Source organism: Phaseolus vulgaris, chromosome 1 (genome assembly GCF_000499845.2).
Source record: "Phaseolus vulgaris cultivar G19833 chromosome 1, P. vulgaris v2.0, whole genome shotgun sequence".
NCBI lineage: Eukaryota > Viridiplantae > Streptophyta > Magnoliopsida > Fabales > Fabaceae > Phaseolus > Phaseolus vulgaris.
The window spans coordinates 35,279,504-35,351,592 of record NC_023759.2 but is presented as its reverse complement, the minus strand read 5'-3'; the positions used below and the strand labels follow the sequence as shown (position 1 = coordinate 35,351,592).

Sequence of the window (72,089 nt, the reverse complement as noted above, 5' to 3'; positions counted from 1 at the left end):
TTTAATATTAAAAATTGAATAAAAGAGGTTATATATATTTATTATATATTTAATAAGATTTATTAAAACTAAATTCATCAATTAATATAAAAATGAGAAGGAACATTTTAATAACTTTAGTGTCACTATTAATGTTACATATGAATAAATACAAATATATGATTATATCATCTTTCAGTAACCATCTATTTTCTTTACATAAAAAAGAGTCAATGAGAATAAATAAATAAACACTCTTATTTCCATCTTCATCTTTGTGCTTTCTCTTGTGGGTCTTCTTTATCCCTCTAGATTAATGGCTTCTACACCTTCATATTCAAAAAGCCTGAGGACAAAACAGAAACATGTAAATAACTTTAATAAAACATTTATTTCTTTTTAGTTTTAAAGACTTAAAAAGATTATCTTTGAAGATATAAAAGAATTAATAAATGGTTAATGTTTATAAAACAATCATTTTAGTGCTCTTGATAATAATAAAAAAAACATTTAAGTCTTTAATAAAAAGAAAAAAAAAAGTATTTAAGGGGAAATAGTGAAGAAATAAGCAACAGACGTCATATGAATATCTGAAATGCACAAAAAAAATTGTGGTTAGGTTTACAATTGTAGTGTCTTTTGAAAAAGAAATTAAGAAACTTACTCATTTGAGAGTGGAAGAAACAAAGTGAGTGGGGGGATTCGAGAAGAGAGCGCGTTGGACGTAGAGTCACTTATCTTAATTCAACCAAGGGACCAATTTTCATGCACTTATGACGAGAACTATAAACCAATATGAAAACTATATACAAAATCCTATATATAAAATCGCAATGCATGTAAAGAAGATGGAACAATTGGAACAAAACCAGAAAAAGTAAAAAAAAAATGAGGATGAGAGTAGGTACGTCTCTACAGAAAAGAAAAGAGAAATAGAAAAGAAAAAAAGTAAGACTACATGTCTCTAATAGAAAAGGGGATGTGAGATAAGGGAGTGAGGTTTCACATACATTAATATTATATATGATCAGGTTAAGGGCCATTAAGAGAGAGAAGTGAGAAGTTTTGTATAGAGAGGAAAGTGGAATGTTTTTTATAGAGAGAGAATTGAGAAATTGTTAAAAAAAGTTACTTTTAGTTTTCATATTATAGAATTAAAAAAATGAGAGTGGATACTAGAAAAAGACACTACTCCAAAAAAGTCCTTTAACGACAGTTAGAAAGGCTCATATAAAGACGGTTCTTGAATCGTCATTATTGCATGTATCGTTATAAATCAATTGTTTATAACGACAGTTCTAGAACCGTCTTACGAAACCCATCGTTATATACTGCTCAACAATGTATATAACGATGATTCTTAGGACAACCATGGTTAAAAAAAAAAAATTACAAGATTATCTCATCTCCTTCTTATCGATGATTTTATAAAAATCGTCTTTATTTGGGGTCACTTTTTCGAGATTTTGTACTAGTGAGAAAATGACAAGAATGTTCAAAATAAAAATAAAATAAAAAAAACTTCTTATTATATATTTTTAAAATAATAAAATGAAATATTAATATAAAGATATTTATATAAAAAAGAATGATTACAATTGAAAAAAATCTTTTTTATATATAAATATAGATACGAAGAAATTTTTTTTTATATATAAATATAGATACAATCGAAGAAATTTTTTTTGTATATAAATATAGATAGAATGTATAAAAAATAGTTTGATTCAGCCAACCATTCCTATAAAATATCACAATTTTATAACTAAACGGGGTTCGAAATTTGGATTCGTTTTTGCTATCCATAAACTATTAAATCTTCCTTCACCTACTCAATCACGTTGATTAAAAAAAAAAATCATGATTACGGTCAAATAAATGAAGTTAAAATTTTAGCCGCTAAAAACAAACAAATATATTGTTCCATTATAAAATCACACAAAATTGGAGAAAAACTATTCCCATCTTGGTTCCAAGCACAAATTGTTTTGAACAACAACAGTGGTATTGTTCTCCAGAGAGCATAGATGGGATCCGAAACACAGTCTCAACTTCATGTGGTAGACTTCACTGATGAAGCCATGAAGCCTGGCACCGATGCATGGCTCTCAGCCTGCATTCTTGTCAGGACTGCACTTGAAGACAATGGTTGTTTTCTTGCACGCTATCATGGAATTGGCAAAGATCTTTGTGATTCTGTTGTATCTGCAATGGGAGACTTGTTTAGTCTCCCAGTGGAAACAAAAGCACAAAAAACCAGTGACAAACCTTTCCATAGCTACTTAGGACAAGTCTCGTGGCTTCCCTTGTATGAATCTTTGGGCATTGATAATCCTCTGACCTTACAAGGGTGCCAAAAATTCACCCACATAATGGGGTTGCAGGGGAATCATCGTTTCTGGTAGGTACCCTTTTTCCTTTACACACATATTTAATGAAAAACCAAGGGTCCAAATCACTATACATTCTCTGTGCTTCATGCTGAGTTTTTCCTATTAAAAAGTGACACTTGATTAAAAGGGTAAACATTATTTGCTATTTTTTCTTCGAAAAGTTATTTCACATACACCAAACTTTAAGTGTGTTTGAAGCAACAAAAATACAATAAGAAATTACTTTCCCAATTACCACAAAACAGTCCTCTGAACTTGAGATAATTTTTAATTCAAAAACTTTAAGATAGTTGTTTCTACTTTGAACACTTTTTCATGCTAAATAACTGTTCTTTGTGTTTATACTTGCCTCTTAATAAAAGAGTAGGTAGCATCTTGGTACAAATAAATTAACAAATAAGAGAGAATATGATTTTTTGAACCAGATACTATTTTCCTCAAACTTTGTTTATGATATGATTGTACAAAATTGTTCACGGTAGAAGTTTCCTTTGTCCAATTTGTCCAAATATATAGTGAAAGCGTCAATGAGTATGCTAAATTGTTGGGAGAATTAGACCATATGGCAAAGAGAATGGTGTTTGAGAGCTATGGTGTGGACATGGAAGGACGCGAGTGCATGATTGAATCAAGCGATTATCTGCTTCGATGCATGAAATATAGAACAGCTGAGACGGATGAAAATGATTTGGGATTGCAATCTCACACAGACTTGACCATCGTATCCATAGTTCATCAGCTGAATAATCTGAATGGCTTGGAAATCAAACTGAAGGATGGAGAATGGATTGGGGTTGATGCCTCTTCCTCCTTGTTTGTGGTTATGGCCGGTGACGCACTCAATGTGAGTACACACATATACATAAACCCTAATTATGTATACCTATCACAGTACCTTTGTTTTGCATGATTAATATTATATTTTGTTTTGCATGATTAATTAATTGACTTTGGTTCATTATATTTTCATGGTAGGTGTGGAGTAATGGTAGAATCCGACCATGTGAACACAGAGTTATCATGAATGCAACGAAAACCAGATACTCTATGGGACTATTTTCTTTTAGTGGTGAGATTTTGCAGATACCAGATGAGCTAGTGAGTGAGGAACATCCCTTGCGTTATAAATCAATATTTGACCATTATGAATACCTTCGTTACCATGAGAAAGAGAACAACAAAGACTCTTATTCTCGAATCGAAGCCTATTGTGGAATCTCATCCCTATCCTAATATCATCGAAGATGATGAAAGTGTTTCTGCTTTTGTGTATGAATAAGTTGGATTGCATGCATTGGTTGTTGCCTTTACGTGTGTTCGTTATGACAGTACTTTTTTTTTGTTAATAACTTTTTAAACCACTATTGTAATTGATGCATTAATATCTTAATCTTCATGTTTCATGAATAATATTAGGCTTACGGCACGTGCACGAAGAGAACGTATTGATAAATGTAATTCTTGTTTCTGGTTAAAATGTGAGTATTATTATTGTTAGAAAATAGTTCTCAACTCATTGTGTAAAGTCTATCATACAAACGAAAAATGATAATAAAGAAAACTGCAAATGTTAGACAATAGAAAGTAAAACAAGAACAAGAAATAATCACACACAAATTTAACATGATTCCATTGAAGTGTTAATGAATTTTAATCTACGTTCATGTGAGAATTCACTAATTTTATATATTACAACTTCATATATTTTTTTCTCTTTTGCAAACTCTCACTCCAAATACTACTCTAACATTACAACTTTCAGTTAGCTTCTACTAAAAGTACAAAAAGCAAATCCATTTACAACCGACACAAGTGAAATGTGTCTAGAGTAAGGAGGAAGACATGTGAACAATGCTTCTCATAACAAAACAGACTAGTCATCAAATAGTTCCACTACGAAGCTCAGTAGACGCTAAGAGACTACACGGTCTACTGAGACTATCTTCTACATATTAACACTAGACCGTCTGACACTGATCAGATGACTTAGAAACCTTTGATCAAGATTTTTCACTGAGTATATTCTTCACAAATATTCACCTTCGCTCATTTGGGAAAAAGTTGTTATTTTCCATTAAGCCCATTAAAAGCTTAATCTACAATAGTTGGATAAAATCCAAGAAATGAAAGAACTTATTATCTGGAAAATCTTCATAATTATATTAGAGGGATTATGATCGGTTGAGACTTTCATCACCTTCATAAACCCTCGTGCAATCTCCTCTCTTACAAATGCAGTTTAACATCAATATGCTTAGTTCTTTCACGATGAAGTCAGTTCTTAGACAATTGCATTGCACAGGTACTGTCACAATAGATTGTGACAATCTAGTCTTGCACCTTCAACTCCTTGGCAAGACCCTTAAGCCATAAAGCTTCATTCATAAAAAATTTCATGATAGTACATTTATCTTTTGTGGTTGACAAAGTCACTATCTTCTATAGACTAGAATTCCAACTGATAGCAATACTATAAGTAGTTAAACCATAGTTTATGAGAGATTGTCTAGTGTCCAAACACCCATCATAGCTTGAGTCAACAAAACCTTCTATGGCATCTCTGGCAGATTTTATGACTTTGCCATACACCAAGAATCTTCCAGGTAATCCCTTAAAATAATGAAGAATCCACTAAAAAACTTTTCAATGTGCTCTCCCAGGATTGAACATGAACTTGCTAACAATGTTCACAACATAGGTTATATTAGAGAACACCCAAACAATAGCATACATAACAAAACCAAAAATGTTAGCATATGGAAAATCAATGTTGTTCCTTTACCGTCTTAAGAGATTATTCATCACTCAACTTGTGGTGAGATGTAAGAGCTTTGGATATAGATTTTAAGTTTGTCATACCATATAGCGATTTGTTTAACTTGCAAACATAATCATTCTTGTCTCCTACCTCAAATCCTTATGGTTGTTTTATGTAGATGGTTTCCTCTAAGTCTTCATATAGGAACACAATCTTGACGTCCATATGTTCCAACTCAAGATTAAACTCAACAATTGTGACTAACAACATCCTAATGGATCTGTATTTTACTGTAGGAGAAAACAAATCATTTAATCAACTCTTTCTCTTTGAGTAAAACATCTAGCCACAAATTTTGCCTTAAATTTTTTTTACTAGTTTCTGGATTAACATCTTCACATTTGAAAATCCATTTGTAGCTAACCAACCTAGAACCCATGGGTCTATGAACAAGAGTCCATATATTGTTTAGATGGAGTGACATCATCTCCTCGTTCATGATGTTCTTGCCAGTTGACCTGCTCGTCAGTTGACTCCGACCACAAGCCCTAGCTCCGTATATCTCTTGCTGCTCTAGAATGTAACTCCGCTGAAACAAAGAGGGTCGTACCTATTGATTGCACTCCGATGATCAAGTCAGTACAGGGCTTATAAGAAACAAGAAGTAGTAAGTTTCAGTCTTAGAAACAACGTACCTTAACCTGGAATCTCAAGTCCCTTTTATAGTTTACCTCTTGTAACAACTTTCTATTACGAGAATATAATCTCAACTGAAAGCATACCCTACAGGAAAATATTCTACTTAAGGGCACACCCTCATGGTGTTGCAACAACACGAAATCTTTCCTTCATGGAGTGCATAAAATAATAACAGAATAACCACCAGGGTACCAAGTCATGTACCAGCATCAGGGGTCCAATATGCTCATGTAGCCACCCTCAGTGTGGCGCTACGCTATCTTTTGAATGCATGCAACCTAACCTCTATGTGCCCTAACACACATGGGCTTATGTTTAACAGAAAATGTTTACTTAAACTAGACCCCTGCGCACTAAGTACACCCCTAGGTCCAAAACTACCCCTCACTAGCCCTTTAGACCTTATGCACGAAGGGTTATACAAGAAAGGGACTACAAATACATCTGGGGCCTAATCACATGGCCCACCAACTTGGCCCACGAGCCAAGTTGATCTGCCTATGGCAAGTGTTGAGGTCCGACCACCGAGCGCTAAGCTCTGAGCGCTCTGGTTCAGTACACATGACATATAACCATTGAGTATTCTCCTTAGTTGCTAGCGCATATGATACACTAGATAGTTCATCATCTAACACCTCACTAGCAACCATTACGAAGTATGCAATGAGTTTTGTATATCCATACCTCTTTAGAGCTCTTATTATTCTCCTTATTCTATCTCTAGCAATCATGTAATCATCATATTTTCTATCTTCATCAGAAGTTTCTTATTTGTCATTTATCATATCATCTAACGCATTATATTGTAAAAAAACAAACACTTCCTTGCCAGACTCCACCTCAATATAAGCCTTCTAACCATCATAGCTACACCTAAGCTCACATTCTGAAAATCTTGGCTTTAAGCCATCTCTGTTTCATTGAAGACGAGATCCCTATTGATGATGCATTTTTAATTCTGGTTCAAAACACCATAGACAATATACTTTAACACCTCCTAGATAGCCCAAAAATAAGTACTTGACAACATGTGCATCCAATTTTCCTTGCTTAATGTGAAAATAGATAACACAACCAAAGGTTTTCAAGTGATTGAGGTTGGGGGAATGCCCTAACTAGATTTCCTCGTGAGTCTTCATCTCCAGCGTTGTTAAGGGAAATCTATTGATCATGTAAGCAATAACGGCAACAACTTTAGGCCAAAAAACCTTCGGAACTCTAGCACTTAGCAACACGAATCTCACTCTTTTCAGAATGGTCCTATTGAATCTCTCAACTAGGTCATTCTATTGAGAAGTTTTTGCTATTATCCGATGCCTTGCAATGTCATTCTCCTTGTAGAAGATGTGGAATAAATAGGAACAAAATTCAAGACCATTATCGGTTTTATATTGCTTGACCGTCTTACTAATTTGGTTCTCCACTAGACTCTTCCAGCTCTTGAAATTATCAAAGGTCTCGTCCTTGGCCTTTTGAGGATAGATCCATAAATTTCTCAAGTAATCGTCTACTATAGCTAAAAGTATTTAGCACCATAGTGTAATGGAGTTGTAGATGGTCCCCATATGTCATTATGAACATAATCAAGCATTCCCTTCATCCTCTATTGTCCTATGTTAGATCGAATTCTACAGGTTTTTCCTTGAACAGAGTGCTCACAAAATCTCACTTGCTCAATTTTTTCACTGCCAAACAAACATTGCTTTTTCAACTCAGCTATATCTTTTCTGCTTACATGACATAATCTATTATGCCATATATCAATCTTGGATAAGATGGTCTACTCAACAGTAGACACCGATTCAAACATTACAACACCTTCCAAGCCATACAGATCATTCTTCCTCACACACTTCATCACTATCATGGATCCCCTCAACATCTTTAACACTTTTTTGTCACATTTAAACACATATCCCTTCTTCTCAAACTCACCAAGGGATATTAAGTTGCACTTCAAGCTAGGTACAAACTTAACTTCCTCAAGCACTCTCTCAATTCCATCATGCATAAAACCAAATGGTTCTAATTTCAGTTATCTTATAGGACTTGTTGTCACCAAGGAAAATTGAACAACCTTCAAGTTTTGTAAACAGTTGGAACCACAGATAGTTAGGTGTCATTTGGAATAAACATCTAGAGTCCATTATACACACACAATTATCAGCACTACTTGACACCATAAGGACCTCTGATTATTCATAGTCATCTTCTCCTAGCGTAGCTTCACCAGACGCACACAACCCATCAAACCGTTTTCCAAAAGCAGACAATCTGTCAAGGTTGGTACACTTCTTTTTCCTCTCTAACAACACTTTTTGGTGTGTTCTTCCTTCTTACAATGTTAACATCTTATAAAAGATGTATTTTCACCGACTTCGACTTTGAGCTTCTTCTAGCTCCTATGTTATCATTGGCACACGGTATACCCCTTGCTACAAGGCCATCAAAGCACCAAACTCCTTAACTTCAAACTTCTCATTCAACTGCTTAATGCTCAAATAAACCTAAACCTCCTTAAGAGAGAGTCTTTCTTCCATATAACAAGGATTCCTTGAAGTGGGCCTTTGTATTAGGAAATGAATACAACAACAACAACGTTTGATCTCCATCATCCATATACATCAATGTTCTTTAGATCAAGGATCAAATTCATTCAAATGTTCACTAATTCCCTTTTCACTACTCATCTTATATGAATACAATGCATGCTTTAGATACATGCAGTTCACCAAGGACTTAGTCACGTACAAGCTCTCAAGCTTCATCCACAGTCTTGTTGTAGTCTTCTTCTTCGAGACTTGCCTCAATACCTTATCACCAAGGTTTAAAATGATTGCATTATGAGCCTTCTCTAATAGAATTTTCTTGTCCTTCTCAGTCATGGGTGTACCATGCTTGGATTCACCTTCTAGTTCTTCGATGAGGCCTAATTGAACAAAAAGAGCATGCATCTTCAAATGCCACAATCTGAAGTAATTCAGACCAGCAAATTTCTCTACCTCATACTTCATTGAAGTCATAATGATTGATTTCACGTTCATCGCACCTGTTTGTTAGGAAATATCTCTTAATTAACATAGAGAGACTGCCACACAAATGAAAAATGATAATAGAGAAAATCGCAAATGCTAGACGAAGAAAGGTAAAATAGAGGAACAAGAAAGAATCACAGACAAAAACTTAATGTGGTTTAGTTGAAGTATTAATGAACTTCAACCCACATCCATGGAAGAATTTACTAATTTTAGATATTAAAAATTCACACAATTTCTCTCTTTGAAAACTATACTCATAATAGAACTCTAACATTACAACTCTCAATTATTCTACTAAAGGTACACAATCATATTTATAAAGCAAACACTACAAGAAATTGTCCATTTACATACTGATTATTACATACGGATCTGAATCTGTATGTAAAGTGAGCATTACATACGGATATTTACATACGGATTTAATTCAGTATATAAATAGACATTACATACGGATTTTTTCGTATGTAAGAATAAAAGTGATTACATACAGATTTTTCCGTATATAAGAATAAAAGTGATTACATACGGATTTTTTCGTATGTAAGCCAAAAGTGATTGCATACGAATATTTACATATGAATTTAATTCAGTATGTAAATAGACGTTACATACGAATTTTTCTATATGTAAGCCAAAAGTGATTACATACGAATTTAATCAGTATGTAATTTTGGCGCCATGAAGCGGGAATAATTACATACGGATTGTATCCGAATATATAGTATTACATACAAAATATTTTTAATAATTGTAATATTAATAATAATAATAATAATAATAATAATAATAATAAGTATAATAAAAATCATAATATGATAATAAAACTTGTCTAGTGTAGTGGTTAAAGTTTTTTTAGTCACTTAAGGGGCTTGTTTTGAGTCCGTCCGTAACATTAATAATAATTATGATAACATATTACATACGGATTTTTGCCCGTAAATAATCCATGTTTTGAGGACTAGTCACAACTATACTAATATCCAATCTTTTAATATATATATATATATATATATATATATATATAAATTTAGTATCATAATTTTGTCCTAAAAATAATTTAGTAGATTAAGAAATTTTATTCTCAACATCGATATAATACTTTTGAATGTAAAGGGATGGAATTGGCTTGGAACAAAATAAATTATTTAATTTTGTTTTAATTCTTGTCAATTTGACCAATTGGCACGCTAACTCTTCTTCAAGCAAGACAAAGCAAAGTGTTGAGTGTATTTTCAACATAGAGCCTCTTGACAAACTAGTAGATCCATTGATTCAGTATTTGATATAGATGAATGAGTGTCTTGATTTTCACAAGAATACTCTGGTTCAATGAAAACAATAGATTTGGTGTGAAACAGTTTTGTTAAAAAATAAATATCAAGATTTTATAATAAGATATGTGGTAGCAGTAGGTGGTAAACTGTACAAATGAAGACAATCACATAATTGGGACCACAAAATGAAACAAATTGTTAATTCATTATATTTTAACATATTTCTGACATAATAAAATAAAATATATCAATTGATCGACCAATAATTATAGCAGTACTTTTTTACAGAATAAAATAAAAAGATAAAATATTCTGCCAACTTGTGGGGGACCTAATTCCTTTTATAATAATTCATGAATAATTATATATAGAAGTATATTTGTATAACTACTATGCATGGCCTTATCAGGACAAAGAAAAATAGAGACAGCTTTTTTATAATTAATCTGATCCTGAAAACAAATAAAACTATATAGTTAATAATGTCCAATATTTAATTTGAAAATTCGTCTCTACTCTCCTCTTTTTTTAATTTGAATTTTGTGTTTGGATTATTATATTTTGGTTAAGATAATTAAAATAAATACATTGTGTACCGACTAGTCATCGGGCGTCGTTGATCATTGGTACTATTGGTGTCACGTAAGTAGGGTCCCATGAGCGGCGTGGGCCAATATCTCGCGAATCACGTGCGCCAAGGAACCAAAGAGTGGTCAGACATCGGTCACCCGGATGTACCGACGTGCCACTAGACAGTATGGAGAGGTCGTACATCGGGACCCGAACAGTAGAGCTAGGCCACGAGAGGTGGATCCCAGACCACACACCAGTTATCAGAGAAGGAGAAGTCCAGGTCACAAGAGTCCATGCGTGTAGAGTGGATGACGCGTTCAGGCGTAACACAAGTATAGAGCCACTGGAAAGGTATGATCTGTGAAGGTCGCATTCCAGGGACGAGCTGCATGCATGGCACGTGAACAGCAAGGGCATTCCCAAAGGCGGGTGACCCCAGAGATCAGGTGCACGAGAAGGCACCCAGGTGGTCACCCCGTCAGAGGTTGCACTCCAGTTAGGGAACCCACGCGTTAGATTATCATAAGAGTAGGATAACAACAGTGTTGGGCCCGTCCCATCAGAAATGCCCATTTTGGGTAAAGAGGAAATCCTAGTTTCAGTCTATAAAAAGGAAGGTAACAAACTGAGCAAGGTACGCTATTCATTTGCACCGCTTAACACACACAATGACAGTTATACAGTTTGGTGTTTCCTAGCCCTAAACTGACTTGAGCGTCGGAGTGCAAACAGCCTCTAGAACGTCCTTTATCTTTGTGTTTTCAGGCATTCATAACATAAGAGACACGTGCAAACGCAGAGATTTTAAACGTGAGAATGACGTAGGCACACGAAAGCGCTCTAGGTCAACCCGTAGGAACACATTTTTTAAAGAAACCTTGAGAGGTGTTGTACCCAAGTTAGTTAGTGAGTCTCTTACGGCCAAAAATGAATAAAGTAATTAAAAACAGATAAAATAAACTACGGCCATATATAATATAATGTAAAATAAAATATACTAATTAAATTGTAAAAATGATAAATATAAATATATTGTTTTTATTATTATTATTCAATTATTTTACATAATATTTGTTTTTACTTTCGTGTGTGTGGACTATTTTGATGTAAATGTTATTGAGTAATATAAGTGATATATTTTATTTAGAAAAATTAAATTATAAGTTAATTTATTAAATGAGTAAATATAAAAATTAAATTTATTAATTTAATAAAATTTAGTAAAATTGGTAATAACGATATGATAGAAAGTTACGATTAAAATAGTTAAACAAATATTCTTTTAAAAATAGGTTATAAAATATTATTATAGTGTACGTAAGAGGTATGGCTTTAGGGTAAATTGAGTTCTACGGTACACTCACTTTCTTATTATATATATATCATTATGAATTGTTCAACTACCACGCATATTTACATGAACACTGAACTTTCTACTTTTCATCATTCTATTATAATTAATTATTATTAATTAATTACGTAATTTTTGGCATATACCTTTACACGTTATTTTCTTCCAACTTATATAGTGTCCTTAGCACGGTTGCACTACTGCTGCTGAAGCTAACATAAAAGAAAAAACAATGGGTTTTTTCATTGAATGATTTGATGTGAATTGAAACAAATAATTTTAACAAAACGTGAAAGAGACGAGAGTGGTCCTTATAAACTGTGTGGAAGATGGATAATCACCTAAAATTGGGACCAGAAAATGAAACAAATTGTTCTAAATTATTTTTTTAACATTCTTTTTCCAAAATGAAACAAAATATATCAATTCATTCATCAATAACCATAGCTATACTTAACTAACATTTAATATTAATTTATATTCATATAAATTAAGTCCACTGCAAGTAGATACCTAAGTTTTTCAGTTTCTAATCAAGATAAGTTATTAAGAAGTAGACTTTAAAATTTGTTCAACCTTACAAAATCGACTTATAAAGTCAGGTTTGTACCTACTTATATACTATGAAATATTATTATTTATAATCAATATGAGATTTTCAATGTGTGGAATTATATATTTATGGATAGTCTAATAGTGGCCCGCGAGTGGATGTTACCTGACAAGCTCAACAAACTCTCGTTATAATAGACTCTAAATAGTTTTGATATCGTATTAAAAACTTGACTTGAAGACTAATTCAACCTTATAAAATTAGCTTATAAGATGAGATTTGCATCCACTCATATAATATGAAATGTCATTATCTATAGTTTATGTGAGATCTCCAACACAAGTATGATATTAATGTAAGGACACGATTGTCCAATTTTTTTAGAGTATTTAGAAAATGATTTTTTTTTAAATTAAAATTTACTTATGAAAAATAAAAAATATAAATATTCATTTTATTTTTTTCTTTCTATATTTTTCATAAAAATTTGATAGAAAATTTTATCTAAATATAATCTCATCATGTAAGAGAGGACATGATTTTTTTTCATTACGTGGAGAAAAATAGAAAAAAATTTAAAGTGTTGTAGTTAATCGGATCCAGAAACAATTAAATTCATAACTGATAATAGATACGAAGTAGAATTATTTTTATGAAGCTATAAATATTTTTCAGTAAAGGTTCTTCTAGTTTTATATTTAAATATGTTCTCAGTATCCAATATTTAATTTGAAAAAAATATCTCTACGGTCACGTGTTGTTTTTAAATCATGTGTTTGGAAGATTATGATTTGGTTAAAATAATTAAAAGAAGAATATATTGTTAAAGAAAAATTGTGATGTGTTGTATCCCATGTTCTTAAGTCTCTTTGCAGTTCTATTCCAATAAAAAGGACAATTTTTTTAAGAAAAATAATTAAAAGAATATCAGAGAGTATGTGGACCATACAGTGAGAAAATTCTTTATATCTATTTAAAATTGAGAGAAATAAATTAGATTTATATTTTTTTTTCATAGTAACATGTGCGGTCGAATTAAAAAATTAAAAATCGTACAATTATTAGAGAAAACAATTCTTTTTTAAAATTCAAATGACTTCATCTTGAATACTCATCATTATATGATTTAATAGTCATTCAAAATTTTATGATAACCAATTCACCATATGTGGTGTCGTTACTCAACTATTTCTACATTCAATCCATAAAGTTAAGTTTGAAGATTGGAAAATTAACATTTATAAATGTTATAACTGAAAATGGATTTAGAGAGTTTGGAGATGAAAAAGAAAAAATATCTTTGAGTTTTGTATTGTTTTTTTTTTATCAGCAATGAATAAATAAAATTAAAGGGGATACTTCAGGGGTATCCCAACCCATATACAGTAATCACAAGTGGACTTCCTATATCATCCACAAAAGAAACTCTCCTTTATGGTTGGAGCAGAACAACCTTAAAGTGAGAAAAACATACCCAAAAATATAACCAACAGGTTACCTCAAAGCAACATTCGACCTTACCGAAACACCCAGAACCGAGGCCACCTACATTCACCTCGCCACACGAGTTACCCATGCACGGAATAACTCGCCATTTGTATTGTTGATTGATCACATAGAGAGGTCATCTCTAAAAAAAATTCAATGCTCGAATCAATAAGGATATATCACTACAAGAAAAATCATGAAATAGAAACTAATTTTAGAGATAAAAAATAATTAGTTATTATAATTAAGGACTAAATTAGAAATCATTTTAGAGACTAACAAAAAATTTTATTTCTAAATTGGTATTTAATTAGCAACCAAGGTTTTAACTACCAATTATTTAAATTCTAAATTTGGTAGTAAAATCTTGGTTGCTAATTAGATACCAATTTAGAAACCATTTAACAATAATATAAACTAATCTAGAAACCAAACAAAAATTTAGTCTCTAGAATGCTTTCTAATTTAGTCAATATAGCAACTAATTATATTTGATCTCTAAAATTGGTTTCAATTTCATGATTATCTGGTAGTGTATGATATTTTATGAGTATGAGAGAGCATGAAGATTTTAGTCTATTTTGTGGGAGTTATCACCTTTATAGGTTTTCTTGAATTACAAAGGACGTTAAATGAATTTTATATATTAGTAACATATAACCGAATTATGATTATATGTGGTAAATATTATATTAAATGAATAATTATTAATTTGTATGTATCTAGTTGTAATTATGGGTATGTACAAGTTCCCACCTTGAAATCCGAGAAGATTTGTAATTCGATTAATTTGAAGGATGAACGACTTCGGTTTGGACCCGTTTGGATTCAATGTAGGTCAACCCTTGATTTTGATTTTGAATAATGTCGGTTGATAATTTTGATCTAACAATTTAAACTATTCTGGTGATCGTTTGAACTCGGACAATAATACTTGATCATTTGGTTTAAGCTTGAGAGAACTATTTGATGATCGTTTGACCTTGGCTGAGTACTATTGATCTGATGATTGTTTAGTCTTAGAGGGCTCTCTGATTGTTTGGTCTAAATTTACAAATCTCGATGATCGTTTAATCTCGGTTAAGCAATATTGATCCAATGACCGTTTGATCTCGGCTAAGCAATGTTGATTTGATGCCTTATTGATCTCAAAAAGTGATGACCATTTACTTCAAATTTGAAAAAAAAAATTGATGTTTGTTTGAACTCAAATAATAATACTTGATCGTTTGGTTCAAGTTTGATAAATTTTCCCAATATTCGCCTAAACTCGGATAATAGTACTTGACCGTTCGATTCAAGTTTTAAAAAATTACGATGTTTGTTTAAACTCAGACAATCGTATTTGACCGTTTAGTTCAAATTTAAGAAAAAATTCAAATGTTCGTTTAAACTAAGACAATAATCATCTTGCAGGAAATCAAGCTGCTTCAGATGCTAGTTATATATGGTTGCCAGAGATTAAAAAAACATAATAGTTAATTGGCAATCAGTGAAAAGGTATTAGTGAAGTCTAACCCTTCTAGCTATGTATATCCTTTGGCTATAAGACAAGCTTCATATCTATTTGTTCTTAGCATTGTACAACCACCTACAGCCTATGACAATCTTTTTTTTAGGTAGAGAAGTAACATTCCAAGTGTTGTTCTTTTTAAGGGCCTTGAGTTTTTCATATCCATAGTATTTCTCCAATTATGATGTTTAGACGTAATTTCATAGGTTGTTGGTTCAACAGCAACATCAATAGACAAAATGACATGTTTAGAAGGAGAAGAAAGTTTAGCGAGATATAAAAGATTCAATGGGATATCTAATCTTGGTATCAAGTTTGGCAGAAAGAGATATTTGATAGTTTTCCAAATAAGTAGGAAGAGGTCTATTTCTAATTGATCTTCGAAGAGATGTGTGGTTTTCACGTGGCTCATCGTCTAAGGATTCGTTTATCACTAACTCATTGTTACTAGTTTCATTATTACAATGTATTTCTTCAAAAATGACATTATTAGTACCATCATGATGATTAATAGGCACATCTAAAGGAAAATATAAGTGTTTGGCTCCATAATCAATAATCCATATTGCAATTTTATCAGTCTTAAAAGAGTTGATTGTGAAAAAAAGACTTACCTTTTGTACTACAAGAAGTAATTAACCGAATTTGATTAATTTGAGAAGTTTCATTCTCACTATTAGTGTGTTGAATTTTTATACTGCTGCTGAGACATATGAATGTCTTGATCCGAGGAGAATTATTCTGGATATTATCAGACTTTGACATCTTGTTTTGAATCAAAAGTATTGATAAAATTACTCTTTCCACCATAGTATTTATGTCCAAGAGGAAAGTCATTCTTATTGTAGTAGCCGTATACAATGTGGCCATTTTTCTGCAAAAAGTCCAAGCCTTCTTGTCAGATGAATTCTTGAAATTCTTACTTTCAAAATTTGGTGGAAAGTCATGTTTTCTATAACAGATTGTCTTAACGTGACTAGATTTTCCATAGTGTGCAAAATACAACGGCTGCATCATTAATCTTAGTTTACAAACTAGTAAGAAATATGTTGATTTGTTGCTCCCATTGTGCAACATAAGAAAAAAATATTTAGTTATAAGAGGTATGGTATCCAAAAGAAGAACATGTGACCTAAGTTGTTATATTGATCATTTAGCCCTCTCAAAAATTGCATGGCATGATCTTCACCTTTCCATTATGCAATTAAAGAAACAACTCCATAGAAACATCTTGGAACAACCCTACAAATGGGGTCTTAGTTTACAAACCAATAAGAAGTATGTTGATTTGTTGCTCCCCTAGTGTAACATAAGAAAACAAAAATAGTTATAGGAGGTATGAGATCCAAAAGAAGAACATGTGACCTAAAGTTGTTATATTGATCATTTAGTCCTCTCTTGGAAATTGCATGGCATGATCTTCACTTTTCCTCTTTGAAATTACATAGGCTCTTTATAAGTTTATCTATTTTTTTTTTGATCAGCAAAGAATTAAATAAATTAAAATGGGATACTTTAGGGGTATCCCAACCCATTTACAGGTAATGTATATAGATACATAGGATGATATCTAACTATGTGACACCTCTTCCCTACCTAACAAAAGATACCATCCATGGAACATGAATCTACTAATACCAACAAAAAAACAAGGATCATATTCTTAATTATTGAAGCATGTACTTCTTTTAGAGCAAAGACCCCACCACCAGCACTATCAGCCTTGTAGAGCAACATCCTTGATTTGGCCTTTTAAAATTATCTAACACAACTTGTATGATAAAAGCCAACGTTGTCTTGATCTTGCAGTAGACTGTTCCTGTAATAATTTAGCCAAAAACCAGGGAAACCAAAAAAGCAAATACAAGCAACCTACAGCTGCATGATTCAGGTTTTTCGTCACATGACCCATTAGTGGTTATAAGTTTATCTATGAATTCAAGTTTATTCTTGACACTTAGAGAAGTGGCGACATTACAAAAGAGGACGAGTTGAATGGAGCCTTAAACTTCCTTTTTGCAACGGATAATTAGATTGTCTAATGAATCATATAGTAGGACTGTGTAACAAACTTTTTAGTAAGACCACATAGTATAGCGTTCGATAGTGATAATTAAAGTAACAACAAGTGTAAAGAGATATTAACATAAAAGATTTATCCTGGTCCACCCAGATTCGGGCTACGTCCAGTCCCTTTAAGCAACTACTTAAGAGTTTTCACTAACCAACTAGTTATAACAAGCATTCTCACATCTCCAAGTTCAACATGTATTCTCATTTTTTCTAAGTTACAACAAGCACTACAAGAAAATCATTAAATAGAAACTAATCTTAGATACCAAAATAATTAGTCACTATATTGACTAAATTAGAGACCATTTTATAAACTAAAAAATTATTGGTATCTAAAATAGTTTTTATTATTTATAAAGTGGTTTCTAAATTGGTATCTAACTATTAACTACCAAGGTTTTAGCTACTAACTACTTACGTTTTAAATTAGTCTCTATTAGTCTTTTAGAAACTAATTTATAATCTAAAATATTAGTATCTAAAATTTTGGTAGCTAACTTAGATACCAACTTAGAAACCATTTTATAATATTTTATTAATAATAGAAACCACATTAGATATTAATAATTTTTTAGTATCTAAATTAGTATCTAATTTAGTCAATATAGTGACTAATTATTTTTTGTCTCTAAATTTAGTTACTATTTAATGATTTTCTGGTAGTAAAGTATTAGCACACCTCTAGACTACAACAAGTATTACCACCTCTCAATGTTACAACTTCTTTACTTCTCCCAAAGATTAAGAACTCTCCATAGAAACAATAGAACATTCTCAAAGATAGCATAAAGAAAGCTCACACAGGTATTAATTCACAATGTGAAGAATTACATTGGTTCAACACTCAACCAAATATTTTCAGCAAGATTACTAATATGACTTTTGTTGCTCGACTTTCCTTACATTGTTATGTTCCTTCAATATCTTTATATATATCTTTTAATTTGAACTTTGATCCTCAAATTGGTTAACATTGAATTTTGCATTTTCTTCTATCTTCTATCTTCATCTTTTTGGTACATGATCCTAAAAAATATCAGAAAGCCTGGATTCACCATCTTTCAATTTGTTTTTGCTTTGATTATCTTTAACAAAACTAATTTGAAAGTAATCACAATATGGGTTACTAAAACAAATCAAAACTTAAACTGATAATCTTCTCATTCTAAATTTCTCACAACATTAAAATAAAGCATTAAAGATTTTCAGTTGTTCAAAATATTTTTGTTTAGAAAAGATACAAAGATATGTGCAAACATGATAAAAGATAATTACAAACATTAATTTGATCAAATTTATTTAAGAAAAGATAAACCTTAAAGATATTAAAAAAAATAAGGATAAACAAAGTGATTTTGCAATTTCGGAATTTAACTTTTTTAGTACAAAATATCTTTGACGGAATATATATATTAGACATGTATATTCAAAAGATTTTGTTCACTTTTTAAACAAAAACTGTTACGCATCAATTTTTTCATTAGATCTTCTAATAACTATGTGTTTCAAATGTTCATATCGTCTAATAGATTGTCTATCAAACTGTAGCCACTTATTGGGATGATAAACATTAATTAGATCTTTCAACATTAGCACAAAAAATCATTAAGATGATTTGTGTATTCATCAAAACATAAAAATATGTATTAGGACTGACTAGTGTCTCATTCATTTCACCAAACTGTATAGAGACATAACAAATCGTCTAGGTCGTTCAAGGTCTCAATAGTCATAACTGTTTCATGAATGAATATTATTAGAACAAAAAACAGGTGAGACAAGAGGTCTTATACAGGATGAAAATAAAGAAAAATGCGGACAAAAACAACTTATGCATATTAATTCTTCATTCGTGATTGGAAGAAAAGAAAAGAAATAAGAAAGAAAAGAAAAGGATAAGAGAGAACATGAGATACTTCTTATCCACCTGGAAGAACAAAAAACATAAACCAACTACAAGCAAAACAACGAAGAAACACGAAAAAAATCAAAAGAGAAAAGAAAATAATTTTTCATTAAGATATTAAAAATTTACAAGAAAACAGGTTTATATAGTGGAAAAATAGAAACCGTCTATGAATAGACGGTGAAAACAGAAGAAGAAACATGGCAAGCAAAAATATAGTAGAAAGATCATAAAAAAATCATTAAATAAAAACTAGTTTTAGAGACAAAAATAATTAGTTACTATATTTATTAAATTAGATACTATTTTATAGATTAAAAAATTATTGATATCTAAAGTACTTTATATGATTAATAAAAAAATATAAATTATTTTTTAAATTATTATTTAATTAGCTATCAAGGTTTTAGTTACTAACTATTTTAAATTTTAAAGTTGGTAACTAATTAGATGTCAATTTAAAAACTAATTTATAAATATTTATTAATAATATAGAAATTATTTTATATACCAATAATTTTTTAATTTATAAAATAGAAATTTAATTAATATAATAATTAATTATTTTTTGTCTCAAATTCTTTTTTATTTAATTATTTTCTTGTAGTGATGGTTGAAAAAAAATGTTAGTATGTGTCTAGTGCTAACATTTGATGGCTATAGTCTAGTACAATGATAACTATCATCTGGTGCTTTGTTTTTGTTAAAATTTTGAGATTAATAACTAGAAATTTTTTAATTTATATTTAAGTAATTTTTTGTGAATTATAAAATAAAGGGTCAAATTATAGTTAATCTTCTTATGAGTTGTTAAATGATAGCGATAAGAATAGACACGAATAGCTCTTATGTTAAAATAAATATTATTATCCTTCTTTCTTTTATTCATATCCTTCACCGGACATGTATGAACGAATTAATTAATTAATTAATTTTCTGATACGATTTGAAAGAGAAATAATATTGCATGCAGATGAACCAAGACAGCCAGTGGTGTGTGGTGGTCCTACTGTTAATTGGGAATAAGGAAATAATGAACAATAAAAATGATTAGTTTTGAATTCATGTACGTAATCTTTGTATTACCTGAACTAAGTTTCACCTAAACTAATTTGTTTTCATATTTTATTTTACCCTTTTAATTCTTTTAGTTGTATAAATTTTAGATTTTAGATTTTATACATAAAATTATCTACTTTATTTTTTTTATTTTTTTTATTTTTTTTATTTTTTATTTTAATTTTTTAGTTTCTCTCATATAGTTTTATATATAAATGATATGTTTAAGAAATAGAATGAAAGATTTGTATGTCTAAAAAGCAAAAGCTAAAATTTGCTTACTCTAAGCAATGAGTGACGACATTATCTATAGTCAGTTTCAAGGAATTAGAAATTGAAAAATATAGGTTGACAACTCCAACCCAAAAAAATTATAATAAGCACATGTTCGAGATGAATTAAGTGTTACTTATGAATCTTATGAGAATAGATAAAGGCAGATATTACCGTTAATGAAGATGAATATTCCTTGTCTGATGTGGTGCATCAAATAGAGCGCACAAGATCGTAATGGAGAAAGGGAGGTTCTGATGAATCCTAATTGCAAATAAAAAATAGACAATGACTTAAGGATAAAAGAGGGAAAAACAGAGAAAAGAAAATACAAAAGAAATTCTTATTTACTTGTGTATTAGAGAGTAAAATACATGGTGTATATATAAGAAAAAGATTAAGATCTAGCTGAAACAAAAAAGGAAAGTTGAGCCAAACAAACAAAGCCCAATAACTTAAAACAGAAAAACTAAATATGTTAACACCCCCTCAAGCTGGGGAGTAGATATTTGTCAGGCCCAGCTTGGATTTGAGAGTAGAGAACTATGCAGAAGCAAGGGGCTTGGTGAATATGTCAGCAACTTGCATGGCAGAAGTAATGGGCAGCAGTTTGAGGAGACCAGAGTTAAGTTTTTCACGAACTAGGTGACAATCAATTTCGATGTGCTTGGTGCGTTCATGAAAGACTTGATTGGACGCTATTTGAAGGGCAGATTTGTTGTCATAGTACAGGGTTGCAGGTTGGGAGAGAGGAAGATGTAAATCCTAAAGGAGGTAAGACAACCATTGTAGCTCACATGTGGTGGTGGCAAGGGCTCTATACTCGGCTTCGGAGGAGCTGTGGGAGATAGTTGCATGCTTCTTTGATTTCCATGATATTAGGGAGTCTCCTAAGTAGATGGAATATCCAGTGACAGATTTGCGTGTGGTAGGACATGTTGCCCAGTCAGAGTCACTAAATCCACATAGGTGAAGTGAGCTAGTATGAGAAAAATATAGTCCTTCACCAAGGGTGCCCTTGAGGTAACGCAAAAGACGTGAGACAGCTTGTTGATGATGAGTTGTGGGTGCAGATATGAATTGGCTTAAATTGTGGACAGCAAAGGCGATGTCAGGTCGCGTGTTGGTTAAGTAGATTAGACGTCCAAGGAGTCTTCTGTATTGGGAAGTTGCATCAGCATCAAGAGCGGAGCCTTGATCGGGAGAGAGACAGGAGGTATGAGTCATAGGAGTGGCCACAGGTGCAGAGTCAAGCATGCCAGTTTCGTGAAGAAGATCAAGAGTATACTTGCGTTGACTTAAATGAAGACCAGAACTGTTGCGAGCAATTTCCAATCCCAAAAAGTAAGTGAGATGACCTAAATTTTTTATCTTGAAGTGAAAGTGAAGGGATGTAGTAATTGTATTGATTTCCTCCGTGTCATCGCCAGTTAAGAGCAAATCATCAACATAAATAAGAATAACAGTGATTTTATCGTTATTATATTTAAGAAAAAGAGAATGATCAGCAGCAGAAATAGAGTAATTATTTGATAAAAGAAAAGTAGAAAGTTTGGCGTACCATTGGTGACCAGCTTGACGAAGGCCATACAAAGACCGTTGAATCTTGCAAACATGTTGGGGAGAAGGAAGAGAGAGGCCAAGTGAGGGGGTCATGTATACCTCTTCATGGAAATCACCATGAAGAAAGGCATTATTGACATCAAGTTGTTTTAAAATCCAATTTTTGGTAGTGGCAATAGCAAGAAGAAGGCGGAGGGTAGTGAGTTTAGCAACAGGTGCAAAAGTGTCTAAGAAATCAAGTCCTTCAAGTTGGGTGAACCCTTTGGCAACAATTCTAGCTTTGTGGCATTCAACAGTGCCATCAAAATGGTATTTGATTTTATATACCCATTTACAACCAATAGTTTTCTTTCCTAGAGGGAGAGGGGTAAGTTGCCAAGTATTGTTAGCAGCAAGAGCTTGAAGTTCATCTTGCATGGCAGATTGCCAAGAAGCATGTTTGGAGGCTTCGTTTTATGTCCAAGGTTCAGGATGAGAATTGATAAAGGAAATAACATTTCTAAAATTGGAAGATAAGGAATTGTAAGACAAGTAATTATGAATAGGATATCTACTACTTACAGTGTGGAAATCCGCAAGATAGGCAGGTTGTCGGTGTGGACGAGTTGATCTTCTTGGAAATTGGAGTGAGGTGCTTCCTGGAGATGCAGGCGGTGATAATTCTGGTGGAGGTGCAATGTTGGATGCAGGAGCAGAGGCACTGTTTGTTGGAAGATCAGAGGATAATGAGGCTGTTGGAGGGACAATATTGGGTGCAGGAGTAGAAGCACATGGCTCGGCAGGAGGTGCAGTATCATAAAAAAAATCAGAAGCAGAATTATATGCGTTAGAAATAGGGAGAGATAAAGTGTTAGGGTCCTTAGGCAAGCCACAGTCCAATTTATATGGAAAGTGGTTTTCATGAAAGATTACATGTTTTGATATCTCTATGCTATGAAACTTTAAATTTAAGATAATATAACCTTTTGTATTTTGCGGGAAGCCAAGAAAAATACCTTTGATAGATCTATCATCTAATTTTTTCCTATGTGCAGTAATGGTACTAGCATAACAGAGACAACCAAACACTTTTAGAAAGGAAATGCCATATGGTTTTCCAAACAAATTTTCATGAGGAGTGATGTTATTAAGTAATGGAGTAGGAATAACATTTATTAAGAAAATATGATTTACAGCAAATTCCCAAAAAATAGGAGGAAGATTTGCTTGAAAAAGTAAAACACGGATTACATTTAGTATGTGTTGATGTTTACGTTCTACAATGCCATTTTGTTGTGGTGTTTCAACACAAAATTTTTGATGTATGATTCCCTTTGAAGCATAAAAATTTTACATAGCAAACTCAACACCATTGTCAGTACGAATCGTATTGATATTAGTTTTGAAATGATTTTGAACGAAAACAGTGAAGTTAATGATGTGCTGGCGCACTTCAGATTTGTTATGCAGCAGAATAACCCAAGTATAAAGCGAGTAATCATCAACAATAGTCAAGAAATAACGAAAACCTTGCAAAGAAATTATGGAACATAGTCCCCAAATATCAAAGTGTACAAGATCAAAAATAGCAGAGGTAACAGTATTACTTAAAGTGAAAGGAAGTTTTCTCTGTTTTGCACAACTACAAGTATCACATACATGATGAGTATCAACAGTAATAAAAGAGTATTGTTTGCTTAAGACGTGTAATCTTTCAAGTGAAGGGTGTCCTAGTCTATAATGCCACAGTGTTCTGTCCGTGATATTACAATTAATAAAAGGAGCAAAACAATGCGGTTTAGAACAACTAGAAGTAGGCAAGGTAGTGACAAGGTACAAGCCAGTGGTGGCTTTAACTATACCAATCCTCTCTTGGGTGAGATTGTCCTGTATAATGCAGTGAGTTGAAGTGAAAGTCAAAGTGCATTTAAGTTGGTGTGTAAGTTTAGAAACAAATATTAAGTTCAATTGAAAATGAGGCACATATAATACATCAGAAAAGTAAAACTTATCAGAAAAACGTATTAAACCAGAGTATGTGGCATAAACAGTTTGGTCGTTTGGAAGACTAATTAAGACAGGTTTAATTTTAGTATAAGTAGTAAAAATGTTCAAATTGTCACAAACATGATCTCTGGCACCAGAATCAATAATCCAAGATTCTTTTATAGCAGATAGGGAAGAGAGAAACTTACATGTTGAAGAATGCTCAATATTGGGGATTTCATTTGCAGAGAAGGTGCCGACTTGATTAATTTGAGTGTGAGAGGCAAGATCCTCAAGGTTTTGCTGACGCAAAATGTTGGTAAGGAATTGACACTGCTGTGATGTAAGTTGAATCCTCTTTGCATCTTGTTCTTTAGGAAAAAAACTCAGAAAAAGTGTCAGTAGCAATCATATTATTGGCTTGGGATGTCCAATTGGTGAATTTGTAGCCAGGAGGGAACCCATGCTTTTTATAACAGGTGTCGGCAGTGTGGCCAAGACGATTACAAAAAGTGCAGACTTTTCTAGTAGAAGAAAACTTTGAGGTTTTAATATTACCAGAAGGAAAACCCACTTTGCGAAAACAAATAGCCTTAGTATGACCATATTTACCACAAAAATTGCATGTAATAGTGTGACTACTATTAAGACTATAAAGACTAGGGTTTTTATTAAACATTGTCTAAGAGATTTTTAAACCCAATCAAGATTTTGAAAGAGAACAAAAAAGATAACCAAGAACAACAAAGGGGGAAATAAAGATCAGAGAGAGGCGCAGCAGAGCTCTTTATTCGAAGAGCTCTGATACCATAAAACCGGCTCATAGGGTTGAGGTTTGCACCCAATTATATACAATGAATTGTCCTTATCTCTAGTCAATGTGGGATCTCCAACACACCCCCTCACTCCGAAAGTGATAGATAGGAGCTCGTGCGTGGGATAACATATTATGGGTGGTGGCCTGATAAACCCAACAAACACTCGCTAGGATAGGCTCGAAAAGGCTCTGATACCATATTACCGTTAATGAAGATGAATATTCCTTGTCTGATGTGGTGCATCAAATGGAGCGCACGAAATTGCAATGGAGAAAGGGAGGTTCTGATGAACCCTAATTGCAAATAAAAAAGAGACAATGACTTAAGCATAAAAGAGGGAAAAGCAAAGAAAATACAAAAGAAATTCTTATTTACTTGTGTATTAGAGAGTAAAATACATGGTGTATATATAAGAAAAAGATTAAGATCTAGCTTAAACAAAAAAGGAAAGTTGAGCCAAACAAACAAAGTCCAATAACTTAAAACAGAAAAACTAAATATGTTAACAGCAGATTCTATATGCACCAAAATATCCTTAGTGAAATGAAAATTAGGGTTTATTAAAATGTGCACCCAACCCACATCCGACCCACACCCAACCCAACAACATTGTACCCTTTTTCTGTGATCACTGTGAGGAGGCAACGCGCAGAGAAGACTGTGCGGCAGCGCGCGGAGAAGGAGACGAAGCCACTGGAGAAGGATTGAAGCCATCGGAAAAAGAGACGAATCGCAGAAGGGAAGTGCAAATACTTAACATGAGTAGTATGTGAAAAGGGATAGGAACAACTAGAAGTTCTTTGACAGACTCCTTGTATTCATGCCACAACAAAATGTCTGATTAATGCATGAAAACATTTTTCCACCATTTCCTTATCCTTAGTAACTGGGTGGAAACAAAACCTAGAGACAGAAATCTAGCAAAGTGGCATTGAAAACATTTGTTGAGCATAACAGAAAATTAAAACATGATGTATAAAGGTTTCAGTAGTTCTGCCTTATATCACATTTTTATCACAATAGGATATTCTTTTTTAGGTAATTGGTAAAAAAGTTATGTGACATATAGATAGAGTTGGCAGCCAATATGAAAAAATATGCAACTTCTATATTATGAAAGCATGAAAAATAAACACACACTTTTGGTGAGAAGCAATTTATTCCACATTAAACATTGAAGTCTTAAAAGGATTTTATTTGAGATGAAATCTCATACTAGATTTTTTTCCAAATTGATAAGTGTTATGCAATCTTTACTTTTTATTGTTAATTTTATTTATTTATTTGGAATGAAGCTTCTATATTTTAATAATGTTATTAAATATTTGATATATAAAATAAAATAAAAATAATGATTAATAATAATTAATAATATTTTATATATATAGAATAAAAAAAATAATAATATTTTTTAATTAATATTATTATTTTATAAAATAATTCTAAATATTATTATTATTCTAATATTTAAATATTCATATTATTAATATTAATATATTTTGAATTATATATATATATATATATATAAATATATTTACAATATTATTATTTATTTGCCATTTGTAGGCATCATTATGTGTTTTGGATTTTGCCAACCCTATGCAACATTATGTGTTCCGAATTTTGGTATTTGTAGACACCATTGTGTGTGATGGATTGTGTCATTCGTAATTGTATACGATAGTTCCATAAGCGCGTATATGCAATAGAAATGCAGTGAATACATGAATTAAAATAGACTAAACATCCTAAAACATAAACATTAAATATGTATTACAAATGTTAAAATTGGAAATATCGTCTAATGGACATTATTTGTGTATAAACTTGTATCGACTAGTGTAGTATGTTGACCAAGATTGGGCTGTATGATAACGATGTGATGCCCATAATATATCTGTTGGTGGAATTGGACAACCATCTTTCAGCTTCACCTATAAACGTTATAAATATAAGTTACAAAACTTTTAAGTTAGCACTATGACTTACTTTTTTTATTCGTTTAGGGTAGACCTGGACAAAATGATTTCCGTGGACGTGCCCAATTGCAATTATTCGGTGATGAGTGAAGTTACTTAGTGCTTGGGTTCTTAAAGGAAAAATACTCAATGATTGTATCATGGACAATGAAACGAAAATGACATTATACCGATTAGCAATAATGTATCCCATGCCTGGAATTGTCATCCACTTACCTGCTCCTGCCTGCAAGTACAAATGGCGAAGAGAGTTAAATGAAGAAATGCAAAGTACAAATGAAATGACGTTAGTGGTTGATACCATAGACATGTGGTCAACTAGAAGTGACTTCTTCAAGTATTCATATCGTTCATCACCACCATTCACTTAGTTCTTTTAACAAATTCATTCGAACAACAGCCCATGACTCCTCTCCCATGCCCAATTCGGCAGCAACAACATGATACCCACAATGGCCATCAGCCTTAACGTCGACAACATCAACAATGTATGGATGATATCCTACAGGGAATTGATCAAGCAAAGGAATGGATTGTGCTAGTAGAATTTGTGGTAAGTGTTCTTCAGTAGATTTTTTACTCGAGCAACTATCATGTTGTGAGTGAAGAAATCCACATGTTCAAAATAAGAAGGGATTCGCTTAGTTCATCTCATGAATTTGGTAGGACGAGCCATCTTCATAGCACCTTTTATTTTGACCTTATCATGTGGTGTGTAAATAGATGTCTTCTCTGGAAAGGCAATCACCTCAAAATCTTTGTCAATTGACAACTCATATGAACATTGCTCAGTTGCAATATCTTCAAAGCTTAATCGAGTCCACATGACATGTATTGATTTATGTGGTATGCTACCTGCACCAAACGAAACCAATTGACACGCACAAGGAAGACCGTGAGTACATGTAAGAGTACATCCACCACATCTATTTTTATCAAATCCCACAAATTTAACCCTATCAAGTTCTTCAGCAATCAGGTTCAAAGCATATTTAGACACAAAACCCAACAACTTTTTGTAAGTTGTAACCTTAAACCGATGTCCGACCACATGCAGACTCTTTTGAAATGAAGCTTTGATTGCATTATGTTGTAAAATAATCATCTTGTTGATTGAATCCCAGCAGAAACATAAATCCCCCATGGAATTTTGAAGAATTCTCTTTAGGCTCCAATGTGTCGCCTTAACCCTATTACTTGTTGTGTTTCCTAAATGTATTACCTTATTTGTCCATGCCTTGACAAATTTTACTTTATGTGAACGTAACCATGTAGCCATCACATAATCAACAAATATAGGCCATGGAGAACACACAACTTGAAATGCATTGACACGATCTTCAAAGGCCTCAACAATATCACAATCCACAATAGATCCCCAAGACTGCATTACTTGATCCCATGCCTCTCTTGGATGCACCAACATTTTACATATTTCTTTCACATTTTATCAATGTGAAATTGGCAAAGCAAATTATAAGCTTCAGGAAAAATGATTATGATTGCATTCATTAAGGCAATATCTCTATCACATACCACCACCCTAGGGTATGAATCAACTCTAAAAAACAATCCTTTAAGTCTGTCAAGGGCCCACAAAAATTTATTTTCCTTTTTTGCTGCTAGTAAACAAAATGCAACGGAAAAAGTCAAACCAGTTGATGTAATCCCAACAACCTCAAGTAACGGATCCTATACTTGTTCGTTTTGTACGTACTATGCATCAATATGACAATGTTAAACAAGTTCACTAGCTTTACTGAATCTGGGTGTGTCCAAAATATATATTGCACGACATTCAACACCTCTTCACACCTACACCAATGCAAATACATGTCTCGCTCCATTAACAATATGAATTGTTACATTTCTGTTTTGTGACCTCGTTGTGATCTTCAGTGAACACTCATTGCATTATAAACTTGCTTTATCGTCGTGACATTCTTCTCATTTCTCTTTTTCATGGTTAGTAAAATATTTCTTGGCTTCACTGAATTTTTAGTCATATCCTCAACCATAGCCTTTTCCTCAACACTTAACCTTCCGGCATACGAATGACCGACCAATGTCTCTGCCAAATCATGATTGTGATAACCACAAATTAATTCAACCATCCACCCTTGACCACCTTTGACTGGTTTGCCTCACAATCTGAAAGGACAGTCATACTTCCTACTTCCTGTTCGATTGATATCTCCGTCTTTTTTATACTTTCTGTATTTACCTCCTCTCTCACAACCTAATAATACGTATGTCATCCTTCCTCGTTGCCCCGTCCATGTATCCGACCTTAATATAACAATAACAAACACATAAGAATAGCCAACACTTCTCGCCCACTCTGACAGCTCATCTCGATTACAAAATACCTACAATAATAGATGCCAAAATTTAAAATCATTCATAAACAGTAAGGTTCACACGCCTAACATTTACCTTACCTTATTCGTATTAAACGTCTCACTACACTCATGTGCCCTATGTTCATTATCTAACGCGTTATACGTTATTGACCGCTCCAGATCAACATCATCTAATCCATCCTACACATCAATCTTTCCTGAAATTCTCACGTATAAGTATGTTGTATCCATTGGCAATGATGAAAAAACAACATAAAGTTAGCTTTTTGAATATACAAATCCATAAGTTTCACAATATCTTTCCACATTTTGAAATCTGGAACACATAAAACCATTCCGGATATTCATATCCAGAATTGAAAATATACTTAAGGATAAGTTTATCCGAAACTCATATTTGACTTAGGAACATTTGGTTTTATATATATATATATATATATATATATATATATATATATATATATTAAAAAATAATTAATTATAATTATATAATATAATAATAAAATAACTAATAATATTGTAAATATACTTATATATATTATAATAATAAAAAATATATTAATATTAATAATATGAATATTTAAATATTAGAATATTAGAATAACAATAATATTTAGAATTAATTTATAAAATAAAAATATTAATTAATAAAATAAAATAGTAATAATGAATATAAATTAATAATAATTAAATAAAATTATTATATAAAATTATTATTATTAATTTTTATTTTTATTTTATTTTATATATCAAATATTTAATAACATTATTAAAATATAGAAAAACGGTCAAAAAAGAAATAAAATTAATAATAAAAATAAAGATTGCATAACCCTTGTCAATATACAATAAGCTTTGATCTTCAAAGTCTGATTTGATATGCATACTTAAATAGACATTCATCTTCATAAAAAAACCTAATATGAGATTTCATCTCAAATAAAATGAACCCTTTTAAGGCTTCAGTGTTTAATGTGGAATAAATTGTTTTTGAGCAAAAGTGTGTGTTTATTTTTCATGCTTTCATAATTTTTCGAAGCTTGTTTCCTACAAAATGATATGAAGATAACTTTTTTAAGATCTGAAACAAAAAAAAAAGTTGAACCAAAAGTGTATATAGCATGTACAAATATAGGATTTTGAACTGAAGCACCGGTGAAGCTAAAGCATGCAAGTCTCTTTCAAAGATCAGTATCACACATGACTAGTGGTTTCCTCTTATTCATTTACATCGGTATATAGCACCCTCCAAAGTGCAAAGAAGAAGTTTCTCCTTCATAAACTTTGCATCTAGGGGCACCAGACAAACCTAACAGTTTGATTGAACTTGAATCTAAGACAAAAAAAAATGTGTTTTACATCATAACTTCTTGCTCCTACACATCCAAGCTCCTAAGATTGCATTCTGTTAAGCAAGTGAGGGATATATTACTAAAGCAAATTTGGATGTAGCGCGGAGATACATACTAGTTACTTTAGCTTCCAAATCACTTTTAGTTTATTAGATAAGTACAAGATATGGTGTATGTTGTTCATTACTATTTTGCTTGCAAAAACTAGTTGTAGTTGTGATAATGGTTCCAATATTAATTTTACACCGCCAATGAAAATTGTGCAAAAGTTACATATTTATTCATATTGGCTGCCAACTCTACCTATATGTCACATAACTTTTTTACCAACTACCTGAAAAAGAATATCCTATTGTGATAAAGAATGTGATATAAGGCAGAACTACTGAAACCTTTATACATCATGTTTTAGTTTTCTGTTATGCTCAAAAGATGTTTCCAGTGCCACTTTGCTAGATTTCAGTCTCCAAGTTCCGTTTCCACCCAGTTACTAAGGACAAGGAAATGGTGGAAAAAACGTTTTCATGCATTAATTAGACATTTTGTTGTGGCATGAATACAAGGAGTCTGTCAAAGAACTTATAGTTGTTCCTATCCTTTTTCATATACTACTCATGTCAAGTATCTGCACTCACCTTTTGCGATTCGTCTCTTTCTCTGATGGCTTCAATCCTTTTCCGATGGCTTCGTCTCTTTCTCCGGTGGCTTCAATCCTTCTTTGGTGGTTAAATCCTTCTCCGGCGGCTTCAACCCTTCTCTGGTGGCTTCGTCTCCTTCTCCAGTGGCTTTGTCTCCTTCTCCGGTGGCTTTGTCTCTTTCTTTGTGCGCTGCCTCACAGTCTTCTCTACGCACTGCCTCCTCACAATGATCACAGAAAAAGGGGTGCAATGCTACTTGGTTGGGTGTGGGTTGGGTGCACATTTTAGTAAACCCTAATTTTCATTTCATTAAGGGAATTTTGGTCTTTTTCTTTGTGTATATTGGGTGTAGTCCAAAATGATCTGGTGCAGGGAGAATATACCATGGATAAATATGGTCAAATTCTGGTAAATGTTTGACATATAAGCTAAGGCTTCTTCTTCATGCATCCTATGTTTTTCTTCTTGCACCCCCACAATTTTAAAAATCTCAAAACTGACCTTGACCTATTATTTGAAAAGGGGCACCGTGGTGGAGTTTCTTTGTCATTGTTCATCTTCTTTATTCATCTCAGGTGCTGGTACAGGGTTTTTGTAGTTGTGCGGAGCAAGGTGGAGGAGTAGGCTACGTTTTCGAAGTGTTGCTTGGGTTTTAAAGATAAGAATTAAGTTTTTTTAGGAACATTGGTGGCTATGGAGTTTTCGTGGTTACTGGAAATCTGGATTAAGTCATGTGCTACGGATTCATCAATCTAGAATATTACCGGAAACAACAATCTGAAATATTATTGAAACTGCCAATCTGAAATTTTACTGGAAGTATCAATCCATAATTTCTGCAGATTCCATAGTCCAGAATGTAAAATAACATATACAGATTCTTTATTCCGTAAAACTACCGGATTGCATTGTCTGAAATAATATAGATGAAGTGTGGAAACAAAAATCTAAAGAAAAAATAAAAGTACAAATCCAAAAACCATAAATTTTACTTACCTTCAAGTTGCTAAGATCACCCTAAACCACCAAGAGATGTGGAGTTCTGGAATGGTGCCGCACGGAATGGAGATCTGGAGACTGGGAGTTGCGGCTGCGCTGGGAAGAAGAAAATGGAAGTGAGAGTTTTAGGGTTTTTAGGAATTAGAGGCATTTTACGGTTTTTAAAAAATAATAAGGACAATTTAGTTGCATAACATTGTGGGGTGCATGAAGGAAAACGTAGGGGTGTAGGAAGAAACTGCCATAAGCTAATTTCATTATATTAAAGTTAGTAGTAGTTTAGTTTTATTTGAGTAATGATATACATTAAAAGTTTAAAGACAATAAAGTTGTTGATGAGATTGTTTCTTCATGTACCTTCTTTCATATGTTCTTTTGTCACCTTTATAAAAAATATTAAAAATATCTTTATATCTTTCTTGTGCCACTTCATATTCCATATTATATAATCTAAAAGCTAATCTCGGATTCAGAAATAGTTTATGAATTATATAATTCATAATATATTTTTAAAAAATGATATTCTTAATTATATAATCTGAAAGTCTAGATTTGAGAGTAACTTTCGAATTATGTAATCCGGACACACATTTGAAAAAAGACTTTTGGATTACATAATTCGAAAGCTAATCTAGACTTCCGAATTATGTAATCCAAAAACTAATTATGCATTTTAAAAAAGGTTTCTGGATTACATAATTCATAAGCTAATTACGAATTTGAAAAAAGACTTTCGGATTACATAATCCATAATATTACATAGAGACATTTTTGGAATACTTAAAATTTATGGAGGGGGAAGAACATATGGATCCAGGAAGAAACCGTCTATTGATGATGAGGAGACTGTTTCTTCCTGCACCTCCATATCTTCTTCTGCCACCTCCATACACAACATGAAAATACATTTTTATCCTTTTTTGTCACCCCCATAGACTAACTTTCGGATTATGTAATCCAGAAACGCATTTGAAAAAAGACTTTTGGATTATGTAATCTAGAAAGTAATGATGCATCTGAAAAAAGACTTTCAGATTATATAATCCGGAAGCTAATTACAAATTTAAAAAATGAATTCCGAATTATGTAATCCGGAATATTAAAATGGGGCATTTTTGGAAATACGAAAATCTATGGAGGTGAGAGAAGAAGGTATGGAGGTGCAGGAAGAAGCGGCCGGATGAGGATTAAGGCGAAACGGATCTTTCAACTTGAGCCCAATACCTTACATGGACAAATAATACTATTAATGGTCAATGGATAATGGTTTTATGCTTCCTCCACCCAGTAATTTTTAAAATAAACGTTCTACTTTTTATAAACATTTTATGGACTCAACCATCCAGGAAACTATTCAGGAATAGTCATTCCAATAACATTGCATAAACATACATCTCCCCTTCTCATATTTACTTAATCTGGAAACGTTATGAATTGAGTAATTTGAGAGTTTTTCAAATTGAACAATCTGAAAGTTTTCGGGATTAGTCAATGCAGAAGGTGAAAAAAATAGATTAACTATAGCAATGGTGGGATGGTTTGGAAAAAAGAAGAAAAAGTTATTGGAGAAGGAGAAGAAAACTTCTGGTCAACATGCTGAGTAGCCGAAGGTGTGCAACAACGTAAATGGGATGTAAGCAACCATGAAGGTGCAGCAAGGGAGAGAGAATAGATAACATAGAAGTGGATGAAAAAATTAGGATTACACAAACACATACAAATGGCACTGAAAGAGGTGCTAGCACTTAATTTGACAATATCACAAATAAAAATACTTTCCAAAGATAATACCTATAAAAAACCAAGAGGAATATATATTCTCCTTTGGGTAAGAAAAACCAGTGGATTACGGTTTCCCTTCCTTGTAACTGTTTGTGCATGAAAAGAACTACAATTTTACAACCCAGTCTAATCCACTTTCCTCCTAACTTTTGAAGCCAGGATCCCTCTCTTCCAGACCAGAATGTCTTCATATTACTTCAAAGGTGAGTAAATGTCGCTCAATCAAAACTTGGATGCCCTTTATATTCCATTAATATGATAAAAATTTAAAACTGCCATCATTATTAGTTTTCACATTCATGCAGGATATACAATTATGCCTGCAGCCATGTGCTACCCACGCCTTCTTAGGCTGTAACAGTTTTTGTTTTGACCCCAATTTTTTTCCAAGACACACTGGGCATAATTTGTTTTGTGTCAACACGGTCCTTGTACTGAACAGCAAAGTTGAGCAGTGAATCAAGGAGCGAATCTGAAAGAAAGTGTGGTCTCAATCCTAGATCGACTAGTTTAGTGTTTTTGCAGTTGTAGTAATGCTCTTCTGCCTCAACTCTTGGGTTAGGCACATTGATAGTTTTCACATCAAGGCCTAGCTTCTCACCAGCTTTGGTAACAAGGTTGGCAAGCTGATTGACTGAAAACTGCTCAGTGAATTGGTTGAAGACTCGGAACTCCCCGGGCTTTGCAGGGTTTGCGATGGCAAGCTCAACACATTGAACTGTATCTCTTATGTCAAGGAAGCCCCTAGTCTGAAATATGTGTATTATAAAATACAAAAAAAAAATTAGCATCAGAGAATTCAGAAGTTCCTCTGTAGACACATGATCAGACCAATACAACTAATTTAGGAGAAAAGTGTAAGAAAATAGAGCAACAGAAGAAGCAAAGAGCGTTGCTAGAATCTCAGAGGAACAAGGTGCGCAGAGAAGATAAAATCAACATTTAGTTATGTATAATATAGGCAAGAACTATTCACGGTTATTATCAATGAGTCTCAAATATCTAGAATGCATTGCAATATAGACAACTTGAGGTTACCAAGAACCAAAAAGCATGACTAGTTTAATACAGTTACTTATAAGTTCGAAAGAAAAATGTGGAGCCCCTTGAAGGAAGCTCCATCGATGCTCTTTGATTCCCCTCAGTGGTCTAGACAATACACACAATATAAACATGCCCCAGTTGAAATATTGCCAAATGCTTGCCATAACAATCATCAAAAGTCACTCTTCTGCGTATCAATGACAAATAAACATAAGAATATGAGTATGTTACCTGGCCTCCTTTACCATACACAGTCAGTGGATGACCAACAGCAGCCTGAACACAGAACCGATTCAATGCAGTTCCAAATATTCCATCGTAATCAAACCTGTTATACAGATCTTCATGCAGTGCAGTCTCATCTGTCCTTACCCCATATACCACTCCTTGATTCAAATCAGTTGCTCGAATGCCCCAAGCCTTGCAAGTGAAAGCTATGTTATGTGAATCATGTACCTTGCTTAGATGATAGAAAGAGCTAGCTTGCTTGGGATAAGGTAAAGTGTCTGTCCTTCCATTGTGAGTAATGGTAATATAACCCTCCTCAATATCAATATTTGGAGTCCCATACTCACCCATGGTCCCAAGCTTAACTAGATGACACTGCTCTCTGAACTCTTTTATGGCAAAGAGCACATTCAGTGTCCCAATAACATTGTTTTGCTGGGTATACACAGCTCTTGACCGATCAATCATAGAGTAAGGAGCAGACCGCTGTTCCCCAAAGTGGACGACAGCATCAGGTTCATATGTCTTGAAGGTTTCAGATAAGAACTCAAAATCACATATGTCTCCAACGTAGAGCTCAATATTTTTCCCAGTGAGAGATCTCCAACACTGAAGACGATTCTGGATGGAGGATATTGGTGTTAGAGACTCCAGTCCAAGCTGGTGATCAAAAAGGCGTCGCACAAGGCTGTCAACAATAGCAACCTCATAACCCTTGTTAGAAAGGTGGAGGGCAGTTGCCCAACCACAGTATCCATCTCCACCAATGACCATGACTCTCTGTGGTCTAAAAGGGTCACCAGAGCTAGTTTGAACTGGGGTTTCCGGGCTAGTTGAAACTGCAGCAGCATGTACTACTAGAGAACCTTTTCTTAGCTTCTGTTCTTGCAAGAAAAACCCTCTAGATGAAGGTTTAGAATTCTTACAAGAAACCGCAATAGAAAAAGGTGTTGAGCATTGCATAAAAGGTTTTAAGTAAGGTTTATTTCTAGAGCAAATAGTCAAGGAGTAAGACGATGATAGCAATTGAGCCATCTCAATCAGAGGATCCTCAAACTACTTTGAGCACACTCCTGAAACAAGAATTAAAACCCCATCAATTACATTTCACTTTGAATAATAATAAAATACTTACTTCATCAAGCAAGTAATAATGATTCAAGGACTCATCAACATTATTTCCAACATTGTGAATCAAAAGCAAGTAATCAAGAGTAAATACTTGTAATACTACGAGCATACATCAGTAAAAAATAAATCTCACAAATAAAAATCAACAAAAGGACAGGAGTAAACCCACTCAGAGAAATGGACGATAAGCATATATATAAATTATTTTACTTAAGAAAAAATACAGGAATACCAACTGGCTAGGGTATCAAATCACAATGAAGAGTTCAAATCACTCATATTTCATGACCTTAAAATATTGAACACATATTCCCAAAGCCCTTTGAAGAGCCTGGTTTGTTATAATCTTTTGCGAAAGAGGAAAAATATGATTGCCGTTAGTAAAAATCCACTCATTTGCCTTGCGTTTTGATTTATAACAAAGCATACAGTTCCTCAAGCAAGTAATTCTTTATGATTCATTGTCATTAACCCAATTTCAAAACTTTGTGGATCAGAAGAATGTGACAAGAGAAACAGAAAAAAATTCTGAATTTCACAAGCAGGCATCAACACAATGCGAAACAGGGTGAATTAGTGGGTAGTAGCAAATTACTACGAAGGGCACTTAAAGTTGTTACCTTTCACGCCCTCTGAAGATACTAACGATCATTTAACTCATGCCCACATCAAAATGTAGAAAAATGGGAAACACAACATAACATCCCAGGCAATAAAAACGCAAATTGCAAAGATGGTAAGTGATTGATTTGATTACCTTGAGAGAACTCGAAATTGGTGTAAAATGAAGAGGAACTCAAAAGAGTGAAGTGGATTTTACTCTGGTTATGGTTGTGGATAAAGATAAAATTCGCTGTCTCTGCAACTGCAGTGTCTGGATTTGGGAATCAAAAAGGGTGAAGAGGAATATCCCTTTCTTCCCTAGCTAGGTCCCTTTATTAAAACCCAGTTCGTATATCTTATCTTGTTACATATTTTAGACCAAAAACATAATTTAAAAAATCTTATAGTTGATGAAGTGATTAAGTTTTTAACACTCAAATTCGTGTTTTAGTAGGGGGAAAAACATTATGTAAAGTTAATTATCAATTAAACAAATCTAATGAGTTCAATTAGTTATAATTATTAATACAATCAATATGTCATGGAAACACATTAGTAAATTTGTTTTAGTTAAGATTTGTAATCAACTAACTAACGTCAATTATATAATTGTATAAATTTTTAAGTAGATCTCTACTATTTTTCTACAGTGGAACCTTCATCACATAATGAAGATATATATCATCACATAATATCATAAATAAAACACATTAATATTAATCAAATTAAAATTATATAGTTGTAATTTTAAACACATTACCAAGTTATATTTTTTAGTCTATTTTAAAAAATATGTAGTTTTAAATTCTTCTAAAAAAATAAGTAGGTGTATTACAACAATTATCCTAACAATTTAGTTTCTTATCCCTCAGTTGTTCTTTTAAAAACAGGTAAGATAATTGAGTTATATCTTTAAATATATTTTAAAAAATTTGTAATGATAACTTAGTTAATTCTTTCTAAAAAAAAAGACATACAAATTAAGTTAAGAAAAGTCAATTAAAATAATATCAATTACCATTAACTACTATATGAAAATGGTATAAAACAAACTAATAACATATAATCAATATCAATTATAATAAAATAAATGCTATATTGAAAGCATATTGTTTTAAAATTTATAACTGAAGTAATTTATTCGAGACCATTCATTTGGTTGAAATGAAAAATATCAATGATATATTATTATCGGCAAATAAAACTCAGAATCCCATACCATCTCATGAAACTAATGATTAAATGGCTGAATTTTTTTTATTGTATTTCTATACTTTCTTACTTCTTAAAATATTAAAAATATTTTTTATTTTAGAATGGATATTTTGAAAAACTTTAAATTATAAAATCTTGAAGATATTTTTGGATTTGAAATATCTTTTAAATTATATAATCAGAATGTGTTTTTTTTTAAAGAAAAATACATTTAAGATTATAGAATAATCTCAAAGGTATTTATTGATTACAGAATCCAAAAATACTCATGAATATCTTCGAGGTTCAGTAATCTAAAATGTATTTTTTTTTAAAAAAAATATTTTGATAGATTATACAGTAATAGGTGTAAATAGAAAAAAAAATACGTTTCTAAATTATAGAATTTGAAATATTTTTTAAGCATAAAATAATTTTTTCCTAGTCTAATATGTGTAAATAGAAAAAAAAATACATTTCCAAATTATAGAGTTTAAAACATTTTTTAAGGATAAAATATTTTTTTCCTATGAAGTGGTTGAAGAAGCTATGGAAGTGTAGGAAGAAACAATTATTCTAAATTTAAAATATGAAGGACTTGGTGATAATAGGTCCGGTTAGTGGTTAGTGGTTAGTGGTTAGTGGTTAGTGGTGAGTGTTAGGATCTTACACAAGTCCAAACATGATTCTACTCCATAATTTCTCCATTCATCCTAAACAACAGTTTTCTTGTTTTGATTTTGTATAATATTTTTTTTTTCAAATTAAAATACATTCTATCCAAAAGATGAAAAATTATATTGATTGTTTATGATGGAACAATTTAAAAGGTATTTATAAATTATGTAATCTATAAAAGTGTTTTGAATTTAGTTTTGTGTAAGTGCATTTAATGGTTATGTTATAATAATTCAAATAGTTTCTCAAATCTGTTGAAATTTACTTTTTTTATAATGCATTTTTTGGATTCAACTTTTTAGATACATTTTTAAGATTTAGTTTTCCAAAATGCAATTGTATATTATTTTTCTAATGTGTATGATTTTGTATTTGTACATATAGATATAGTTAGAATAAAGGGTGTTGTTTCTCAACCCATTGAACGTGAGAGACCTTTTTACTTCAGTTGCTCATATAGATTATAAGATGTGTATGCACAGGATGCACAATGGGTACATCTTGACAAATATTTCCCAAGGGTCTGAAGATACCTATGTGCTGACAATGTATCTAGATTATGTTGTTCAAAATTTGTGAGATAAAAAAAATGTATTTAGTGAAATTTATAATTATTATATTTTGAGTTTGTTTGTAATAGATATTTAATGTGGGTTTTGTAAGATTGTGGGAACTTGAAGTTGGTGTTTCATGGGATAAACTAAATAAATTTGGTGTTCCACACAATTATATTAAGATTGTAGTGAAGAATTTTAGGTTATTATCCTTCTGCACTTTTAGTTATATACTGAACATAAGATTTTTGTATTAGTGAAGAGATTATATAAGGAGATCAATAACTTATATTTTTCTAATTGATGGTCATCATATTGAATGATGTGTCATCACTACTTTACATCCTTATAAATAAAGAGTATTGTATACATGTCACTTTAGATGCAACAACTACAACATAACTTCTAGTGTAGCATAAGGATGCATTCATAAAAAGTGGACATTGTTGAGGTGGACATATGTGTCTTAGTTGGTTGTGTGATGTATATGAGGATATCACATCAACAATCTTAAGTAAATATAACGTATACATGTTAGTTGTGTATGTATTATTTATTAACACAACTATATTAGATGTATTTAGTAATTTCACTGAATTTGATGTGTCAAAAAAAATTATCTCTAACAACTCCTAAACTCTCGTTAAACTTATTAGTTGTTACATTATAATTTTTTATCCTCTTTCTAATCTTTCATATTCATACATCACATTGTAATTTATTTTACAGTTGTGACATTATCTTCATTGTACTCCTTCAAAGTTAATAGAATACTTATAGACTTCATTAAACTTAGTCATGTCAACAAACATATATTTCTAATTACTTCTTAATCTTCTATCATGTGGATGACCAATTAATACAACTCATCCACCATTTTTCATTGGGTTTCCACTCAAGTTAGAAGGACAATCACATTTTTTTGCTCCACTATAAATTCCTTTTGTAACGCATGTATTTGCCACTTTTTTCACACCTAACAACACATATGTCTTTCCTTCCTTATTGATTGTCAGTTGTTTCTCACCTCAAAATGACAATGACAAATTCAAACTAAAAGATTATCCCTCAATTCAAGTAAGTCTTCCCATGTACCAAATGTTTACACAAATACGTTACAACATATGTATGCATTACTTGCTCACATTTTGAGTAAAAACAATAAAATGCATTATTTGTCATGTTTGTTGTTAAAACATCATTGCAATTCCCTTTAACTAATGAATTTGTAGCTTAACCAAATTTCATAATATCACCAACTTTATCCATATCAATCAATATATCAACTTTTATTTGATATTTTACTCAAAAATTGATTACCTGTTGCAGTTTTGTCAAACAATTTATTATATTCAGAAAGATAATTACATTTCGGAACAAATGGTCCAAAAGTGTCAAAAAAAACCTTCAAACCACATAATCTATAACACTTGACGACATCATTCTAGATTTGTCTAGATTTATCAATAAGAATTTGTTAAAATATTTTTCGGATTGACTATTTCAAAATTTATAAAATATCTTCCAAATTAGGTGATCTAGAAGAACCTTATGAATGAATCTATTTAGAATTTTATAAAACACTTTCAAATTGCTTTATCTAAAATAATTCCAATGAGATCTTTTTCTCTCTATTAGTGCAATTAAAAACATCTACCATTATAATTATAGATTGCACTTTTTGAATAATAATTGTGGCCTTCTGAAAAAGTACAGTTTGTAGCAATACAAAATTCGGATTATTTCAGATTGCCTTATCAAGGCAACTTCCAAATAATGTAATTTAGGAAATATATAAAAAACAATGTTGGAAAACTCTGGGCACTTTCCAAACTATATCTTAACACCTACCAAATTCAACACATTGGACTCCACCAACACTATTTGTCAATCATTGTACCATCCACCATTAACCACCACATAGGGATAAATTGAAGTCTCAATACAAATTAAGGATGATAAATCAAGTTAGGCTTGACAGATCGAGTTGGTCTTTCTAACTCGATGGGCTAGTTATTCGTGTTTTTCAATTAAAATGAAAAATAATTTAAAATATTAATTTTTTTATATAATATTATTTGAGTGATACAAATATGCAATAATATTATAATTTAAATAAATAACACTTACAAAGTAAATTTTCATTATTAATTATAATAGAGTAATTTAACAAATAAAAGTAATAATTCTTTTAATTTAACTAATTTGAAATATTAACTAATCAATTAAAGATTTAGAAAATATTTATAACGAGTTGTCATTAGCCTATCCTTTGGAGGACAAACCAAGTAAGGCTAAAACAATTTAGACTCACTTCTTTTGCCACCCATGTTGCAAATGTAAAAGAGAAAGAGGAAAGAAAGAAGGTCTTTTTATTAATTTTCTTTACACTTAAACCCTAAGTGACTCAGTCTATTATATTATAAGTTAGGTGTCTAATTATGTATATTAAACCTAAAACCCAGCTCAATCTCCAAAACTTACTGTAAAAAGATGTTCATTATTTGATAATGTTGTTATTTATTTTTTTTAGTTTTAATTATTAATTTCTAGCTATAGTTTTTTTGTTTAGTTTTATTTATAATAATTATATAATTTATTTTTAAAAAATCTAAAATTTTATTGTAAAAATGTTTAGAAATTATAATATTTTTTTAAAAAAAAAATCTAAACTTGTGATCCAACTCAATCCAGTTAAAGAACTTGGAGTGAATCTAAAAGGAAACACAAAAACTCACTCGAGTCCTGTGGATTGGGTAATGGATTTTTGGCAGTAGTTAACTGATATTCTTTTTGTCGGTTTTTCTTTCTTAAGGAGATGCTACTTGCTAGTAACCACTGTCATTGTTCATGAATATGTTGGCCAGAATCAAGAGGGCAAAGCTTCATTGCATTACTGCATGGCTTTAACATGCGTTTTATTTAACCTTATATTTGAGTAATAATCGTCTTTAACAAAAAAAAAACACTTTTTCAAAGTAAAATTAGGCATTATATACTTTGCATATTGTAGATTATCAGCAGAAGGAGTTGGACTAATCCCATATAGTAACTAATGTAATGGACAAGAATTGGACATTAAGACAGAAGACATTATTTAAGTCCATGTAAATAAATTCAGTGTTATACTCCAAAGAGGAGAAGATATTAGGCAATCATCACTTTTCATTTTGTGCTAATTTTTTAATGTTTGATAACAGGATAAGAAATCTTACTATCAGAAGAGAAAAGTATAAATATGCAATATATATTTGGCCATTCTGAGGTGTTCCACAAAAAGATGTAAATGGTCTATGGTATTTGTATTGCAAATCTTTTATACAAAACATCCACCTGAGAACACCAAGAAAAATATGAATGGGAAACAAGGGGGGAAATATATACTGTGTTTAATTTTTGTTGATGCTGAATCGTGAAACATTCAATTGTGTTTAATTTTTGTTGATGCTGAATCGTGAAACATTCAACACTCTTAAGTTTTTTACCTAAGAGACTATCGAAATATACCAGGTCTGACAAAGTTTTCACAAACAAAAAACTCCAGATATCCCAAAGGATTAGGATCATCCATATCTCCTTGTTTACCTGCACATTTAGAAGAAACAGTGAATCAGATTTATCAAGATAGTATGAACACAACTTGAGACTATTGGTTAAAATGCGTGAATCTTCATGGAAATCATTCATATAGAATTCGTTTGCCTCAAATAAAATTTATCATATGACAAGAGAGTAATTTTTACCTTCCAGCTTTAGTTTATTTTGCATATAAAGCTATTCACTCTCTGCCAGTTTGGCCAATTTTAATTTTTGATGGTTGGCATGACTGTTTCAAAAGCTTCCACTAGCAGCCCCACTTTTCTTTTCCTAGCCGGGGTTAATTTGGAAACAACCTGTCGAAGTGCATAATCAAGCATCCATTCTTCAGTTCCTTTTCTTTCTTCCATGTCTTGATGCCTTAAGTTAACTTTTTCAGCTTCTGAATCAGCCTCTAGAGGTAGATGTCTGGGCCCTCTTGGGTTGAACTTCCTTACTTTTTCCAATGACTTGATGAATCTCCTAAGAAGGATAACTTTTTTAAGATTGCTCCAGCTTCTTGACAATGGCTGGTTTGTTTTGTTTTGTTCCTTTGGTGCTGATTCTTCTTGCTGTTCCTGGGTTATTTCATTCCCAGATTCCATCTTTTCTTCTTTTTGTGTCAGGCCTTCACTGTACACTCTTTCAGTTCTGTCAGATTGTTTGGAGTTGTCTGATATTTGGTTGCCAGTGAGTGGCTCCTTGTCTGCTAAGTCATCCTGATCATCTGGAAGAATTGAATCAATTGCTTCTTCTACCATCTTGATGGCTTCAATCTTTTGGAGTGCAACTTCTGGATCAGATACATCATGGTCCTTGAATTGCATCTTTTGATCACTCAGAGGTGTATCTTCGTGAGAGATGGAAGATCCTCGTGTTCTACTTCCATCAAAATTTGACTCTTTCTCATCTTCACCATCAATCAGTGACTTGGGATTGCTTTCATCCATATTTGATACCATGTGTTTATACACCAAGTACCACAATCCTGTGTTGTTCTGTTTCTCCAGAGGGGTCTGAGGTTCTACAGCAGCACTCGTAGGAGCTTTAGATTGTTGCTTTGTAGGGAACTCTTCAATGTTCTCGGTTTCCAACTTAGCTTTTTCAGTTCCTTCTTTTCCGTCAGCTGATGATTCATCTAATAGATTTGCAGGTGCTCCTGAACCAATCAAGTTAGATCTGAGTGATCTAACTAGACCTTCTACGATTAAACTTTTAGACATGGAAAGCTTTTCACCATTATCGCCAATCAGATTCTTGGTTTCAACATCTCTTCCAGGTGACTCAGATTTGATATGTTGATTTTCTGAATTCAAACTGGATAGCAAGTCTTCTGAAACATCATTGATTACTGCATTGGTTGAATCCTCCACATGACTGCTTGTAAATTCAGTTGGCTTATTTAAGGAACTTGATCTGGTATCTTTGATCTCTCCAAGAATAACATTATCATTGTCACTTGATAACTTCTTCTCATTATCATAACTGCTGGCTAAGCATTGCTTTCCATTTAACTCTTCTCCAATATCTCCAAATGCAGGTATATTACTGACTGTCTCGGTCTCAGGATAGTCAAGACATCTTTCTTTGAGCATAGTAGCATTATGCATTTCTATCTTTGGATCATCACCAGTAGTAACAGCCAGTTCCATGGTACTGTTATGAGAAAGTGACGCTTCTTCCTTGCTATGATTTGAGGAACTGTCAAGGGATTGAATTGGATTTGATTGAGGCTCCGTTGTTGCAGAAAACCGTGTACCATTTTCAACATCTTCAAATGGCTGAACTGTTTCAAAAGCTTCTACTAAAAGTGTCACTCTTCGTCTTTGAGCAGGTGCTAGTTTAGAAATAACCTTTTGAAGTGCATAGTCAAGCATCCATTCCTCAGCATGTTTTTTCTCTTCTGCTGTTTGGTGCTTGAGAAAAACTTTTTCCATTTCAAAGTTAGCATCAGAAGGAAAATGTCTTGGTCGTTGAGGGTGGATATTTCTTACCTTCTCTAATGCTTTTACAAACCTCTTCCAGAGGATTAACTTTTTCAGATTGCTCCAGCTTTTCGGTGCTCTTTGGTCAGATTTGGTCCCTGTCCTCTGTGCTGTTGGAGAGTCTGTGGATTCTGAGGTTTTCCATTCTCTCTGGCCTGCACTTTTTTGTAAGAGTACCTCATCTGAATCAGTTCCTTCAGATTTGGAATTATCATCAGAAAAGAGGTCTTCAGGTTCTGGGAGAAGAATTTCATCAAACGCTTTCTGCACCAGCTCAATTACATTCTTATTCTCATCATCCATATCCTGATCTGTGTCACAATCATTGCGACAATTAGAGTTGTTTACTTCATTAGTTGCAAGGAAATCTTGCTCTTTTCCTTTCTTGTCCCTCCCATCAAAGGACTGCTTGTCTTCACATTTCCTTGTGTCACTTAATACAGCATGCTTGTACACTAACTGCCACATGTTGATAGACTTTTTATCTCTTTCCTGCATTCCACATGCTTTATCAGTAGTGCTAGCACTCACCTCCAGTACTTCATGATCTGTCTCCATATTTTTGCCTGTGTTGCTTACTTCTCCCTCCGATATCTCAATACCAGGAGAAGAAAACTCGACTCCATCTGTTGATGCTGATTCCACACTTTCAGTAACTGTGGATTCTGGAGTGTCATGAGGCCTAATACATGAGTCCCTTGCCAGCTTTTTCTTGTTTTGAAAATGAGATTTGCCACCTTCTGTGTGGACAGTTTGAGTTTTCTGAGTGGCTTTCTTTGCATTACCAAACTGATTTGATCTAGTAACAGGTTGATGATCCATTTTTGTTGGCTTTTGGCTCTTGGATGTGCGCCTCCTCATTGACACAAAGCGCTTCAGTGGAGGCAGATTCCCATGGCGGTGACCATGAAGTGAGCAGTAAGAATATGGACAAACCTTCACAACAGCTGATACTCCTTGAGAGTCACTTTCCTCTTGAGGGATGTCAATGTGGTCAGGAAAATGGGAATCCTTCAGAGCAGAAGAGCAAGTGGCTCTAACCAAGTTTGTGTCTGGGGATTGAGAATTCTTTGATTTGAAACTGGGAATCTTTGCTAAGATCCTCACAGGCTTCAAGCTTAATCTTCTGGTAATGACTCTCTGGGTTTTGTTATCAACATCACTTGCACTTCTCCAATTCTTGCTATCACTGCCATAACTAGATTCAGATGACTTTCTTGTTGACTTTTGGCCCTTGACAGTTACAAATATGATTGATCTAGAAGGCTTCAGTTTCCTCTTTGGTTCAGTCCTTCCAGATACTTTTCTGGTCAGACTCCTCTTCAGTTTCAAAGTAGACATTCTTCCCAAAGTCTTCTTACTGAACAATAGTCTTTGTGTATTCTGCCCAAAAGCAGCATTGTATTTTTCTTATTCTTACTATTCTACCAACAATTGAAAACCATTCAAAATTCCAAATCACTTTTACAAATTCAGAATCTTCAAAATCAAAAAATTACCTGAACACTATCCTTTGCATGAGAACTGCTGGTACCCTTCATGTAATGTGGTGATGCATCTGCCATATCAAGTGGTGTTACCCCCTCCAAATTATCTGTGCTAACTGATGAGGGAATGGAGAGATGATCATATTGGGGTCTCCCTCTAGTGGATGATCTCTTGCTTGGCAGTCTTACAAGCCTTCTTATCGACCTCACTTTCTTCAGTTTCTTCTTGGATTCCAATCTTCTATTTTCTGGTTGGCTGGAAACAGATTCATCTGTTCCAGACACTCCCTGAGATTCAGCACAGTCACTCTGGTTGCCTTCAATTTCAACCTTCATTCTGCAGAATCTGTACAATTCATGGAATCAAAATCATGGAGTGAAAAATTATATACACCACATCAATGAAATCAAATCAGGAAATGAAAAAAAAGAAAAAAGAAGTCTTCTTTACCTAACTATGAGTTACAAATTATGCTGGAGATGGAGAAATGGTCTTTTTTTCTACCCTTAAGTGGGGATGAGGAAAAAAAAGTGTATCTTTGGGAGAACAGAGAACAGAGAATAGAGTTATAGGCAAAGAAAACTGAGATAGAGAATCCAGAGTGTGGAATTTTCAGACATGTGTCTTTGTTTTCTGAAGTTGTTACAAGACCAGATATTAATCTTAATATTAAAATTGTTAGAATAATAGACCAAAAAGAAAAAAAAAGGTGGGTTTTGGCTTTTAATTTCAGAATTGAACGTGTCAAAAGATAAAAAGTAAGCAAAATGGGACCTGGAGGTGCTTGACCAGTAGGTATGAGAGGGAAGAGTCTATTGTGCCAAATTGACTTGGCCTGGTCAATTCAATTGGCTCGTCGTGGAAACTACTCCTTCCTATTTACATTATTCTCACAAATGTTACTAAAACTTTCTTCAACATACACACTCATTTTATGAGGTGTTCCTTCCTTTTAACTTTAACTCAGTTAGTATTATTAGTTATTTATTAAATAAAAATGTCATGTGAAATTTATGAAGTGAACTAATTAAGTAATTATTAGCATATATTGATTATAGTATTTTTGCTTTGGTGACAGTGGAGATCCGAGAACTAATAGTTGGCACAGATCAAGTGAGGTGTGTGGAAAAAGATAACGCGTTCATCATTGATGAGATCAGAAAGGTGGGACCCACAGATTTTCTCAGAAGCAATGCAAGCAATTTATTTTCTTTATACCGGAGACAATTTTATAGTTTAAATTTAATTTGGTAAGAACGAAATTATTTAAATTAAGGTAAATAAATATAAAATAAATAGAAAGTTTATTAAAATTGTAACTTATTTAATAGATATAATGAATTTTTAAAAATTATAAAAATAATATGTATATATATATATAAAATAACTAATTAGCTTATATTGTTATAATTTAAATTTAACTAAAGTTAAGATAATTATATAATTTTATAATTATTTAATAATTTTAATTTTACTATTATTATATATTTAATTTTATTTAATTTTATCATTATAATTTATTATTTATAATTTAATAATTATTTTATTACAGTTATTAATTCATAAATTTATTATTAATATTTTTATTTTTATTATCATTTTATATATTTTCTAATATTTTAATAATTATTATTATTTATATTATATTATATTATATAATTAATTAATTATTTTATTATAATATAAATATAAATATTAAATAATTAATAATATAAAGATATATATTTTATTCAATATAATAATTAATTATTTTAGTTTAAAAAAAATAATTTTTATTTAATAATTTTCTTGAGTATAATATTATTAATATTATTTTTTATTAATATTATTAGTATTAATCTTTTTATTATTAATAATAATAATAATATTATTATCATTATTAATCTATACCTATATATAAATCTATACCTATATATAAAGGGAATTCTTCTCATTTCTTATTTTTTTAAAATATTTAAAATAAATGGAGCAACCGTTTTGAATTAAAAGAGATAATTTATTTTGAAAATTAATTGTATAATGAGAGAGAATGTGTCTGTTTTATGAGAGAGAAATAAATTTAAAAAATAAATGCAGCAACCGTTTTGAATTGAAAGAGATAATTTATTTTGTAAATTAATTGCATAATGTGAGGGAGTGTCTGTTTTATGAGAGATAAATATTAGGAAACTAAGTAGTCGTCAAAAGTGAGCAATTTTGAAAATTCTGGAGTATATTGTCATTTTCTCATTTTCCATTATTACTGAGCGGTTACATAAAGTAGTTTTCAGTGGTTGGTTTGAATGAGTAGTTTTCAGTGGTTGGTTTGAATGAGTAGTTTTCACCAGTTACATTCACTCCTTACGAATGAGTAGTTTTCACCGGTTACATCCACTTTCTTTTCTCTTTTATATTTCGACTCCAAAGAAAAAAATGGTAATAAATTTTTTACACATCTTGAACCCTCTTCCTTTATGCTCCATGTTCTTCTCCTACTCTCACCCATCTCAGTCCCTCTTCAATCACCACTGTACAACAACAACCACCATTGTTTCCTCCTCTTCACACTTCCGAAAGCGTTCGAAGCAGAGACGCGTCTCATTTTGTAAGGCAATTAAGAGGAGAGTTCGACATGGAAGCAATCAAATTGAAACCACAAATACTCACCAAAGAGTTCAGTTGCAGTGTCCCTCAGAGTCAGAGAACACCTAAAGTTAAAGAGAATCAGCAATACCCAAAGAGAGAGGAACCCGAACAAATGGTTGCAAGTGCGAGAGAAAGAAAAAGGATATGAGCAAGTTATGCTTGTTTTTTTGTTCATATTTGGTTACTTTTTAATTTTTATTATTTAAAATTAATACTATTTAATAGAAGGTTGTTTCAAATACTATGTGTTTTGAAGTTCGGGAAGGTTCTTTACTGGCAATAGACGTCGAAGCCACATCGCTTAGTGGAGATTAACTTGCCAACCGTTTAGGGATAAAATCGGTGAAATGTTTCAATGGCTCTCGATGTCGTTTTGAAGTTTTGGAAGGTTCTTTGTTCGCAGTAGTCGTCGAAACCACGTTGCTTAGGTGGAGATTATGATGCGAAAGCCAACCATTTGGGAATAAAATCGGTGAAATGTTTCAATGGCTCTTGAGGTTTGAGATGTAAATGAATAGGATAATTAGTACAGATTCAGAGTTTTATAAAAGAAGTTTCAAAGTTTCATTTCATTCACTATTATAGGATTTGAACATTTTTGTTTCTATTGCTTTCTTAATTTTTATTATATTTTTGTATGAAAATGTTTATTGACAGATTTGAGTTTTCATTTACCATTCAATTCTCTCTCAATTCTGGTTTAATTTGAGCGATTTCCTTGCGTTCCACTCCAAAAGTACACACCTAACAAAGCAATGGAAGATTTTTGAGTTTTTTTTTCTTTTATATGAAAATTTTGGATCCTGAATTATTTTTGGCAAGTTATTTTGTTTTCATGTCAGATTTATGTATTTAGTAGTGTTCTTGTAAATTTTAGTGATCAATCAAGTCGCCAAAGATATTGTAAAAAAATTAATAATGGATAATTTGGTGAATAATAATTTTTAAATAAGATGTTAAATTTAGTGAATCCTAAGCCCAGTTTGCGGGCAAAACTTTTATGCCTATTGTTGCTTTGATCTATTAGATATTACATAAATTGGAAGTTTGGTAATTTGTATTTAGTTAGTTTATTATTTTATTTTTTTCAACTTCTTTGTCATGGAAGACGCGAATCCAATTGATATGGTGATATATTCTACAACTTCTAATATACAACCATTGCATAAGGCATTTGATGAACATTAAAGTTAGTCTAAACTTGAAATGGGAAGATCTTGAAGAACATTACCATCTGCATTATGTTTTGACATTGTTTGCTGCTCCAATTTTTTTAAGCCTTAATCTTAATCTTGATAACCTTACAAAGTTCAACATTACACTCAAATCAAATCAAAATTTAATATTCACAAAACAATAAAATAAAAATATAAAAAAATTAATGTAAAATCTTAATAAAACTATTATCAGTGGTGCACTTAGATAATTTACATGACTTCTCATATAATTTAATATTGATTAAAATTAAATAATATATAAATAATATAAATGAAAAATACGAATAAATAAACACTTAAGTGTCTGTGTTCCCACTAATAATAATAATTATTATATTAATCTGATTAACAATAATATTAATAATAATAATATTTTATTAATAATAATAATCAGATTTAGTTGGCGTAAAGCTGTTAGATAATACATAAATTTTGATTACGAATCAAAACACACATACGCTTGAATATTCTCTTCTGATGTTTATATATAATTTAACATATTTCAATAACTGACTTTTTAATTAATTTGTAAGTCAACTAACGCACAATTGAAAAATAAAATTTCATTTTGAAAGAAACGGATTTATCATATGCAGTTACATATGAACAAATTCACAGGTTTATATATGAATAAATTCATAGGTTTATGTATGAATAAATTCATAGATAATTAAATACGGATAAATTCATAAGTAATATACATATATATAACTACATATTAATATTACTTACGAATACCATTAATTTACTTTTAAAATCTACTGGTAGTAGTTACTTATATCCAGTTTATTTATAATTTTATTTTCATAATCCGTAACTTCCTTGCCTTTGTTTATTTGTCATTTTTTTATTATTATTTATAGACTTTTGCAATAGGTAATAACAAATTTTCTTGTAATATATTTTATGTCGGTTCATAATATAAAAAACATGTTTGAGTGGTGGGAAGAATTTTTAAACGTGCAACAAAAAAAGATAACAAAATGACCTTTCCAACATGTAACAACAACAAAGCAACATGTAGGGCGATTCAGTGCAACTGTGGGCAGTGTATGGGACAATAACAATCGCAAAATATGACACAACATGGGACACGAGAAGAGACAAGAGGTGGGAGCAAGAACGACCTGGTGTGTCGACTAGGTAGGGGGAGTGGGTGACACATGGATGACAAATATGGATGGATGTGACATCAAGCTCAGAGACGGACGCAAAAGTGACAACACGAATCATGAACAAAGAAGAAGACAAATGAGTAATGACACAAAAGAAGAAGTGTCATGAATGAAGTTTTTTAAAAGAAGTCAAACTTTTTACATTAGTTCACCATAACTAATGTAGATAGTCATTTCTACATTAGGTGCAATAATGAATGATATAAAAAATTTAAGTCTGCATTTAGTTACCAAAATATCATTGTACATATTGTTTACAGTTGTTTTTTGGCCATTCAACATCAAAAGTGTAATGTAAATGAGTTTTCTACACTAGTGAACCCACAAGGTTGTTGTTAGGAGGGATTTAATTTTTATGCAAAATAAACTAAAAAATGAGCATAAACTAAAAAACTTTAAAATCAAAAAAACTTAGTTTGTAGGTTGACCAAATCTCAAGTACTAAATATTTGATTCCTTTATTATTAGTCTTGGTTACATAACTATTTGGTAAGAACGAAATTATAGTTTAAATTTAATTTGGTAAAAATGAAATTATTTAAATTAAGGTAAATAAATATAAAATAAATAGAAAGTTTATTAAAATTTTAAGTTATTTAATAGACATAATCAATTTTTAAAAATTATAAAATAATACGTATATATATAAATTAACTAATTTGCTTATATTATATTGTTATAATTTAAATTTATCTAAAGTTAAGATAATTATATAATTTTATAATTATTTAATAATTTTAATATTACTATTATTACTATTATATTTAATTTTATTCACTTTTATCATTATAATTTATTATTTATAATTTTTTTAATTATTTTATTACAGTAATTATTTAATAAAATTTTTATTTTTATTTTTATTTTAATTATCATTTTATATATTTACTAATATTGTAATTATTATTATTATTTATATCATGTTATATAATTAATTACTTATTTTATTATAATATAAATATAAATTAATAATATAAAGATATATAATTTAGTCAATATAATAACTAATTATTTTTGTTTTTAAAATTAATTTATATTTATTAATTTTCTTGTACTATAATATTATTAATATTTTTTATTAATATTATTAGTATTAATTTTTTTATTAACAATATTAATAATGATAATATTATTATTATCATTATTAATATTATTATTAATAATAATTATATTAATCTTATTAACAATAATATTAATAATAATCAGGTTTAGTTGGGCGTACACACCAAGAAAAATTGTTTTTATAAACTAAATTTTTAGATTTTAAAATGATTAAATTAGTCACTAACTTAATTAGAAACTAATTTAGAATCTAATAGTGGGAAGTGGCTAAAATCATGATTGCTAATTTTAGATACCAATTTAGATTCTAATTTAGAAACCAATTTAGTTACCATTAAATAAAAACTAATTTAGTGACCAATTATATAGAAACCAAATTAACAACCAATTTCATTGAAATCAATTTAGTTACCAAAATATATAGAAACTTATTTACTGACCAAATATATAAATTCCAAAAAATGGTCACTATATTGGTTTCTAAATAATATAACTTATTATAAAATATTATTTTATTTACCTTCTTACTGTTTCATATTTTATATTTATTTGTAGATTTAAACATTGTGCTTATTTCTCATTACTTTGTTGTTGCTAGTTGTTGCTAACTATTGCATCTATACCCTTTCGTAACTTAAATTTTGTTCCTGCTTTGTGTTTGGCTACATTGAGGAAACTCAAACTAGAGAAGGTCGTGCACTATTATTTTAAAAATAACTAGTGCAACATTAGCTACTTTGCATGTCATTCCTTATGTATTTCATATTTTGTATTATCTAAGGACTTTTGCAATAGGTAATAACAAATTTTCTTGTAGTATATTTTATGTCGGTTCATAATATAAAAATAATTGACATAAAAAACATGTTTGAGTGGTGGGAAGAATTTCTAAACGTGCAACAACAAAATGATAACAAAAAGACCTTTCCAACTTGTAACAACAACAAAGCAACATGAAGGGAGACTCAATGCAACTTTCGGGGCAGTGTATAGGGAAATAACAATTCCACAATATTACACAACATGGGACATGAGAAGAGACATGAGGTGAGAGAAAGAACGACCTAGTGTATCGACTAGGTAGGGGGAGTGGGTGACACATGGATGACAAATATGGGTGGATGTGACAACAAGCTCAGGGACAGACGCAAAAGTGAAAACACGAATCATGAACAATGAAGAAGACAAATGAGTAATGGCACAAAAGAAGAAGTGTCATGAATGAGGTTTTTTAAAAGAAGTTCAACTTTTTACATCGGTTCACCATAAGTAATGTAAAAAGTCATTTTTACATTAAGTGCAATAATGAATGATATAAAAAAATTTATGTCTACATTTAGTTTCCAAAATGTCATTGTACATGTTTTTTACCGTTGTTTTTTGGCCATTCAATGTCAAAACTATAATGTAAATGAGCTTTCTACACTAGTGAACCCACAAGGTTGTTGTTAGGAGGGATTTAGTTTTTGTGCAAAATAAACTGCAAAATGAGCATAAACTAAAAAACATTAAAAACAAGAAAACTTAGTTTGTAGGTTGACCAAATCTCAAGTACTAAATATTTGATTCCTTTATTACTAGTACTAGTCTTGGTTACAACATATTTAGTTCACACTTGTATCTATTACGATAAGTTTGATGAGAAGGATTTTATCATCTTAGTATTATATATGAATGATATATTAGTGGTAAACTCCAATAATTAAAATAAAGAATTGGAGACAAAGATGACAAGCAAGTTTAATATAAAAATTTAAAAGCAGTAAATAAGATTTTAGGAATACATATTTATCGAGACAAAAAAGACAAAAATGTTTGATTTTATCGAAATAATTACTTTTTCTACCTAGTTTGATCAATTATAAGGTATCCAAGTAACAATGAAGAAAATAAGAACGTTATGCCATTTTTCCTTGCTGAAAAGGTTGTAATGTTTTTTTTTTCTTTGAGCAAATTGGGTTCACAGTATAGATATCTTCTCAATTCAACACATGACAAATTGATTAATCACAAAGCAAATTAGCGTTGGACCACGAAAGGTGGAAGAAAACAAGTATTTTAAATTATTAATCAATTTGTTTTCAAATTCTTTTCTTAAAGTTAGGATACTCTAACTATCAAGCACCCCAAATTTTAGCAACAGACGTTGACTCTGTTTGTGGTTCATAAACCATTTACACAACTATATATACTCATCTATCTTTCAAAACTAAGGTAAGGGAAGGAGGAACATAAGCCACCAACAACAGGACAAAATAATTAAATGGCAAACAAATACGTTGCATTGTTGTTGGTGGTGTGCCTCATAGGTGTTGCAACAGTTGAAGCTCAAAGAAACGAAACTACATGCTTTAACAATTGTATCGAATATGAATGTCCCGAACACCCCTCAAAGTTTTGCAAGTTCATATGTCATTACGGTTGTTCAATTGGATTGACAAACAGTAAGTTAATTTATTTATATACATGCATGATCTTTATTTTGTATGTTCTGTGAAATATTGGAATAAATTTTTTTAATAAAGCCTCAATTGTTTTAATAAATTACATAGTGTATTGATATTTTGATTCATTTTATTTCTTTATTTATTATCAGAGTATTTTAGTGTATGTAATAATATACAAGATAATTGTTTATTTTACATAATTAAAAATAATAGAAATAAATAAAACTATTCTTATTTAAAATAGTTATTATAGTTTATAGACATAAAGAGGATTGACTATGTTTATGTATGTAAATTTCATAAATATTTATTATTCTTGAGTTTGTGATTTTAAAAATGTACCATGCAGCAAATAAGGTAGGAGTAAGGGCAAAAGCACCAGAGTCATCATGGGCAGAAGCACCACAATTCTCAAGGAAGGTTCAAGTATAGTTGGAGAAAGACTATAAAGCAGAAATGCAAGGCTTTCACTTAGACATCAAAGCTTTGGAGCCTAGATTGGGCAAAATACAATTAATAAGATTTAATATGAGGTTTTCTCATTAACAAGAGGACATAATATTGTAATTCATGTCCTTATCCTCCTTTCCTCCAATTATTTATTATCATTAAATTAAATATTATTCATCTCCTTCTCATTCTTTTTTTTTTATTTTCCGACCAATTCCACTTATCAATGTTAACTAAGCGTAAGTGCTACAACTATGCACCAATTTACATAAAAAAACATGATCAGTGTCGCTAAAAAATAATTACATTGAAAAACATCAATAATCTATTCTGAGTTGAGTTACATGTTATAATAGAAAAATAATTTTAATTGAAATTAAGTATAAATAATCATAGTTGACTTTAATTGAAAAAAATTATTTGACATAATAGAGAAATCTCATCAATATTGATTAATGTTTGTTGAAAATTAACACTAGCTTGCATAAGTAAAAAAGAAGTCTAACGATGGTTATCACAATGGATTTTGACCTAAAATAACTTTTTGTTAACATTCAATCTAAAAAATAATGTTGAGTGAAAAGCTCTAACTTTGACTGGTACAACAATGTCTCGACTTCGATGAAGCTACCAACATTCCAACATTATTTATTGACACCTAGCCAAATCAAGATAGTAACAATTTAACCAAAGTGGATGAGAAAGTATGGAGGAAAAATTGTTCGTATGAAAGGCAAGAAAGTATACAAAATTTGAAACTCTTATTTTTTTTTCCAGCAAAATTGTTATCTATTTATAAATAACAACACTTAAGGTGCTCCAACCCATATACAAAAATTGTGTAAGATAATATGTTAAAAAAATCAGCTTATGACACTCAAATTCTTGCCTAACCTACACAATAATGGTACATTCCTTTTCAGACTTCATAAAGACAATTTTTATTAGCTACACAACTACCACGTGTACTTGCCTTTGACTAACATCTTTTATATAACTCCCTTGCATTTAATATTTCATTATCTAGAATATCACCTGCCATTTCGCTTTATTGCCTTTCCATTAAATGTATTGCTACTTAGACTTAGACATTGTGCTTATTTCTCATTACTTTGTTGTTGCTTGTTGCTAATTGTTGCACCTATACCCCTTCATAACTTCAATTTTGTTCTTGCTTTGTATTTGTCTACATTGAGGAAACTCAAACTAGAGAAGGTCGTGCACTATTATTTTAAAAAAAACTAGTGCAACTTTAACTACTTTGCATGTCATTCCTTCTGTATTTCATTTTTTTGTTGTTTCTACATTCATTTTGGTTTTCCTTTTTTTTTTTGCTATGTATGCCTTTTCACCTTTGATAATGAGAATGTGCTTGTAGATTGTTGTTCATCTTAGATCTTCCCCTTAATTTCTCAAACCATCAACCTTCCATCATGTTTCACTGAAATTTGGATCAGTCTCAATGTTCCTATCTTAGACTTCATATTCCTCTTATAACATGGTTACACCTTTTATGTCTCCTTTCACCTCCATTGTGAGTCCACTTTATTCATAAGAAATTCTAGTATGTTTTCATTACTTAACTTGTCCTTTAGAGTTGTCCTCAATATCCTATACACAATGATCATATTCTCTTAATGGTCTATTACCTTTCATGCTGCTTCTTGGACCTATATATCTCCTTCTCTTTCAGTTTCATATAGGTTTATATCTGCACTCTGGGACCATCTATTATTTAGTACATCCACTAAATTCAACCTTACTCATGTTCACATTGATTTTGATGTTTCATCACCCATTTGTTTCTCTTTCTGATGGCCTTTTGCCTTGTCTATTGTTGTTGGGGACCTATAGTCCTCCTACCCTTTCATTTTCCTACTGATATTATGTACAATCGAGTATTAATCAGTTAAACAATTTTTTTTTTCTTTTATAAAATGACTATGTACCTCATTACCCATCTTCCCCTTCATTTGTGATTTTCCTTCTCATTGATCCGGTTCTGGATTATTGAATATATTCTAAACATGCTAAAGGCTTTAAACACCAATCTGATAATGAGTAGGATGTTGTTGGATATTCATTGGTTATCCAAGCCCAAACAATTACTTTTGTTTTACCAATAACATCTTTTTTATTATTCCTTTCATTCTTAAATATTAATCCATTTTTATACTTCCAAATATTCTAGATAATGGCTACCACATGCACTTCTAGATATGATTACCTTTCCTTTTCAGGTTTGGAATATAGAATTGGTGAAAATGCTGAACTAGTTGGTTAAGATGTGTTGCTTTAACACATATCCTTATATTACACATATTCTATATTTTACACTATACACTCTACCTTAGAATAAAATAACAAATGACATAATGTCTCATCGGTTAGACCGCACATAGCACACATTTTATTGCCACAACTAACTCTCTTATGACATAAATTATCCCTAGTGTCCACTCTATCCAAAAATACTTTCCATACCAAAATTTGAGCAGACAATAATGTTTATATTCCAAAAATGGCTATAAAACATGCCATCCTATCCATTATCCTTCTTTGTAGTTTATTATATCCAACCTAACAATGTACACCTGAGTTTATCCATCCTTCCATAACCATATATCATTCCTAATTCTAATAGGCATGTTCTTCGTTAGATCTTGCATAAACATCTCAACCTATGGTTGTTCCTATTTGAAGCATACTATTCTCCACCCCAAGCACCATTCCTATACATTACCTTTCCATCTTCCTAATTCTCCAGCCTTTGCATTTTATTGTATAATCTCATATATCTATGTATTAATCCTTTCCATTTAGCCATCTATCGTCCCAAATTATTATCTTAGTGTCATTTTTGAGCTTCCATGTGGTATTTTATACATACTAGCTTGCCTCCTTCCTTTTCCCACACATTTTTCTTAAATCTCTCCACCACCATGAGTCATGTTTTGACATAGAAATTTCCTTTAAGCCCTTAATTTATTCTAAAATATCTATCCACGTGCTTTGACTTTCTATTTTGAATTCTCCATTCCATATTTGTTAAAAAGGCATAGTTGAACATATTCAAATCGTTCCTACCTAGATTGCTCTTTTATTTTGGCTTACAAATATTTTCTCCTTTATCCAAGCAGTTTTCATGCCATTTTCTCCCTACTTTTGTTTATACTTTCCTCAATTCCTTTCTCACTTTCAAAGGCATTTTGAAAAAGGGAAAATAATACAATAGGAACACATTAAGGATAAACTTTATTAGACATGTTCTCCCTACAAAGGTTAAGTTCCTTCCTTTCCATCTCACTAGTCTTTTTCCTGATTTTTCCATTTATTGCTTCCCATAACTTATAATTCTGAGGATTGTCCCTAATTTTCATTCCCAAGTATGTAAATGGTATATTCATCATATTAGAATTTAGCATAGCTCAAAATCTATCTAGAATTTGTCTCTCTACACCCGCACCCTATATTTTTCTTTAGGCAAACTTGACCTTTTAAGACTCGAAATCATATAAAAATACTTGAGCGTGCTCCTTACATCAAGAACATTTTGCCTCACACAAAAGCAAAGTATCATTTTCAAATTACAACATACTTACTTCTATCTCTTTAGCTCCCACTTTCACCCTTCTAACATTCTTTTTCTTAGTTGCTTGTTTGACAACACCTACTAAGAATTCAAACATATTAAGAGCAGAAAAGGTTTAAATTTCTTTGTAGGGTTCCCATTGTTTAAGATTGAAATTGTGGAGGACTCTAAGCACTCCATAATCTAACTAATCCATCTTGTATAGAATCATAGTCTCTCCATCATAAAATAGAGGAACTCCCACCTAACTAAATCATATGCTTTTCAGAAGTCAACTTTGAGTATAACATAACTTTTCCTTTTGCGCCTCACCCCCTCCACAATTTTATTAGCTACCAACATACCATCTATAGCCCTCTACCTTATATAAATGCTAATTGTGTACTATTAATGACCCTGTGTACCACTCTTTTTAGCCTATTTGCTAGGACTTTTGGTAGGATCTTGTACATACTTCCTAATAATGATATGGGTTTATGTTCATTTAGGCCTTAAGGGTTATCTGTCTTAGGTATAAGTGTAATCAATGATGCAATACATCCTTTTGGCCATTTTCCATTATTGCTAAAAAGAGTTAATTGTCCTAAGTATACTCTCTCTCAAGATATTTTAGAACTTTTTTATGAACCTAAATTTGGAACCATTTAGGCTTGGGGTTTTACTACTATCACAACTCCACACGTCATCTTTAATCTTTGCATCTATAAATTTTTCTATTAACTAATATTGTCCTCTACTGTTAGTGATTGGAAATATATATTTAACCTCAGTTTTTCATTATTGACACATCCTCTTACCATATTCGGTGTATGTAGACTCCACTTATCCCATTTCTAGTTCTCTTCCAGTTTATAATTGAATGGAATAATTAGTGTTTAAATTTCCTATAGCTATCCGATTAGCTATAGATTTTTGCCAAAGTAAGGATTCCTATCTGAATTTGTTTTGTTTTAGATAAGCGAAATTTTTTTTCCTTGCCATCTTATTTTTCTCATCTAGCCTATTCTCCCTTGTCGATAAAAGAGAGAGCCTATTCTCCCATCTAGTTTATCTAGCTCATTCATTCCCATGACAATATTATGTTTTGTTTGATGAACATTTCCAAACATTTATTTATTTTATACCTTTACAAATATTTCATTTTGTATTTCAGATTAGATACACATGTTTCATTGTAAATCTTCCAAAGATCTATGACTATGCCATCAAGTCTACAATTTGATTTCCAAATATCCAAATTTCTAAATGGTTTGGGTCCCCAATCCATCTAACTGGGCTACAATGATACGGAACTATCTTATCAAGTGTATATTGCTTACATCCTAACCATTGGTCCATCTACTCTTTTGATACTAATATTTTTTTCAATTATACTCTTGGTTGTGTCATTCATTTTATACTAGGTATATTTCCTTCCTATTAGTAGTGTGTCTAACATTTCTATACTCTCAAGAAAATTGTTAAAATATTCTATCTCCTTCCTATTGTTGTCATCATTTTTGGAACCTTTTCTCTCATCTAGTTTCCTTATGGCATTAAAATCATCTGTTATCCACTAGAATTTGTTGTTTATATACCTTCTTATCTTCATTATTTCATCTCATACTCTTTTTTTCTCATTATAATTGCATGGAGAGTAAATATTAACTATTGTTATGGGTACACCTTCCTCCTCCCACCTCCTGCAATGACTATATATCATTTAAAGATCACAACAATGATATTTACAAATAGGTTAAATAGATTTTGTGTCCATATTTTAATATTTTTAATGCCCTTCCATGTTCTTAATTCAATTTTAATTTTATTTAAAGCGATGTAATGCCATTTTTTTTATTAAATTCAAAAATTCACTTACAATCTCTACAAGAATAAACTCCATCAAATTTACACAAAAAATATTCATCCTCCACACATCCTTAAAATATCAATTTGTTGCTCCATAACCTACTTCCAAGTTTCTCTAACTTTCATACACACTTCACAATACCACAAAAGGAATAAAGCATGCCAAAATCCACAACCATCTTATTATATATTCTCTAACGCTCAATTTATTTTAGGTTCGAGATCAATTTACAAATTCTGGATTAGATTTTTCGTACCTGACGACTTTGGGGTGTTATCTTATTTATAGAAGCTTTCTTGGACTTCTAATGGTACAGGTGAACGAGTTAAGCTCAACAGGACCTCATAGACCAATTGTATCTTAATCCGAATTTGTAGATACTTTATTATGTACTAATCGTTAATAACGTGATTTAGTTCTTTCACACCAGTCACATGCAAAACGTGCCAAAATGTCGATATAGGTTCGATGTTCTCAGTACTCTGGATCCTAGTAGTACATTATATAAAAGTTTTTCTTTTCTCTTTCCATTTCCTTCCCTTTTCTACCTTAGCCAAGGGTGGGCAAAAAATCCACTTAGGCTAATCTGATCCAATTTTTGCAATGCTCTGATCCATTATAAATTTGATTATTTAAATCTAGTTTTTGTTTTGATCCAAATTTTATAATTTTTCCAAATCAGATATCCATTTTTTTATACAGATTTAAAAAAAAATAGAAAATCCAAATTTTCAATCCAAAAACAGATATTCATTCCGCTCTACATCTGAAAACTGTGAAACACTCTTTCTCTACACCTCTGCAAAACGCAACGAAGCACTTGTTGTCCATCGCCTCCGAATCTCTCTCCACCGCCTCTGAATCCCTCTCCATCTCCTCTGACGCTCTCTCCATCGCCTCCGATTCTCTCCACGACCTTCGACTCTCTCTCCACCACCTCGACAAATTGATTTCCTTGCATCAAAGCACTTTGTCCCTCCACCGCAACCTATAGTCTAATTTTATTTTTCGATTTCAAAGAACTTTCTCTCTCTCTTCACCACCTCTAGCAAAAGCAACTTGCAGGTATGTTTGTTTTCATCCATGACCACTTCTTTTTGGATGGTTGTTCTTGATGCATCTTAATATTCTTTTTAACTCATGATTACTTCTATGTTTGCCATATTTTATCTAAATATGAGTCACCTCATCAGTTCCAAACCAAGACAAAGCGCCAATAACAACTAAATGGTGAACTGGGTCTGTGTTAGAAATTGTTTGAGTTTTTAGTACCAATAAGAGGTAAGTGCTAATGTTGTAAATGTTCTAATGATATAAAAGTTTAATTCAACACCTTATGAAAATGTCAGATAATTTGATATTATATTGGTATGAGCTTCATTTAGATATTCTAATAAGTGACTTTATATTATTGCATGTATGATTCATTTTAGTAGCTCATAAATTATTGTTGAACATTAAAAGGTGGTTCATTGTACATTTACACATTTATAGGGTGTTTGCTTGTTTGGGGAACTATTCCCTGCTGCAAAATAAGCAAAATAAACGTATGGGAAACTAATTCCAAGCTTACTAGAGACTAGAAAGTGATATAGTCACAATTTATCTGTTCTGCATATTGGGATGTTCATGGTCTCCACTATTATTACACAACAAGGTAGAACGTGTCTGGGCCAACCTCTTTTGGTAGCAAAATTGTGACTAGTAAGGTCTTTTGTATATCAAGTTTTCTTAATAGATTATTAGCTCATGTGTGCTTATAATTTTTGCAGTGCCCATATCTGTTTATATTCTTTCCCTTCCATTACCATATCTTCTTGAGGGAACAAGCTTGAGTCCATTTTTTTTCTTGGTTGTGCAATTCTTTTGTATGGTCTTTTACTGTACAACACATCCCAACCTGTAAGGAACAACTCTGAAGTGGACTGAAACCGTTCCAGTTCTGAGGAGGAACTATCAGCTAGGCACCCTGTCCAATTATCAATTTGGTATTCAACATATCCCTCCTTAATGAAGTAAAAACTTCTTTTGCGATTGTAGCATCTCTTCTTGTAATATTGTCAGGTACTTGTTAACACTACATCTCACTTGAATGTTTTTCTATGCATTCATAAACATTCATGAATAAGATCAGAACCTATACACACCATTTAGACACAACAACTAAGTAATCAACACCTCTTTGGCTCAATATTTTGTTCCATTTTAGTAGCTTTATTCTTTCATTCATTCTTCATATGGTTTCAATTCCAAAGAAAAAAGGTATGCTACTTTTTATCTGCTATGCTTCTTAACAAAGTGCATCACACATTAATTAATCTCAAAGGACCACTTAATTCAACTGTATAGCCTAACTTTGATGTGGATCATTGTGCTTCATCCAATTTATTTTCTACCAGTAACACTTAATTGGTTAGTTTAGTCTCTAAATTTATGATCTCGGCATTTTCTTAAATTTTAAGACAAAGTCTAAATGAACAAAATGACTATTTGTTGAACTCTAAATAAAAGAAATTTTGGTTTTATTGTGAATTAAAATTTGATGTTTTAAATATGTTGGAATCTATGTACTGAATGTTGGAAAGAAGATAACAAGGAGATGAAGACAAATAGGTGTTAGAGTTGGAATCTTCTAAAAGACAACCCTGAAGCTTCATTAACAACTCACTAGAAATAAATGCATGTCAGTTTATACTATGAATAAAACATTTTTTCTCCACTATTATGGGTTTATAAATCTGCTTGCTTGTTGGGCGAGACTCTCTATAGGCAATATGATGCTCCCTCATACAAAGATATATGAAGCTTAACTAGCTTTATGACCATCAACGGTTGCAATAGACTCTCTATAGGCTTTATAGACCTAGTATGATGGTCCTTCATACAAAGGTATATAAATATAGTACACAAGTACACTTGTGTAACACAACCTTGAAATTGACAGCTACCAACTTATCTAAGATATTGCATCATCTAATTGAACTTTTAACTATAGAGATAGTTAGACGCAATAATTTTTTTGGGTACAACAATATTAGGTTGTATATTTTACTTTTATTCAATGTCATCAATGCACGAGGAAGATGATTATTCAAGGTCTCAAAACCAATTGAGCATGTGGTTTCTACTCCACCAACGGTCTCTAGCTCTACAAATGTGAGACCTCCTTGCCATGAGGGAAGAAAAAATCGTTCAAAAGCTTGGAATCATTTTATTCAACTAGATCCTAAGTCGGATAAGAGATCTCAATGGAAGTATTGTGATATTCTTATTCGATATGAGAAAGGAACAAGTGCAATGCGAAATCATGTGTTGAGATGTCCAAATAACCCTAATAAAGAAGAAAACAAGAAGCAAAAAGTAAGTGCATTTTCAACCGTTGATGGAAATATGAACTCTCCTTCTTATTGTAGATTTCAACAAGAATTTTGTCGAGAAGAACCGGTAAAAATGTTTGTGGAATACAAAAGTCAAGATAAGATATTTCTTTGAAGTTGTTGTTTGATTAATATAAAACTCAAAAATGGGGGAGCTGAAAATAACACACAACAAATACATGCAGAGATACCTAGTTATAAGAATGATTTGTATGGTTGGAATAAATTTTCGCAAACAATTGGGTTAACCTCTTCAAACAAATCTGAGCTTCAAAAATATTGAGAGGAAGAGTTTAATACAAGTGCAAATTTGAATATTCTAGATTGGTGGAAAATTAATTCATGTAGATTTCCAATCCTTTCAAACATAGCACGAAAATTATTAGCTATGCCTATTTCTAAAGTAGCATATGAGTCTGTGTTTAGCATAGAAGAGTGTTTGATCCATATCGAAGTTCTTTATCACATCAAAAGGTGGAGACACTTATTTGTACATAGGATTGGCTAAAAGATACACCTTTACCGTCATTGTTAGACTATGATTTTGAAGAGCTTCAATGAGTTGACCAAGGTATGTTGATGTTCCAATTATGTATTAATGTTACAATTAAATATGTATTAAGTAACAATAAGTTTTTCATTTCTTATAGAGTTGGTTTCTCAACAAGATGTTGGCGGATCAACCAAAATTTCTCCTAAATAGTATGTTTGTTTTCATGACCACAACTTGATTTCTTTGAGGTTAGGATGTTATGATTCACCAATGATTTTGAATCACAAAAAGTAAATAAATTAAATTTTCTTCGATTAATTTTTTATTTATTTTTGGTGTTGCATACAGGTTGTAGAAAGGGACTTCTTGATCCTTTATAAGCATGAAATCTTGTGAAAAATATGCAAATATCCAAGTCACATGAATTTATTTTCTTAGCTGATTTTGTTTTTAGGAGTCATGCTGTTTTTGCTTATAATTTTTCAGTTTATGATACATGGAATATTTCAAGGTTGGAGTGGAGACAAGATAATGCACGAAGATAACAAATATGTATTGAATTTGTTTACGGCTATTTTTTTCTAAGGGATTAATTATAATTATTATGGTTTCACTTCTTGAAGTTATGGTTGCAGTAGTCGTTACCATCCTTACACAAGATAGTTTGATTACTAAGCTTTGTAGTATAATTTGCATGCATGTTTAAGAATTGTCTAGACACAAGGCATTTACTGTAGGTGACCAACATCAAAAGGTACTTCTTATTTAATGCTTAGACAACATAAGGTAGAAACAACATCAGTAGAGCTTCCTGAGCATCATCAATCTAGAGATTCCCATCAGTTATCAACGTATATGATTTTAGATAGGCACATTGTGCTTTTGCGATATTTAGATGTTTGCAAGTTAGTCGGTCACAATTCCGGATATGATATTAAGTTAGAATCGTGGTGGAGTTGTGTGATTGTGTACTATCGTAGGTCATACTTACTAGAAATTTGTTTGAAAGAGTACTTGTTCTTAGTTTTTCCTTAAGTTATATTTGGCTAGCCTATGTTAAAGATGTTGACTCAACCTTTTCAGGTTAAACTAGTTGCTGCAATTGTCGTGATTTAGTTACTTGCCTAGTTAGATCATATCTATGAGATAGATCTTACTTAGTCTCGAAAGGGTTTCTCATGTCATGTTCTAAAAGCAATTTTAAAGACTTTTTTGACAGCATTCCATGTTAACATTTGTAAATTGGATCATAGAGAAACAGATTACTGATTTGAACTCTTTTTTCTCTAAGACACTTATGAATTTAGCATTTAACATTGAATGGTAGACATTTTCTCCATGTGCAAAGTGAAGTTAAATTCATGACATTGCCAATTAGACATTTTATATCCTATGCTTCTGCTACCTCTGTACTTAAATATGAAAAAATTAACTAGTTTCAAACTTCTCAAGAATAATAATTATATTTTTTGGTATTATTAAATTGTAATTTTATTATATTTTTTTAATATTTATATGATTAAACTTTTGATACATATTTTTATATTAATATTATGTTAATTTTTTTAGAAAATATAAATTTAAATTTAAAATCCAATTATTTTTTGTTTATAAAAATAAGGATTTGGATTTTAAAATCCAATCCAAATATTTGAATTTTGGATTGGATTTTCCAAAAACTAGCATGACCATCTTAACCGTACCTTTTATTAGCTCCTCCAACCTCCTCTTTAAAATACAAATCTTACACATTAAAATTAAGAACAAAATCCATACAAAATTAACATCAATATAAAATTCAAGCTTTTAAGTGAACATTTATTTTAAATATACTTTCACATAAAAGAAAATAAGAGACCCCGATCTAATAAGTGAAGGCTAAGAAAACCATTTCTTGTATCTAAAGGATCGTAAAGAAGAACTAACTAGAATTGAAACTCTTAAAATAAATAGTTTGTAGGCAGCGTTAGAGTTTATATAGTTAAAGCAGAATCAGGGAATGGAAGCAACAAGGTACACAGAATAGGGTTTATTAAAGACAAAAAAAAATCAAGAAACTTTAACTTGAAATCAACAAAGGAAGCAAATTAACACATACTTATTATGTAACATTATCACTCATAATCAATCTAATAGAAGTGATCAAATTCACTAATTTCAAACAAATCTGACACCACGTTGAGAACTTTCAAACTATAGGACTACATTAATAAAAAAAAGTCATAACACAAGAACTAAGAAATAATAATTTCATTCGAGTCTTATTTTTTCCTTATAATAATTATGAATTCAAAATTTTATAATAATCCAGATATATGCACACTCCACAAAAAAAATCTTCTATATTTTTTTAAATGGGTTTTGTCAAAGGAAGGTTTTTATTATTTTTAATTTTCTATCATAAGTTTAATCGTTTAATTTTTTTTTCATCGTAGTATTCATATAATTATCATCAACGGTATCTAACAATAGTAAATTTTGTAACGATACGATAAAATATTAAACCAATAGTTATTATGATTTAAGGTAAATTGTTACAAATTTAATTTTCATCAAAAACTTCATTTTGTTAGGTGACTTTTATTGAATAAAAACTTTATACTAAATTTTATTACTATCTCGTTTTACAAAATATGTATATATAAATCATATCACTAGTAAATTAATATTCTCAGCATTCATCTGAAAACCTTCTATGAATCTATAAAAAAAATGTTTGTAAACCACTCCTAACTGAGGTCTATCCGTAAAACTTTTTAAAAATTATAATAGATGAAAATTTATTTTTAATTTTTTTAAAAATATCTCTTCAGTTTCTTAAATTTGGGTTAGCTTTTCTTTTAATTCACAAATTTAAAAGTAATTTTTCTAGTGTTCCAAATTTAAAAATAATGTTTTATTCCCTAAATATGAAGAGATTTTGTTAATCTTTAATTTGAAAATGATTTATTATGATTTAAAATAATTAAGATAGTTAACATTGTGATTAATTTTATAAATATATTATATCAATTTTAAATATCTTTTATTTTATTTTTCTGTTGCGGTTCTTGTTCTCCTATTTATGGAGGACCATCCCACATATCTAGCCACCTGGGGCTTTCTCCATGCATCTTCATACATTCTTCCTATACCTTCATATTTTTTTTAATTCCAACCATACCCTTCTAATTTTATGTTAGGATTTTTGTTTCGGTGGAGAGTGTGGTGACTTCGTCATTTCCAAGTGGTATTGGTTGCTTGAGGTGGTTGTTTTTGGTGGCCGATGGTGGTTGGTGATTGAGGTATGTTTTATGGTGATTTTACATTCGTTTTTTGTTCATTTATTTATTAATTTTTTTCATGTATACCGGATTGTAAAATCTGTAACACCCTCTAACTATAATATGTATTTAGGATTAATTTGGGATACATATTAAAATTATATTTTGGATTATACAATCCGGAATACATATTATCGTTAGGGGGTGTTACAGTTTGTCATGGATGAAGGAGTAGAAACTGGATGAGCCAAAGGCCTTGCTGAAATTTCAGAGGCTTAAACCTTTCCTAGAAATAACAGAAAAGGTATATCCCAATTTGATCAAGGTGTTCTACACAAATCTCAGCCTTGATGGGAAGAATCTGGTTTCCACTGTGAAAGGAGTCACTATGATGATAACTCTTGATGTTTGGAGCAACATTGCTGGATTCAAATACAATGAAGTAAAAGTTGGCAAGGGAAATATATCAGAAATTAGTGAGTTCAACAAGATGCAATTCTATACAATGGAGCAACCAATTCATTCAATGAGTTTCATTTAGGTACTCTAAATTTAACACCTAGATTTTTAGCCTATATCATTGCATGGCGACTAACACCTAGGGGGGAGGGGGCAACCGTGCTATGCTGAATGAGGAGGACTTGATCTTAATGTATTGCATTATGAAAAAGATCAAGGTTAACTGGATCAATATAATGAAGGAACACATGCTCAAATCCAGAAGACTCTCTTATTACAAGTTTCCCTATGCAATTATGATTTCCAAGTTCATAGATTACTTTGAAGTTGATATGAAAGATGAGCTCAATGAGACCATCAAAGCTGGCAATGAAATTGACTGCTCAAACTTACTGGAAATCAGATTCCAGAAGCATAATGATGTGTGGGTTAGCAAAACTAGTGCAACTTCAAGTTCTGAACCTCCCGAATTAAGCAATGCAACAACTAAGTCTCAAGCAAATGAGATGAAAGCTTTGATTGCTATGTGCCACCAATGGAGAAGGAGAACCTTTGTCAAGCTTAGAAAGAGTGATGCTCAATAGGTTGGATACAATTTCTACTGAGTAAAGAGCCTACTATGAGATGACCACCTCAAGATTTCAGCATCTTGATGACCAAATTCAAGTTGTACAAGAGCAATTGTCCGAGCTCTACCATCGTGAGCAGTAATATGTTTCTTTTAACTTGTTATTTCATCTTGTAATTGGTTAAATTTCATATTTCCTAAACTAATTATTTTTCTACTTGTTATTCTAGACTGTATGGGTGCTGGTTTTGCACCTTGAACATTTTCTATCCTCATAAGCATGGTTATCACTATTATAATTGTTATTCTTTTATGATTATAAATTGTTTGATGGATTGGTACATCCATTTAAATAGCTTTTATTCATTGTTTTTGTTTGATGAACACAACGAGGGAGAAATACTAGAGATGTTCTACAAGACAGGGGGAGTAGAAGTTCTTATGTCTATGTTCAGTGAAATAAAGCTCAAGACAGGATTCAAGACATGCTGGATTATTTGTCTCCATCAAACAAGGGGAAATTTATGGATATCTCAAGGTTCTCAACTAAATGTGTTTGATGAAGCCAAGTGTGAAACTTTGAAATGAAGATTGTTGCCACATAAGAGTCTAGATAGCTTAGTTTAGTATATGGGTGTCTTGACTTATCTTCTATCTTGATTAAATAATGAAGGGTCCAAGAACAAAATCTCTTTCAATAGTTAAACTAGTTTTTAATTTATTAAAACGTTTTTCAATCGATTAAAAATGTATTTAAATGATTAAAATTTTGTTTTATAGAAAATTGTAGTTTTTCAATTGACTAAAACTATTTTCAATTGATTATAATTCTAACTACTTGAAAGATGCAATTTTTCAATTTGTTATTTCGTAGATCAATTGATTGAATTTTTTTTGAAGTGTTTTTAATGAGTTAATCTCAGAAAACTGTTTTTGAGTTAGTTTTGTTTCAAGCTATTTCAGTTTAACTATTTCCTTTTATTCAAAATAAGTTTTGAAGCTAACTATGTGTTTTAAGTAAAATCAACCTATTGTTTCTAGTTTTAAATTGTTGATCTTATTAACAATACTCAAATCTGTTTTAAATCTATTTCAATTTTGAATCTATAAAAAGGAGGGCTTGATCTCTAAAAAGATATCCCTTCATTACTCACACACAATACATCGTTTAGAAATTGAGATAATTCTAAGTGAATAGCTTTTTGGAGAGAATTAGTCTTTGAAAGTCTTTGAGTGTTCTTGGTTCCTTAACTTTCATCATTCACTTGAGGTCAAAGATTTTTCAAAGTGTGTTGTGGATTTGGAGATCCTCTTGAGTCTTTTGATTCAAAGCAAAGGTGATTTCGTTCCCGTACTTTGCTGTTTTGATAATTTTGTGTTTTTAGATCCACGATAGAGTTTCTTGGAGTGTTACAGAGTTATGATAGAGTTTTACAGTGTGTGTTTTGAATTTTGTAGAGTTCAAAAGTTGTTCTTGAATAGTCTTTTGTAAAAAGATATTTGTGATTTAGTGAAATCCATCTTAGTGTGAGGTGAGACTGGATGTAGCTCATTTTTGAGTGAACCAATATAAATCTTGGTGTTCTTTAAGCTTTCCTCTTTACTACATTAGTATCCTGCATAACTCTATTAACTGATATAAAAAAGAATCTGTTATTTTAAAATTCAATCGATTGTTTTTTCACCTGCCACTTATGTTTTTTTATTTCTAAACTAAGTTGCTTTAATGTTCTTAGTTTTTTTTTTATTGTGCTACTATTTGTCTGGAATTCTTAAGAGGGTTTTAAAGCTTATGTTTTTTTATATTTCTAAACTAAGTTGCTTTAATGTTCTTAGTTTTTTTTTTATTGTGCTACTATTTTGTCTGGAATTCTTAAAAGGATTTTAAAGACTGAAATATATTTTGTCTTAATTGAAATCATAAATTTAATCTGTTATCTTGATATTTAAGGAAAAAATGATATTTTTGTCTGACCTATGAAGGTGAAGTTGGAGCTATGGAGTTGGAGGAAGAAACAACTGTAAATATTTGTAAAAAGTATATTAGATTTAATTGAGTCTTGTATTCTGGGCCAAGTAGCATATGGATCTATTTTGGGCCTTATATTTGGCCATATATAGAATAGGTTTGAGGCAAATTCTCCCCCCACCTCCATATTAATTGTGAAAAGTCAATTTTAACCATTTTAAAAAATTTAAATAATCCTAAATAAAGAATAACCTCATATTTTTAAATAACCTCAGTTGCACCCTCGCACCCCCATACCTCCCTTCCAACCACAACCCTTCCATTCTCCTTTATTCGCAGCGTTTAAGAGAGTAGTTCATTTGAGCGTGTGTGAGAGGGTTGACGAGAAGATTTGTTGTATTCGACGTTTCCCAGTGCAAAAATAATTTTTTTTTGTTTTGTACTCCATTTTTGCACATCGTTGGTTTTTTGTTTGGGGTTTTGTGGCTTCCAAAAAAATGAAAAAAAAACAAGTGATAAAAAACACAACCACCACTAGTAAAAACACCACAAAACTTACCTCAGCCACCAACGTTGACCCTTGATAAGTGTCATATTTCAGTAATATTTCATATTAAAAGACAAGCACTTATGTATATTTATTGATAAAATAACTATAATTTAACCCCTA

General features: G+C 31.4%; 5 protein-coding genes and 1 long non-coding RNA gene across 6 annotated transcripts; 2 read left to right on the top strand and 4 right to left on the bottom strand.

Annotated features, from left to right (window-relative positions):
* Positions 1-1,822: 1,822 nt before the first annotated feature.
* LOC137813999 (probable 2-oxoglutarate-dependent dioxygenase AOP1) lies at positions 1,823-3,874 on the top strand. The gene is made up of 3 exons (XM_068616512.1): positions 1,823-2,380; positions 2,889-3,216; positions 3,348-3,874. Exons 1-3 carry the CDS (start codon positions 2,007-2,009, stop codon positions 3,603-3,605), a joined length of 960 nt encoding a protein of 319 aa, XP_068472613.1. The 5' UTR covers positions 1,823-2,006; the 3' UTR covers positions 3,606-3,874.
* Positions 3,875-21,698: 17,824 nt separating this feature from the next.
* Positions 21,699-22,190, bottom strand: LOC137815949 (uncharacterized mitochondrial protein AtMg00810-like). The gene has a single exon (XM_068619058.1). It carries the CDS (start codon positions 22,188-22,190, stop codon positions 21,699-21,701), a length of 492 nt encoding a protein of 163 aa, XP_068475159.1.
* Positions 22,191-27,090: 4,900 nt separating this feature from the next.
* On the bottom strand, positions 27,091-28,684 carry LOC137815948 (uncharacterized). The gene is made up of 4 exons (XM_068619057.1): positions 27,946-28,684; positions 27,619-27,760; positions 27,475-27,484; positions 27,091-27,213 (listed from the first exon to the last, which is right to left on the bottom strand). Exons 1-4 carry the CDS (start codon positions 28,682-28,684, stop codon positions 27,091-27,093), a joined length of 1,014 nt encoding a protein of 337 aa, XP_068475158.1.
* A 5,718-nt stretch (positions 28,685-34,402) lies between these two features.
* On the bottom strand, positions 34,403-37,819 carry LOC137813995 (UDP-sulfoquinovose synthase, chloroplastic). The gene is made up of 3 exons (XM_068616508.1): positions 37,553-37,819; positions 35,668-36,737; positions 34,403-35,141 (listed from the first exon to the last, which is right to left on the bottom strand). The coding sequence occupies exons 2-3, from the start codon at positions 36,697-36,699 to the stop codon at positions 34,740-34,742; spliced, it is 1,434 nt and encodes a 477-aa protein (XP_068472609.1). The 5' UTR covers positions 36,700-36,737; positions 37,553-37,819; the 3' UTR covers positions 34,403-34,739.
* Positions 37,820-43,090: 5,271 nt separating this feature from the next.
* LOC137813994 (calmodulin binding protein PICBP-like) lies at positions 43,091-47,532 on the bottom strand. The gene is made up of 4 exons (XM_068616507.1): positions 47,324-47,532; positions 46,885-47,218; positions 43,568-46,768; positions 43,091-43,409 (listed from the first exon to the last, which is right to left on the bottom strand). Exons 2-3 carry the CDS (start codon positions 47,206-47,208, stop codon positions 43,628-43,630), a joined length of 3,465 nt encoding a protein of 1,154 aa, XP_068472608.1. The 5' UTR covers positions 47,209-47,218; positions 47,324-47,532; the 3' UTR covers positions 43,091-43,409; positions 43,568-43,627.
* A 7,638-nt stretch (positions 47,533-55,170) lies between these two features.
* Positions 55,171-56,049, top strand: LOC137816162 (uncharacterized). The gene is made up of 2 exons (XR_011081772.1): positions 55,171-55,396; positions 55,749-56,049. It is a non-coding gene; the product is annotated as an uncharacterized lncRNA (long non-coding RNA).
* Positions 56,050-72,089: the final 16,040 nt, after the last annotated feature.

What these genes read in the sequence shown, in the direction of transcription:
- LOC137813999 (XM_068616512.1), top strand. Translation starts at nt 2,007, where the DNA reads ATGGGATCCGAAACACAGTCTCAACTTCATGTGGTAGACTTCACTGAT. An exon ending in CAGGGGAATCATCGTTTCTG is followed by an intron (nt 2,381 to 2,888) that starts GTAGGTACCCTT and finishes CCAAATATATAG; the next exon opens with TGAAAGCGTCAATGAGTATG. An exon ending in TGGCCGGTGACGCACTCAAT is followed by an intron (nt 3,217 to 3,347) that starts GTGAGTACACAC and finishes TTTTCATGGTAG; the next exon opens with GTGTGGAGTAATGGTAGAAT.
- LOC137815949 (XM_068619058.1), bottom strand. Translation starts at nt 22,190, where the DNA reads ATGCTTGACTCTGCACCTGTGGCCACTCCTATGACTCATACCTCCTGT.
- LOC137815948 (XM_068619057.1), bottom strand. Translation starts at nt 28,684, where the DNA reads ATGTTGGTGCATCCAAGAGAGGCATGGGATCAAGTAATGCAGTCTTGG. An exon ending in TGATAAGGTCAAAATAAAAG is followed by an intron (nt 27,761 to 27,945) that starts GTGCTATGAAGA and finishes AATTCCCTGTAG; the next exon opens with GATATCATCCATACATTGTT.
- LOC137813995 (XM_068616508.1), bottom strand. Translation starts at nt 36,699, where the DNA reads ATGGCTCAATTGCTATCATCGTCTTACTCCTTGACTATTTGCTCTAGA. An exon ending in TGTATGGTAAAGGAGGCCAG is followed by an intron (nt 35,142 to 35,667) that starts GTAACATACTCA and finishes CACATATTTCAG; the next exon opens with ACTAGGGGCTTCCTTGACAT.
- LOC137813994 (XM_068616507.1), bottom strand. Translation starts at nt 47,208, where the DNA reads ATGAAGGTTGAAATTGAAGGCAACCAGAGTGACTGTGCTGAATCTCAG. An exon ending in ATGCAAAGGATAGTGTTCAG is followed by an intron (nt 46,769 to 46,884) that starts GTAATTTTTTGA and finishes GCTTTTGGGCAG; the next exon opens with AATACACAAAGACTATTGTT.